The sequence below is a fragment of the Rattus rattus genome, chromosome 9 (assembly GCF_011064425.1).
Source record: "Rattus rattus isolate New Zealand chromosome 9, Rrattus_CSIRO_v1, whole genome shotgun sequence".
Classification (NCBI taxonomy): domain Eukaryota; kingdom Metazoa; phylum Chordata; class Mammalia; order Rodentia; family Muridae; genus Rattus; species Rattus rattus.
The window spans coordinates 43,242,216-43,311,782 of record NC_046162.1 but is presented as its reverse complement, the minus strand read 5'-3'; the positions used below and the strand labels follow the sequence as shown (position 1 = coordinate 43,311,782).

Genomic DNA, 69,567 nt, shown 5'->3' with positions numbered 1-69,567 from the left:
CATATTTTTTAAACAAATTAAAAACAATTTTGCCAGAAGCAAAATTGCATGTAGGTGTTAGATGTGTGGTCAGGCAATCTACATACAGGGGGTGGGCAGAGCAAACTCATCAAAGAAAGGAGACCTATGTCAGACTCCTAGTCCAGCTCTTTTGTAGTGGTTGCTAAGCTCTACTGAACCAGCTAGCTCACAGAAGGCAGCAGAACTCAGTTGGTGTGTGCACTGGGGAGGGGGCCCAAATGAATGAATGCATTTTAATTATCCCAGGCCATAGCACCTCAACAAATGAAGGACTGAGTTTTTCTCACCTTTTTTAGTTAGCCCTTCTATCTTATGAATACAACTGCTCAATTCCTTTTGGAGTCGCTGAACTTCTAGCAAGCCTTTCTGTTCCCACAGGTTTCTGTGCTCCTCTATCCTGGGTTGTGGCTGAGGTCCTGGATCGTGGGTAGGTGGTGAATTTGGCATAGGAAGATCAGCTCGTCCCCGATGAGATGTGTACACGTACACCTTGGCACCTGAGCTGGAAACGCTCACTTTGGACGGCTGGTGGCTGCAATGACAGACATCCTGACTCTTTGGGTCCTTCCTTTGCACCTTGGTGGGCATACATTTGTGAGAGCTTTGGGGCTGACTTCTGAGATGATCTTTCACATGTTCTTCAAATTGTCTTCGTTTTACATCTCTTTTGGCTAGGTGGACAGCATAGCTAAGCCTCTCTTCTGATATAACAGAAAACGAGACAGAACTGCTTAATTCATTTCCAGCTCCAAAATCCAAGTCTTTACCATGATGTAATTCATTGTATGAGTGTTTCAGTTTTTCGATTTTAATTCCATGTGGGCAAGAGTACCGGACTGCCAGGTTGCTGGGATCTGTAGGAACATTCCTATTAAACTGCAGCTGGTTCTTTAAGAAATAAAGAAAAGTGAGCTCACATTAGAAAAATAACATAGTGCATAGCACGCGCGTGCGTGCGCACGCACACACACACACACACACACACACTCCAGTGACCAATATTTTACCCAGAAGATTATTTGTATAAAGAGATATTTTTCTGGTATATCCATAGAACTACAAGTATACACGACATACAAGGTTCCCTCCTAAACCATCTAGTCCTGCAGTAACAGCTTCCACCTGATAACAGAATACTGCGTCTTCCTCTAAAGGCTATTTATAAAGCTTCACGCAACAACCAGCAAGTTCTTCAATTCCCAATTCCAGATCTGCCCTGGGCCAGAATGTCAGGGTCGAGAAGAACACACAAACCCTGGATTAGAGCCCCACAGGCATACACAACACAGGAGAGCTTCGCCTGTAGATGATTTCCCCAGGTCTTCCCAGGGTTGTCACCTGGTCATTAGACAGTTCTCTTACCCTGTGCCCACATGAGCACTTTGCTCGAAACAGTCCACTCACCCAGGCTTGCACAGACGTAAGTGCTTACCAGAGGTCATCATAGCAGATAGCCTTATGATGCTATACACTTAGACATAAGCATGCGTCTACATTCCTCGTGGATTTTAAGACTACTTTCACTGATGCATTTTCTAATCTTCAAAAATCAGCCGTTCAGGCTGAGCTCCAATTGTATTGGACAGATAGGATTATTCTCATTTTTCCACTAACAGGTACATTGTTAGTACAGGTGTGTATTTAGGATTTTGTTTTGTTTTTCTGCTTTTACATTATTTTCTTAGGTTAAGTAATATGCTCTAGGAGTATCAAGTAAAGAGAAAAATAATTTTATAACTTTATAACTTAAAAGAGCCCACCTACTAGGGAAATAAAAGAGTCCACATCATGGAATTCAGTGGACCCAATTTCAGGACCTTCACTGGGAGATCTCCCTAACACTCACAATACTGTGTTCAAATAATCACATGTATATGCTAAAACCTGAGGAACTTTTTGGGAGGAGGTGGGTAATGCAGGAGTAGGGAAAACTCCACTAAGCAGAAAACCCCTGAGAAGCACCTGAAAGCCCACAACTAAACGGCAGAACAAACAGCAACTGCATCTGTCCCTTACTTGGGGAAAGCCTTTTCTCTAAGCATAATTCAGCAGCCCAAGATTGCTATGCACACGGGGGCAGGCAAACCAATGAATTCCTCTTTAGTGTGAGCACAGGAAAGTCTCTTTAAACTATGGTTCAAATTCATGCTTAATAAAAGGATCTCTGATGTGAGGGAAAGTGAAATGATACATGAGCAGTAAATTTGACTACATTAAAAGAAATTTCTTAGCTGGGCAGTGGTACCACGCACCCTTAATCTTAGCACTGGGGAGGCAGAGCAGGCAGATCTCTGAGTTTAAGGCCCTCCTGGTCTACAGAACAAGTTCCAAGACAGGCAGGACTACACAGAGAAACCCTGTCTTGAAAATTGAATGAATGAATGAATGAATGAATGAATGAATGAATGAAATTTCTTTGAAAATTTTCTCCCTGATTAAGAACCAACAAATACACACACACACACACACACACACACACACACACACACACACACACACACACAGTGTCACAGACACACTGAATAAGTCAGGCAGTGGTGGCACACACCTTTAGTCCCAGGCAGGTGATTCTCTGAGTTCAAGGCCAGCCTGGTCTACAGAGTGAGTTCCAGGACAGCCAGGGCTACGCAGAGAAACCCTGTCTTGGAAAAACAAAAAGAAAAAAAAAGAAAAACCACTACTAAAACAAAAACAAAACCCCTAAACCAAAAAACAAACAAAAAGTCCCAATAAGCAAAGACTAGAAGATAGTATTATTTGCATGTGTGTGTGTGTGCATGTGTGTGTGTGTGTGTGTATGTGTGTGTGTGTGTGTGTGTGTGTGTGTGCGCGCACATGTGTGTCTGTGTGTGTGTACAGGCTCACAACCACCTGTAACACCAGTTCCAGGGGATTCTAAGCTCTCACCTTAAAACACACCTACACTCATGTGCACACATCCATACACAAATCTACACACACATACTTAATTAAAACAATTTTTAAATCTTTAAAAAATGTTCAACCTTATGAAAAAGAGTGAAATTCCATGAGACACTATATGCTTTTGGTAAGGCTACAGGGAAACATGTTATCATAGAGTAATGTACATAAATTCACACAGGCACACACACACACACACACGCATCTGGAAAAAACATAGGAAATGGAAGAGACAGAAGAGATGAAGAAAAACGCAGGGAAGAGGGAGAGAGGAAAGGCAGGACAGGGAGAGGGAGAGAGGGAGGGAGAGAATATGAATGTGCAATGGCATGGGCCCACACCTTTCTGGGGGTAACTTTGCAACATTCATCTTCTTCTGACCCAGAGGTGTAGTCTCACTTCTGCGATACTATGCAGATGCACTCCCAACAGGACACATAGAAAGGTGTACTTGCTATTATATGGTCTGTAATTGCCAATTACTGAAATCAACCTGCATGTCCAAGTAGGGTTGGCCATGGAATAGTCTCTGGGACAGTTGTAGACTAGAGTGCTATGCAGTGTTGGCCATGGAATAATCTTTGGAGCAGTCGTAGAATAGAACACTAGAAATGTAAGACATAGGATGTCTCTAGGAACTGCTGTGGAGATAATTCTTAGAAAACACGGTGGGAAGAAGAAGCTATAATATCAAGAAAAGAAGGTGCTATAACAGTGCATACATGCATCCGGTCCTTAGGGCATAAAGAAAATGACAAAGAAAACTAGGAGTCAATGAGATCAGACGATGGAAAGAACAGAAGGACAAGCAGGCAGCAGCACTCCTGAATGCATCTGTTTGTACAGGTCTGGAACCATGAGAATGCTTCACATACAAAGGGCGAGAGAGGGATAAGATCACAGAAAACTCTAGAAAGAAATATCAACAGAAAATAGTGCAACAAAACCAACCACACTAAAAAATGAGAGTGGACAAACATTTTAACCTGTAACTTTTGAACACAGCATTTGAATGACCACCGTTAGACACACATAGCACTTTTTATTCTTACCTGAAGACTGAGTGATTACATAGCTATGTGTGGATAAGGGGTACCAGGCTTCACACACTAGCCTAGAGGGGTCCATGCCCCCTTCTGGTCTCTACAAGTATCCTTGCACACACATGTACATATACAACTCAGACAGAGATACACACGTATGTTTCTTTCAGTTATTTTCTTAAGTATGAAAATGATACAACTAGGTAAGAAAGTTCATTGGTAAAGTGTTCTGAAATATTTAAAATGAAAGCGGCACTGTTTGTAGCTTCCTTTGCTTATACACAAACCTTAGAGACAGATGGTTGAGCAGACAGAAAACAGGGCAAATTATTAACAACTGCTAAATCTAGAAAATGGCTTCAAAATGTTCAATGTCGTTTTATTATTCAACTTTTCTTCATGTTTAAAATGTTTTGTAATAAATATCTGAAGGAAAACAGTAAAACCACCTGGGGTTGAAGATTCCTGGGGTCGGTCATTCCATCCAGTTGGAGACTGGATGCTAGATGGACATATGTGGAAGCTGGCTGGCTTGGTCCCATCACATCCAATGATGAAGCACATGCGTGACTGCTTAATCATCAGGCAAATCTCCCTTAAATGAAACAGGTATCAAATTAAGCAGTGCAACTATCTTCAAATAACATTAAAAACCCATACTCCTGTGCATATATAGCAGCATTCCAGAGTGAACTCACAGTAACCTCACACAAGAATGACTACTTAAAAAGAGGTCTATTTCTTGCATTTATAAAAGCAACCACTTTTGAAATTCTCATTTTCAAAAGAATAGGGAGCCACTATTTTAATGATGATCCTTGGGCCATTTTCATTTTAAATCCTAAGGGTCTATAGTAAGCTCTATTGTGACAAACTATTGTTTTTATGACCAGATAGTTTCATGGACATGTGAATAAAATCCTAACTACTGGTCAAAAGAGCAGAATGTATTCATTCCAGAATGTTAAGTAGCTCAGATAAAATTCCAAGGGATTCGAACTAAAGCTGGGGTTTTAACTAGCTGCATGGGCTCTCTAGATGTTTAGCTCCGCCATCTTTCCCACCCTGTGCACATTCACAGTGAGACCACATTCAGGCTACTGAAGAATCTAGGATGTGCTAAGGAGCTCCGCCCCACCCTTCTCTCTATTCTGAAGACCTTTTAATACACTTGAATGGCTCTGCCACTTGAGGTTAACCATGCTGTCACACATAGCTATTTACCTATTTCATGGTCTGTATCTCAGCTTCCCAGCTAGACACGGCTCCTTGAGAATTGAGGGCCTTGTCTTACTCTTTTATTTCCCACAATCAGTAGTTTGAACACAGAAAACAATTTAAAGCAACATGGTTGCACTGAGCAATTTTCTGAGAAATTGTGAGTTTCAAATACACTGGAAAATTTGTTCTCTCAAAGAATTCTAGAGTAAATCAATTGGGAAGTTCAAGATTAAGAGAAAAAAAAACCTACTTAAAATTTTTAAAAATAATTCGAAGTTTACAGACTAGATCATCTTAAAGGCAGGTGCATTTGCAGGAACATAGACAGCTGTACAAGATTGCTTGTTCCTAAGACTACAGAGACATGATCCGAGAAGCAGATGGGAGAACACTAGTAAGGCAATGCCAATGGGCCTGCCAGCACCACGGGGCTGGAGCTGAAGCCACAGAATGAGCTGCAGAGTCGGGGTTGCACACCTCGAGTTAACAATCACACACACACATTCACACGCAAGTCCAAGGACACCCGCCCCATACCATTCCCTTGTAAAAAGTCCTGGGATAGCCCTCTCCTTGTAATGCATTCCCCATCTTCCCAAAAGCGTTACCCTACACAGCCTGTGACATTTGCCACCAAGTATCTCTCCAGGAGTCATGAGGTCCCCACCAGTTCCTTCATCTATATCAAGACAAACTGTTCCCCAACCTCTTCCCTCCCAAGAGCCCCAGGACATCTCCAACTCTTTTCTATATACCTACTAGAAGGTGCCCCTCAATCCACCCTCCCCCATCTCTCCCAAATCATTCACTGTCCCTCTAGCTTCAGGAATCCCTCCCACAGCTCTCTCCCCATTCTCCTGCAGATCGTCTCTGAAATGGCCAAGGCCTACTTCCTCCCCTGAAAGTGCCGGCACAGTTGTTCTCATTGCAGATACTCTGGGAATATTCTCATAGGTTGTTTCCTCCACTGTAGACCTTGGACCACCCCACATCCTGGCACCACGCTCACCAGGGTAAGGCACTTCCACAGCCTGGCTCCTCCCTACAAATCCCAGGCTCCTTCTACTCACTGTTTCTTCCCCTGATGCCATTATTCCCTCAGTAGACAGTCTCCTAACCAGTGTCAGGTCAGAGACACCTTCGTTTGCCTCCTCTGCAGAGGGCCCAGTCACCCACACTGCCGCAGGTACGTGTCTGACCATGGGAACCCCAACACCTGCAAGCATCCCCTGATGCGAAGCCTCCCTCACTGCCTCAGGAACTGTTCCACTGTGTCTCCACCACAGATTAATACCTTCGGAGCCTGCTTCCCTCTCAAGTTTAGGGACACTAGCAGCAGTGGGTACCTCAGTCATTTGTCTTCTTTGCCATGTCCCCGAGCTTTCTCCACAGCCTCTATCCATCACCCTGTGAGGCCCAAGGAGCCCAGAGACTGTGGACTCTCCCACAGTTGTGGGAATTCTAGCAGCCACAGGCATCACAGCAGATGGCCTTCTTTGTAAACCCTCAGAGAGTGTCTCATCCCCCATGGACTCAGGGAGCCCCACAGCCATTGATACCTTTGTAGGTGGCCTGCCTCCTGAGTCTGAGGCTCTCCTACAGCTATGCTCCCATACAGAACTAGATGCCCTGAGAGCCACACCCACACCAGCTGGGGATACGCCTGTAGCCACAGGTAAACCTACAGTTTGTCTCCTTCCTGATAAGCCTGAGAAACTTCTGGAGCCTGCTTCTATCTTCAGAGAACCATGTATTTCAGGAGCCAGGGGAACCCCAATAGATGGCTTCCTTCCCCATGAGCATGGGAGAGCCCCAGATTTGGTATCCTCTACCACAGATGAGTACTCCTCAGGAGCCATGGGCCTCCTGCAGGCAACATGAGTTCTTCCCTGCAGGTTCACACCATCTGTAGAGCTGCTTTCCTGACACACCCACAAGGCAGCAGGTACACCCAGAGCTGAGGGTCCACCTTCTGTGGCACACCTATGCTTTGGTACAACTGCTTCAATCAGTCCCACAGCCCGCCTCCTCCCACATGGACATGAGAGAGCTCCCCATCTGACATCCTGATCCACAGCCCTAGGTATCCCTAAAGCTACAGGCTCCCTTGTGGCCTGCCTCCTTTCCCATAGGCTTAGATGATTCCCACTGTAAGTCTCCTCCATAACTGGCCCTGGTAATGGCTCAGCCAGAGGAGCTCCCTGAGCCTGCTGCCTCTCCCACAGACCTGAAACATCATAGCTGGTTTCTTCCTCCCTATCTCCTGATATCACCACAGGTTGCAAAGCTGGCACATGTCCTGTTCCTGACAGTCCTGGAGCACTTGCATCATCTGCCTCCTTCCCTAAAGACCTGGGTGCCCCCATTGCCTGGTCCACACCCCACAGGCCCTGGGCACCTCGAGAACCTATCTCTTGCTCCTCACAGGCAGACAGTTCTGCAGCCTGTGCAGCTCCCCATGACCCTGGGTCACCTCCACATCTAGGTTCCTCTTCTCTAGCACAAAGCACTCCTACAGGCTGTCCCATGGTCCTTAAGCTGGGAATACCCCTAGAACCTATATCGTCCACCTCTTGTCTCCTTTGCCACACACCTGGGCCCCCATGGGAGGTAGTTTCATCTTCCATAGCCCTGGGTAGTACGAACAAGGCATCAGGGCCCCCTTCGATTTGCTCCCTTTCCCATAACATATGCCCATATTCAGCTTCTGCCAGAGCCCCAGAAACCTGCATTGACTGCTCTTCCTCACACAGACACGAAGTACCCCCACATTCCCTCACGTCTCCAGCTCTGGGCCTGTTCAAGACCTGAGACCATCCTATGGCTTCAGGCACCTCGTCAGTTTGCCTTTTTTGCCAAGAGCCAGAGGCAGCACAGCCTAACTTCTCTACTATCTGAGGTCCGCCCACAACAGGGGTCTTCCCAGCTTGTCTCTGCCTACAAAAGATAGAGACTCTCTCACAACCTGCCCCTATTCCCCTAGCTGTGGGCAGTCCTGAGGCCCGGGGGAATGTCCTAGTATGTCCTCTCACCCAGGGTCCTGTAACACCATCTCGGCTGGTCTCTACCCAGGAAGCTCGCCCGGGAATACCCTTCTCGACTGGCCCCTCTCCCGCAGGAACTGGATGAAGCTCCACTCTGCTTCCTTCCCAGCATCCTGAAGCTACCCTCATAGCCTGCACCTTCAACCACAGTTCCAGGATACTCTCATGGCCAAGTGTTCCTGGACGACCTTTTCTCTCACAGCTCGGTGAGCTCCTATTGTCTAGCTCCTCCTTCCCAGATACAGTCACCCACACAGACCCAGCAGGCCCAACCACCTCGGGCTCGCCCACAGCCCCATTCACCCACACTGTCCTAGGGTCCACTGCTGCCTCAATCGAGCCTGCAGTCCCAGATGTCCCAAAGGCCTTTTTCACCCCAGGGGATACTGCAGGCTCCACAGTCCTCTGTAAAGGCCGCCGACCATTCTGCACCCTCCCTATGTTTGCACAGAGCATCCGCCGCACTGAAGACCTCACCCGGCGCCTTACTCCATAGCCTCGGGACATCCCTGCACCCCACCTCCTCGCCCACGGAGGCGGAACACCCCGCCGTAACCTGCCGGCCCTCACGCAACGAGCCGGCATCTTCGCTGCCAGAGTACACCCACGTAGCCCGGTCAAGAGCCCCGTACAGGACTCGCAGCTCCTGGACAATTCCTTTCCCCAATGCAACCCGTCTTTGCACCTGTTCCCCTAGACAGCGTGCCCCTCACATGCACTCACAACACTCGGATTCTGCCCTCTCTGCCTTTCTGCCTCCCAGCTCTCTCCAAACCCCCGCCCAATCCCGGACGCCGCCCCCAGCCTCGGCCCCCCTAAAGTCTGACAAATGGAAAGGTAACAGAAGGGGCGGAGCTGCAAGGCAAGCCCCAGGAGAGGTCTCTCTCACTGTCTCTCTGCCTAAAGCAGCTTCCCAGAATTCCCCCAGCTCTGACCCGAGCCCACCTGGTTTGAGCGAGGCACGGCCACCGAGACCGTAAGGCCACCTCAAGCTAGGCCTCGCTTCCGGCCTCTCGCCCAGTCGCCATGGCAACAGGCGCGCGGCTGTTTGGGAGCCGTTGAGCTTCCTGAGCCATTTGAGGATCAAGGTGTTGTACCGCGACCGGTTTTGCAGTCATTGTCCATAAAGCCAGGGTAGGGACTAGACCAGGTCAGGCGTCTAGATGTCTGAGGAAACTGGCGCCAAAAAGAAACTCCAGCAGACCAAAAAGACGGCCCTAGAGAGTTATGGCCATCTGAGGCTCCCGTAGCACAGCACCGCCCACCCGGAAACTTGACCACGCCTTACTTGGGCCCCGCCTTGAGGCGGCAGGACCCTAAGGCACCTCCCGCATTCCTCTCTGGACTGTTGTACTCATGGCCACCTTCGAGGAGGTGAGCGTGCTGGGCTTCGAAGAGTTCGACAAGGCAGTGAAGGAGCATCAGGGCAAGACCATTTTCGCCTACTTCAGTGGTTCTAAGGATACTGAAGGGAAGAGCTGGTGTCCGGACTGCGTGGAAGGTGAGACTGGGACTAGAGGTTGCATCACCACAGAAGTGGGGGGAAGAGGTCTCCTTACTGAAGTCAGAAAGTGGGATGAGATGAGGATCTTGGTTCTGCAGATCCACGGAAGCGTCTGAGCTGTACCGTGTCTCTAGTTAGGTCCTTACTAGCTCCACCCAAGGATGACCCTCATTTTTATCATGGACTCAGATCTTGGAACCTGGTTCTTTAAATTCTCAGTTCCCCAAACGATTAGTGTCTCATAAGAAAGACCAGACTCACGAGCTAATCTTCCCGTTAGCAATATGTATGCTGATTGTCTGTGTGTGTCTTAAAGACAATCAGGACTAGGACTTAAGTGATTCATGAGCCCAAAGGACACCGACTTTAACAACCTATCTTACAACGGGTTAAAGTCTAAGACTGGAGAGAGGGGAGGGCTTGGGCTATCGCAGTTATCGCAGATGTTGTATAATTACTTTTTAACTTTTTTAAAAAGCTGAGGCAGTCATCCGAGAGGGGCTGAAGCATGTCACTGAAGACTGTGTGTTCATCTACTGCCAAGTAGGAGACAAACCTTAGTAAGTGACCAATCATCTATACCGTAGCTCCAGACAAGAACTAGATTATTAAAAAGTTGGCTAGAAAGGACCTCAGATAATTGGTCAGGCTCTGTGTTTTAGGTATTGTCTAATAAGCCAAACAATTGGAATTATTGAATTCATATTTACCGTTTATGTTCAGCCACATATCATCATCAATGAATTTGGTCTAGAATAAGTTCAGAACTCAATTGACTTTACATATATGTTTTATCTTAGCCACACTTTAAATTTTGCAGAAAGTGACACATAAGTTACAGTTCTCAAAATGCTAAAATGGTTAACAAAAGTAATGGTTGCTAATATATATAGGCCAACTGTTAGAGTAAACTGTAATAAACCAAGTAGTATTTTTCATTATCTTTTTCCTTTTGGAACAGCTGGAAAGACCCAAATAATGACTTCAGACAAAAACTGAAAATCACTGCAGTGCCTACACTACTTAAATATGGAACAGTAAGTATCTACTTTTATGCTGTGGCTATAATGCAGTTAAAACTCAAGTTGCTTTAAAGTCAAGTTTGAGTTCCAACAATTTGTTGTTACATTGTTGTTCAGAGTGCATCAAAAACACACAAGTTGGTGTCCATTCCTCTGCTAATCCAGTGAACTATTAATAATGCAGATATTAGTATCTGAGGTGTTTTTAAGCCACTTTTAAGATTCTGTGTTCAGAAGAAAGTTGACTCATTTCTGAAAGCACCCGTGTCAATGTTTTCTAAATCCATTTTTCAGGTTTAAAAGGGCTCTCCCTTTATTTCAGCCCTACCCCTAGGATCCTAAATTAAAGTGTGGAGGGAAAGAGATGGCCCTGGGCATGCTATCTCTTGTTTCCAGCCTATAGGGCTTCCTGGTGTGGAAATTTAAGGCCTTTCGGGCCAAGTGTTTTAATGATTCATCTTGAGACAAGTATCCTAACTATTTAATAAAACTTGTTATAACTAGCTGATAGTTTCTGATGGCATAATTTCTGTGTTCAAAATTTGTCATTCAAAGTAGAATTCATTCCACCCCTAGTAATATTCATAGCAGCGGTGAAAACTTAACCATTCTTTTTACAGCCTCAAAAACTCGTGGAGTCTGAGTGCCGCCAATCCAACCTCGTAGAGATGATCTTCTCTGAAGACTAAGATTTGATGACCTTGCCAGCCTGTGGTGGCCCATGCCTTTAGTCCCAGCACTCGGGAGGCAGAGGTGGAGACAGAAGCAGCTGGATCTCTTTGAGTTTGAGGCCAGCCTGGTCTACAAATTGAGTTCCCGGACAGCAGGGGCAGCACAGCAAAACCCTGTCTGGAAAAAACAAAAAAGCCTAATGATTGCAATTTTGTATTGACTGTCTGGTTCCTTTACAAGAAGCCACATAATTTCTTTGATGAGTAAATGAGTAAATCAGTGTATGTCTAAACAATAAAGAATTAAAATATAAACCTCTAACTAGTTTTTGGTTTTTTTTTTTTTTTTTTTTTTCTGGAGCTGAGGACCGAACCCAGGGCCTTGCGCTTGCTAGGCAAGCGCTCTACCACCGAGCTAAATCCCCAACCCCCTCTAACTAGTTTTTAACACATGGCTATCTAAAAGATTTGAGTAAAATGGGTCTTCAGTATGGTAGTAGTAGCTCAAAGGAAATATTGAAGATAAAATTAACTTATTAACTTCCAAATCTGTAGCAATTGGTATTTATTACCTTAAATTCTGTGTATTTGCAAAACCCTTTCCTGCCTTTGAAATGGAGACCTTCATTAAACCATTTAGGAGGAGAGTCATAGAATTCATATGCTTAATTCAGGCAGTTTTGTTTCCCAAATGTCTAAAATGTGATTCTCTTGGTGTGAAACAGGCTAGTCACAGGCAAAGCACTATCTAAATGTCAATTTCTTCTAACAAAACTTGTGTCAGGCATAGACACACACCTGTAATCTTATTACTTTAGATAATAAGGCAAGAGGATCACAAGTTTGAGGCAAGGGGTACACTACTGAACCAGGCCTTGTCACAAATGAAAAGCCCAACTATTACTCTACAAGAATGTGGACTGAAGAGATGGTTCAGTGCTTAACAGCACTGGCTGTTCTTCCAAAGGACATGGGTTCAATTCCCAGCACCCACATTGCACCTCATAAGATGTCCATAACTACAGTTCCAGGTGATTGAACACTCCATCTGGCCTCTGAGAGAACCAGGAGTGCAAGTGGTACACAGACATACATGTAGGCCAAAACTTCATACATTAAAAAAAAAAAAAAAAAAGCCACACCTAGTAGCCACCTTGAAGCCCAGTACTCAAGAGATTGAAGTGGAAGAATCACAAGTTTCAAGGCAATCTGGGTTACAAAGTGAGAGCCTGTCTCAAAAAACAGAGTGCTGGTTAACAGTTCTTGCCACCCTTGGAGAGGATCCAGGTTTGGTTCCCAGCATCACAACCATCTTCAGCTGTATTCCAGGAGATCCGATGTCCTCTCCTACAGTCCTTCAGGACTAGATACAAAAGGAACATTCATAAAAGCAATTAACAGTTACATAAGCATTTGTTTGAAATAGATTAAAAGAGAATTCAGAGTGTTTTAAGACAGTATCTACTTGTGGTACTTACCAAATAAATGCTAACTAAGGTGTTTGAGGCTTATCTTTAAGGACAAGAGTTCTTTTAGTCATTAACTGCCAGTCTTTCCCTGCCACCACCAGGTGAGCTCTCTTACAAAATAGGGAACAATTGACTATATACTCTCCTGCAGAAAGAAGGATAGTAGAACTCCCTGCCTCCAGTTCCCTCTCCTGAAAACAGGAGGGGTGTGTGACTTGACTACATCTGGAATGAACTACAATCCAGAAATGGAGGGCACGCTTTTAATCCAGATCTTGAGGTACAGTGACCATGAAAAACTTAGGCCCAGGTGAGGTAATAATCTCAGGAGACTGAGGCAAGCAGATCTCTGAGTTTAAAGGGACCCAGCCTGGGACAGAGCAAGTTCCAAATCCAGGTGTAGTGGTACACACCTTTAGTCTGGGCCATACCTTCTGCTGGAGGCTTATTTAAGGTTGAGGGAAGGAGGAAGATTCACTCTTCTTGCCAGCTTGCACTTACTTGCCAGCACATCTGTTGGAACCTATTTCTTCAGGATTCTAGCCTATCCAGAAGACCAGCTGAAATAACCAGCCTTGTGGGACTGCATTCACAGCTGTCCATTGTTGGGTTAGCTGGACTGCAAACTGTAATGACTTTTAAGTCATTACAATAAATTCCCTTTATAGAGACATTCCATAAGTCCTGTGACTTCTACAGAACCCTAATACAGAGTGGATCAACTGATCTCAGTAAGGTTCCTAATGATATGGCCCAGGGTACCACTGGATGTCACCCCCATGTTCTTAAACTGTTCAAAAACACCAAACATTTCCATTCTTATTCACTTGGATCTGTTAAATGCAACTGAAACATACACATCCCCAGAGAAATCAAAGTAGAGCAATCCTGGTTTAATAGAAATCAACTATTAACAAAAAGTTTTGCCAACCAAAAATAACACTAATAGTTCTGAGTACTACAATAAAGGGGGCAGCAGTCTTTCTCTCTGTACTGTACAATAGCAGTGCATTATATACATGTCCTAGAGCCTGCTGTTGCCAGCTCTTCATTTTCCTGCTGTGGTATTCTGCTGTTGCTGCTCTGCTAGGGCTTGCTGAAGACGCATCCGCTTCCTCGAATAGTGCTGCCAGTGCAGAATCTGCTGTTCGTCAATGAACTTCGCACACTGAGCATTCACCAGCTCCTTTCGAAAGTGTTCATATTGGAGCAGTTCTAACATATGCAAACACTGAGGGTACCTGGGTTTAAGTTCATAAGTCAATTATCAACATAATTTAAGGCATCCCAAGTTCTAAATCAGATACTCCCCTAAAAATGATCTCAAGCCCACCATTTCTACTACTATGGTACCTTTGGTAAAATCACTCCTACCATGTTATTTCAGAACATTATGCAAGATATAGTGGAGTTATTTCACAACTTCTCTCGAATTTAAACATCTATAGCTGTTACCTCCAAGAGGACACAGATGAACAGAATAAGGAACAAGCCTACAAACGGCTTAGAGCTACAAGGAGGTGTATTTGATCAGAGTATAAGAAGAGCTCCCTAACCTCTGGCTATCAATGAAGTAAGCTGCCTCTAATAGAGGAACCTATGATCATAGGGAGCCTCCAACAGAGCGGAGACAATCATCTTTCAACAGCTCGGCTGGAGAGACTGAGCTTGAAGGTGGCTTAAAGTTTGCTAACATGTAACATGTTATACTTTTCTAATAGTAATTTCAAGCCTATCATTTGGATTCCTAGAGGAATCTAGAATTGCATCATGAAGAGCAAATCTACAGGCAGCAAAGGAATCAAGTCAGAAAAGCGACTACGATAAAAAAAAAAAAAAGGTTTGAAATGTTTTCCTCTAATTTTTAAAATAGGATCTCTCTGTGTGGCCCTGACTGGTCTGAAGCTTGCAACATAATTAGGCTGGCCTCAAATTCACGGAGATCGGGGTTGGGGATTTAGCTCAGTGGTAGAGCGATTGCCTAGGAAGCGCAAGGCCCTGGGTTCGGTCCCCAGCTCCGAATAAAAGAACCAAAAAAAAAAAAAAAAAAAAAAAAATTCACGGAGATCTGCCTGACTCTGCCTCTTGAGAGCTGGGATTAAAGGGACACCAAGCTACTTCTGGGGTTTTTTGTTGTTGTCCCCTCCTTTGGGGGAGTGTCTAGACAGGGTTTACCTGGGTAGAGTGGCTGTCCTGGAAGTAGCTCTGGCCTTGAACTCGCACATGCGCCCACCTCTGCCTCCCAAATGTTGGGATTAAAGCCAGCTTGGCTTTCTTTTCTCTTTTTAAGTCAAAGCAGAGTTTGATGTGATATTGTCGGTGTCTGTTCTTTTACAGTGAGTTAATATGCACAGTGATTGAAACAAAGGACACCACAAAGAAAGGCAGGACCTCTAAGACTCTCAGGAAACAGTTCTTCCTACCTTCACAGGTTATGGGTTGTTAGGCCTCAAAACCCCAAGACAGGGGCAGTGCTAAGTGACATGGTTAGACACGACCAAATTACAGTAGAACTGTAGTCTACAACAGTTCACTGGATCTTAGCCTGCACGAACAGTATGCTCTGACTTATACTGCCAAGAGAGTAAGCTGGCTCCCACGTAGACAGTTCTTTGGTTTTGTTTGAAGGGAGTGAGGTAAGAATGGTAGCAGAAATAAATGAAATTCCTGTCATAATCAACCCAAGTTAGAGATAACAGCGTCTTACATTAACTAAAAGCAGAAAGATCCCAAATGCTGTTTTCCATTCTGACACCGAGAAAACTGCTAAATAATAGCACTTAGTATTTATAATAAAGTACACACAGCTTTGGGATTTTAAAAATTAAACTTACTTTAGATATTTGGCATATTCTGGTTCTTTCCAGTAAAGCAAGTACTTAAGATAATTAACAAAAGCTTTGTCTTTGAAGTAACCTCTTTGGGCCAGAACTGAAAGATACAAAGAAACAATCTGTATGTCAACCACTGCTGGGCTGCCGATCTGTAATCTCTTAAGTAAAGTAGCTCTTCTTAACATCCCTACCGACAAAACACAAGGGATTAAAAAACACAAGCCCTTGTTTGCTCAGTTGATACTTACAGACCAGCACAAGTAAAACCCCAAACACATCGAAGTAAATAAATACTATTACAAATTGCATCTCTTCTCAGAAATCATTAAGATCTAGCAAGCTACTTAAGTTAATGATGTACTTAACTTACAATTAAGGTAATTTGGGTTGGCTAAACATTGCACAAATTCCAACTCCAACTGAAACCGAAGTCGATTTCCAGCATCATCTAGGAGAAAAGACAGTTAAAAAAAAAAGAGAAAGAAGGAAGGAAAGATCACATAAAATAAAAGTCACAATACAAACATTGATTTGTAGAAACAAAAATAAAACGCAGGTGAAACAGCTCAGCAAGTAAAGATGCTTGCTGCAAAGTCTGATGACCTGAGTTCGATTCCTGGAACCTACAGGGTTGTAGGAAGACAACCGATTTCTGCAAGTTGTCCTCTAACCTTGGCATGCACCGCCGCCCACCCCCATAAACACACACACACATGCACACTCATGAATGAACTCAAATATCAAAGTGTGGAAGAAACTTCCTTAGAAATTTAATTTAATTCATTACTTAGTGAGCCCTGTTTCCAAAACAAAAATAGTAATAAAAAAAATCCTTTAAAGTTCGTTGAGGAAAAAATATGTAGAACCTGCACGCCACTGTGGAAGGACGTGAGCGGAGATTATCGAATAGTCTGCAATAGCTGTACGGTTCCCTACGTTGTTATAACCACAACTACCAACAGTAATTACGTTAAGCAAAAACAAAGTGCTACACAAAAACGAAGCAGGAAGCAAAATGATTAAACAATGGAGAAAAGACGGTGATATGCATTAAAATACACAGGTTACCGACATTTCAGGCAAGTTTGGAGAAGTTCCAAAGAGCAGACAGTAGAAGGTCTCAGTCCTTTCTATGCGGCCCGCCCCGCGAGTCAGGGTTGGAATAGGGGTTTGAGCAACACAGGAGCAAAGTTGGTCCCACAGGCCATATTCTGAGGGGCAACACCGCCTTCTCCTCCGTCGGTCCCAACTCTAAGGATGAGGAGTTGAGCCCGAAAGACGGCGCAGGGGAAGGGAAACGGGAGAGGATTTTGGGGCGAAGGACCATTCCCTCCATGAAGACTCGGGTGCAAAACACAACGCACCTGTCTCCATAGCGACGGCCGCGGCCATAACAAGCAGAAAGGCGCAAACACTACCAGCCCGACCCAACCGCAGATGGGATTGGTGAAGGAGAATCCGGAAGTCACGGGTCCTACTTCCGGTCGCGGGGCAGAGTGGGACACGAGGGCGGGGACAACTTCACTTTGGGGAAGAGTGGCCCCGCCCATCTGTGCGGACCGAGCCGACTGCGCGCGCAGATATCGAGCGGGGCGTGCCGGAGGGCTTCTCTGATTTCAGGTCTGAGTCCTGCTGCCTACTCTGATGTAATACACCTCTCTGACGTCACCTTCCCCCGGGTGGCGTGACGCAGAGCATGATCCTTGGGCTTCTTTGTCCCTCCTGACCAAAGTGTACGGGCAGGATGGCCTCGCCCCTTAGGAGCAAGTCCTCCGTCCCGCGAGTGGAAAGCACCCGCCACAAGGAGACATCGACTGTCCGCATGGAGACGTCGTCCCACCGCGAGGAAACGTCATCCCACCGCGTGGAGACGTCCTCCCGGCAGGTTCTAACGTCTTCCCGGCAAGTGGAGACCTCCCAGCGCCACCGAGAGGGACCCTCCCTCACCCCCTCCGCGAAGCGACTCCCTCAATTCCTCGAGGTGTCCTCCCAGCACGTGGAAACCTCCTCGCAGTGCATGGAAACGTCCTCCCGCCACGTCAGGGCGTCGTCATCCCTGCGGGTGGAGACTACTGTGCACCGCGTAGAGAGCCCAGCCAGGCGAGACAAGCAAGCCACTCGGCAGAGTGCCAGAATGACTCGATGAAGTGCCATGGTCCTTAGCCAGGACTGAGGAGTTGCCAGCCAGCTTCCAGGAGAGCCAAGTTTCTTTGGTTTCATGGAAACAGCCCATAAAACAGTGTAAGAAGCAGGCTGTGGTTTCTGGGCGCTGTTAACATATATTGACATTGCAGCACCTTAGTCCATCCTGCTGTTGACCCAGTGTACTATTAACCTGAAGCCAGCACAGAAAGGTGTCGGATTTGTAGTACTGTATAAACCCAGCCGATGGACAAAGAGATTCTTTGAGTCTCTACACCAGGTAAGTTTTATAGTCTTAGGTCCCTCTAGAATGTGTTGATGACTTGAAATTTGCGAAGAGGGGCCAGACTGTTATGTTTCTTGACTACTGGCCTGATCACATACCTGCTTGAAACCTACAGAGCAAGGCATCATCTTTCACAAATTATTAATTACCCTTTAATAATATTTATATTTCATAATAAGTTTTCTCGTGTTAAGTTGTTATACACAGTATTCCATCTACACTTTAAAAAATAGGTCAGGAGCTATTAGAAAAAGCAGGGCAGGTCAATTGAGAAAAAAAATACTAATCTTGGGAGGGAACGTGAAGAAGCCATGACACTTGGTCTGGGACGTGAGATTGGCAGAGGATGGTTACTGAGTACCTACAGCATGCTTGGTACCAGTCAGAGCTTGTCAGCTATAGCAGTGGAAAAGACTAAGGTCTTCTCAAGTGAGGGGAAAGTAAGATGTTCTGTTGTATTCCTGTGAAAGACAAGGTATCTATCTTGTGGTAGCGAGTAGGGTGCTCTTTCAAGAACATGGTCAGGGAAAGCCTTGCTGATGACACTTGGTCTGAGATTGTGTGGGTTAGCAGCAAGCCATATCAGGATCTAGAGGGAAGTACATTCTACACAGAAGAAAAAGCCTACATTTTTTTTAAAAAAATTGGAGATGTTTATGGAAGAGAAAAAACAGTGTATGAGATTGTGGTATAATGAGGGGGGGCGGGTGGAGAATATGCCAGTTCATATAGAGTCTTGGAAATCCCAGTGGAGACTTTGAATTTTATTCTGAGACCATCAAAAGAGTTTGATGCAAGGGAGCAAAGTGCATGGTGCAGTTCGGAGTTTAGAACTACCTCTCCGTCGTTGTCGCATGGGTATCCAAGCTGGGAATGATTTTGTCTCTGGAAACGTGTGTGTTTGGGGTGGCACGGAGGGGGCTACTGCTAGCCTCAAGTGCCTAGAAGCCAGGGATGCTGCTAACATTCTATGCTGCCCAAGTCAGCGCCCCGTCCCTCCTCCAACAAAGAATCGCTGTGCTGAGAAAGCCAGTAGTGGTGAAGTTGAGAAACATCGAGGGTTCTAGCAACCTCGCTGGAAGGTGGTGCACTGAGCAAACCCCTCACGTCTGCACAGCGGAGTTGTGGAAAGCCTGAAAAACAGTCATGGAAGTGTGTGGAGAGAGCATCTTCTGGTGAGGAGCAGAGCAAGCGTTCTCAGGGGAAGAGGCTGTGTTGCTCTGTAAGGAACCCTCTAACCCTCTTCAGTAATGTATGTGCTATTTGCACCAGAACCAAAGGCTGCACATGACCCTGAGTCAGCAGGACTCCGCATGATTTAGAGCTCTTACTTCTTCCAGGCTTGTTTACTTTCAGTCCCAGGGAATGCACCAGGCTGGACCCCCAGAATGGGGGCACAGGTCAGAAGAAATATCATAACTATTGTAGACGAGGCTACCTCTCATAACCTGCCATTAACAAAGGGTTAGCTAATAACAAAGAATTGCCAGTCTTTTCCAGCTTACTAATTCTTTTCAATATGGCCCACTGTACCTTAAATAACAAATAAAAACATGAACAAAGCAGTTGCTTCTCTTTAATAGTCTTCCTTATTATCTTCTTATTACAAAGGCGGTATGTGTCTAATGTAACAAAATAAATCAAAGATTTTAACATTTAATACAATGTCATATTTCCTTTCTGTTTCTAGCCGGGAAGTAATGCCAGAAATGTGTTCGTTCTTCCAGACTTTTCTCCATTGACGACTGCCTCTGTTTCCTCCTTTAGTAGTATGTGGAAGATCGGCTGAATGTGACTCTGGAAAAATCAAGCTCGTGCTTCTGGATCATTGATGCTTCAGGAAGGATGCAGGATCCCGGTAGATTCCCTGTGGTCCTTGTCTCATAAAAGAGATTTTTTATCTAGGTTTCTTCGTCCATGTTTCCCGTATTCATGTTTCAAAGCTAGAATGCGGGGGGGGGGGTGAGTGTGTGTCAGTCAAAAAACTTAATTTGATGAAACGCACATTTGCCATAAATCTATATTATACATTCCACAGCTTCAAAATGACAGTGTGTGTCAATGAGGTAATTGTTAAGGTACCCGTTGCACTGTAAGTGTGTGTTACTGTTAGCCATGATGTGTGTCTTCCTCACTGTTCCCTGTAAGAAATAGTGCTGCTATACCTGGCATGTGTTATACGACGTTAAGGACAACATGTGCAACAGTAATGAGTGAAGGGCAATGTTCTCCGTTTGCAGTCGAGAAAGCCTCTAATGGCACAGCCTACTAATCGGATTTATTATGCTCGGTGATAGTTGTGTCTTGCCTTCAGCTGTGCCAGCCAGGTTAGTTTGAAAAACTAAATAAATGCAAATTCTTGTGAAGAAGTCACTTCTCATTCTCATAATCTTTTTTAAAAATATATTACCTGGGAGGGGTGTACAATATTTAATGCCTAAAATGAGTGGCTGGGTGCGGGATGCTCATCTGAAATTCCAGGACTAGGAGAGGCTGATGCAGGAGGATTGCCATGAATTTAAGGCCAGCCAGGACTATATAAAAAGTACTAAAGTAGTCAAAGCTACATAGCAAGATCCTCTCTCAGAAACATGAAACAAAGAGAAAAAAAAAAAAAAAAGAAAAGAAAGGGCCAGGCCAGTAAGATGGCTCCGAGTGTAACGGTGCCTGCCACCAAGACTGACAGCCTGAATTTGATTTCAGGGTGACAGTGTCTGCTACCAGGGACTCACATGGTAGAAGGAGAGAACAGACTCCCAAAGTTGTCCTCTGACCTCCACACATATGTCCCTCTGACACTTTATATTATTTAATATGCCTAATTAATATATAATATATTATAAATGTATCAAACTATAGTTTGCATAAAATATGTAATTTACATACATATAAAATTATATATTATATAATTTTAAGTATAGTAAGTCAATATATAGTATATTCATGTATATTTAATTTTAAAGATTTTTTTAAGGTTTGCATCAACAGGATCCTCTTTCCCCAGACTACACGGGCCATTGGAAGAAACAGAAATCTAATTAACGAGGTGTTTTTCTCACACCTTTAGGGGAACCAAAATTCCTGTTCCCCCACTCTTTCTATTGCTCTCATCCTAAAATAGCTAATGCCTGTATCTAGGGCCTGTTTGTCTGACCCAACCTCTGCTGGGCTGAATAGCCCTTTCCTCTGTTTCCCCTGCCTGAGCCCTTACCACCCACTGTAATCAATGCTTAGAATTGCATGGCTGTGAAAAAACAAAAACAGAAAGCCTGTCCCAGAGTGGCAGAAATAAGTAGCAGTTTGTCTCTCCTCAGTAAGTCATGCAGTACATCATCCAGTAGTGTCATCAGATCCATCTATTGACTGCCTTACCACCTGTATACATCGTTCTGTCTGTGCACTTGCTTTCCACCTCACGGTTACAAGATCCTTGCGTGTCTGTAGGCTCCTGCCTGCATTCCTCTAAATGGAAGGCACAGTGGAAGGAACAGGGCAGTCGATCTTCCTACCAGTGTTTTCCCACGTTAGCTGGAAAGAGAAACCTTAACCAGGGACTTGTAAGTGTATCTCTTTGACCCAAGCTGGATCATACATGCTATCTTTAGCTGCAAGGGAGGCTGGGAAAACAGGTATTTAGTTTTCTAGCCTAAATGGCAGTAGAAGAAAGGGAAAAGGCTGGGCACTGATCCTCAGTGAGCCAACCTGATGTTTTCTTCGAGTCGCTTCCAAGCACGATAGTGTCTTTTAGGTTATCGCCAACGGTCCTCCAGGTTCTTGGCAGTCACTTTGCTTCTTTGCCTGTGGCATCGCATGAGCCAATCTTGATGGTCATCGCTCGGAGTCTTTCTTCTCACTGATGCTGTGGAATAGAACATGTCTGGTTAGGAGCTCTGCTTTCCCTCTTTGAGGCATTTAGGACATTGCTTGCTCTCTTCTGATCTGCAACACTGACAGCATCGCTGCTCCAGCCTTGCCTTTGTCCTCCACACGAAGGTGTCCATGGCCCCTGTCCAGGTGCGTGCTCTGTATCGTTGGTGGAGCACTTTACAGTATTCCCTGGTGTACTTTATTTCCCTTATATATTTGGCGTTATTTACGCTCTTTGAAACTTTGACTTTATGGTCGTCATAAAATTTGGGGGCCATTATTCCTGCAGATGTTTTTCCTGCCTCTCTATGGGGATAAATCATGGCTCTAATAAGCTATGTGAGGCTGCTGCTCTTCTGTTTTTCCTCTCCATATTTCACTGGGTACATTGTATTGCTTTTGCCTTCATGGTTATACTAATCTTTTTTTATACAATCTACAGCCTGTCATAAATGACATCCAGTATGGTTTTTGAGGTTTTTTTTTTATTTCACTTAAAACTTTTTTAGCTCTCATAGTTCAATTTGGATCTTTTAAAAGATTTCTTTCTTTATTTATTTAATGTATGTGAGTACATATATTCAGACACACCAGAAGAGGGCATCAGATCCCATTACAGATGGTTGCGAGCCACCATGTAGTTGCTGGGAATTGAACTCAACAGTCAGTGTTCTTAACCCTGAGCCATCTCTCCAGTCCAATTCAGATCTTTTAAAATATCCTCCACGCATAAACAAATTCCTCTATGAATTCCTTCTATATCTTCTCAGCATGTTCGGCCTGCCCTGTCATCACTTTTAACATATATGATTTTGTTTTTATAATGATTTTGTTTATTTTTGTTTAATCCTGTCATCTGTATAATCTCTGGCACAGTATCTGTTAATTGATTTTTCTTCTCACCATGAGTTGTATTTTGTGCCTACCTTTCACGCCTGGTTGTTGATATTTGTATGCCAGGCATAGTAAATTTTAACTTTTTTGCGTGTTGTGTAGTTTTCCTATTTTTATAATTACTGAACTTTGGATTAGTAACTTACAAGTCATTTGCAAGCAATTTGTGCTTTGTATCTACTTTAAGCCCTTCTATAAGTCCAGATTAGTTTTAGATGTATGGTTAATGTTCTCTGAGAAAAACCTTTGTGTGTCTTCTCTGGATATCCCCAAGTTAGGAGACAAGCTAGGGGAACAAGCCTTGTTCTGTCCTCTGCCCTTGAGTAGGTTCCTTAACACGTGACGCAGTGATCAGTACTCTGCTGGATGCTTAGTGGGCACCGTGCAGGCTCTAGAGTTCTCTTCTGTGCGGCTTTCTTGTTTTCAGTGTGAGGCCCTGTGGTTCAGCTCCTCCTCCTTAACTCAGGGTGGCTCTGCCACAGTTCCCCCTGCCCCAGTGCTGCAGACTGAAACCTGGCTTTGGGCAATCACACAGCTCATGTTCCTTTCACTTTAGAACAAACGAGAGAGAAGCCTGTACTTCCACTCTGCCTTAAATCTCCTTATTATTTAATATAGATTTTGCTGGAGGCAAACCTTACCATTTTATTTCTAGGAAGCAGAACAGGCAGGCGGGAGTGTGAGCGAATCTTTATAGTAGTTATCACCGTCTCTGCAATGGGCACAATTACTATACTGACCTGCTCTCTCTTTCATTTTTAAGACAGAGCCACACTCTAGCCCAGGCTAGCCTTGATCTCTTGATCCTTCTGTCTCTACTATCTGAGTGCTAGGATTACTTATATATACCTCATTCTGTCTCTTCGAGGAGATAGTAATTTTCTTTTTTTTCTGTGAGAAATAGTTAAATAGAAAGAGATTAGGAGGGTACGTGAGCTTAAATATAAATGCTAATTATCAATACTATTAGGTGTTCCTTGGCTGCAAACCTCTGCAAGTTTCTGCTTTGCTACCCGTGGCTCTATTTTACCACCAGGGAGCGCTGTGGGGCAATTCTCTCTAGAGGACCAGAGTAGCTTTATCCTGCCTGCTGTCTTCACGGTGCCTCCTGTGCTTCCTATGAGCACAGGCACCAGCCACATTTCACCCTATCTGCTGCAGCTCCCTTCCTTTAGTAGCTGCATACACTTGGCAGTTTTTTACTTGAGTAACTTGTTTTGTTAACCTAGCCTCAGAACACCGGCACCAGCCATCCGTTCTCAGACGTCTGCAGTTTATACTCTGCAGGCTTCCTCTCAGCTTTAGTCATCCCAGCCTCTGCTCTTCCCGTCTGCTACTGAGTGTCACTGTCACACAGGTCCCCTCCCTCCCTTTCCTTCTAGATTGCCTGTTCATGGCCTTTGCTTATTTTTCTTTTCATTTTTTTTTACTGATTTGTTTACGAACACTAAATATTTTAAGCTCAGATTTTATTTGCTTTATGTACATATTCTTATTTAAAAAAATAAAGGCATATCTCTGTGTGTGTGTGTGTGTGTGTGTGTGTAACCATGCGTATACAGATTCCTATGGAAGCCAGAAGAGAGAGTAGCATTCCCAGGAGCTGGAGTTTGAGGTTGTTGTGAACTGTTTGATGTGAGTGCTGGGAACCAAACTCTGGTCCTCTGTAAGAGCATCGTTCAACCCGTTCACCCACTGGGCCATCTCACCAGCCCCTACATGCATATTCTCAAGGTTCAGGGGTCACTTTTCTCTTTGAATTTTTTCAAGATTTTTCTATTTTATTTTATTATGAGTACACTGTAGCTGTCTTCAGACACAGCAGAAGATGGCATTGGATCTTGTTACAGATGGCCGTTAGCCACGTGTGGTTGCTGGGATTTGAACTAAGGGCTTCTGAAGAGCAGTCAGTGCCCTTCCATCTCTCCAGCCCAGCTTCTTAAATATCAAAAGACAGTTTCTCATGTCCCACTGTGCCCTTCTCTTGATTGAGTTCCTCTGGTTTCATTTCATGATTGGCAGCAGTGTTTCTGTCTTCATAAACTTATCTCCCAGTCAAAACTATCAAAGGCTGGAGAAATCAATTTAGTGACTCACTATTATTTTTTAAAAAACAAGGGAGCTGGAGAGATGACTCAAACTTACTGCTCTCACAGAGGACCCTGACTCAGTTCCGAGTACTGAGTACATGCGGTCCTCTCAGGATCTTGTAACTCGGGCACCATGGGATCTCTTACCCTTTTCCTGCTCCCTTAGGCACCTGCACACATGTACACACACACACACACACACACACACACACACACACACACACACACACACACCTCCAACCTCCACACATACACTATGGCATGAGTGCCACTCCATGGAGTTGTCATATATACATACAGTAATAATAGGAAATACAATTTTTAAACACATCATAGTGCTTCGGGCATGGAGGGGAAGGGGAGGAACGGAAGCTGGATCTGGACAATCTAGGTACAGCCCAGAGCCAGAGTTTTTGCTATAGCATTGCAGCAAGGGAACTCGTGGCTTCTACTAAGGACATCTAACAAGAGTCTAGAAATAGGACAGCTGACAGGAAATGGACAGTGACAACATTATTAACCTAAAGAACATAAAGGAAAACATCCAATCTAGTTAAGGACTGATAGACTTGTTTTATTGGTAAGGTAATCAATTCCTAAAAAGAAGTCTGTGGTTTGTATTTACACAACATCCCTGCCCACGTCCATATATAGACAACATAAGGTCATATACTAAGGAAATGTGTTTCAGAGCATATTTGTTTCAAAGAGGTATGAAAACCACTGTGCTCCCCCTCGCTCTCTCCCTCCGTTTTGAGACAGAGGTCTCACTGTATAAACCAGGCTGATCAGCCTGCCTCTGCCTCCTGAGTGCTTACATTAATGGTGTTGATCCCTGAGTTTATTAGACAGCAATTGGCTACCATGCCTGGCCACCAATCTGTTTAAGGATTCAGGAATTCTTTAGAGCTGAGATCTGTTCAAGGTCCAAGAACTGCCTGGGTGCTTACACCTGCCGTTGTCTGGAGAGAACCTGTCCTTTGCAGGCACTTGGTGAGATTCCTCACAGATTCATCTGCATATCTCTAAGACTGAGAAATCTCTTCACCCCAGGTCTGCTCTGTGCTTCCTAAGATTTCATTTACACAAAGGTCCTGGTGCGAAAATAAACACGCCAAATTCACTAGGCTACTCAAACCCCTTTGTTCTGCTAGGAAACAGCTAAAAATCCCTGGCCAGGCACACTGCAGCGTGGGTCATCTGCAGGGCACTATCCCCGTTCATCAGAGTTGACAGTGGAAACTCACATATTTAGTGGCAATGGCCTATCTCTATTGTCCTTTGAAAGAGCCAGGAGAGGCTTAAAGCTTCTAAATATGTATGCTCCTAGGCTATGAGCTTCCTGACCCCCCAAGCCGCTTTATTCATTAGTTCAGACAGGTTGGAATCCTGGGGCCTCTGAATTTGCCAAGAACCTACAAAAATAGTCAAGGCCTGAAAAGCTCATTGGCTTCAAAACACAAAATAAAATCGAAAGTAATAAGTTCCGATCTGAATCAGTTCCATTATGTATCACCCATCAAGTCAGGACCTTCGAAAAAGATGGTGCATGGGACCTTTCAGTGGGTCTACACTGTGTAACACTCTGTGCCCCGAGGAGAGCCTAGAGACAGGGCCTCTCTCCAAAATCCTAAGAGTGACCCAGCATAGCATTTGGTGAGAGCTGTTCACACCTTTCTCCCCTTTGAGACATTTGGGAAGTTCTGCAGGTAAATGAAGCCACCTACAGGTGGCCCACCTCCCCAACTGCATTTGAACAAAATCCCTAGATCTCCAGATGAGGCATGAAACACAGGGTGTGTTTAGAAAGAAGGGAAGCACATTTTTTGTACCATTTTGGTAATTTTTTATTTTTAGTTTTGAGAGAAACATGTATCTCCAGTGTTATGATTTCGCCAACATGGCTATGTAGCCCAGAGCAGGCATCTCAAAGGTTTAAAGCTCATTGATTTAAAGGAATGACAATCCTGTTGCATGAATAGCTGGCCGTGGGTGTGACTAAAAGCCTGGAGTGGCCTGGTATACACCAAAGTTAGGAAGCTCATTCAGAACTCATTGGTAGGCTGAATCCATGTTTTCAGATTCTGATAAGCATTCAGGTTTAATGTCAGATTAGTGGGTCATAACTAGCATTTTCTTGTTCGTGAGGTAAAATAGAAAAAAATACATCACAGAGTTCTCACTGAAAATTTAAACTGTCTTATGAAATGTTTGTGTAGAGCCACAGGGTAGAATACATCTCTACTGAGAGTCACTGTGACAAATAGTGTAGAAAAAAGAAGAAAGGCTGAGAATTGGCTTGGAGTCCAATGTCAGCTTACTTGGTGCCATACAGGCAATGGACAGCAGAGGGCAGTCAATCCCCACACAGTGGCAAAGGTTGCACTTCAGAACAACTGAAACGGAGAGTGCCACGCAGGCTGGAAGCCTGCTGGCCTTCAAAAGTGGCTGCTTCTGAATGAGACACTGTGACACTCTGTGGCCATGGCACTACAGCTACTCACCACTCCTAGAGAATCGGATCTTAACTCTAGATTTTTCCAGCCCCCTTTGAGATGCTTCGTGTATCTTCTTGTCAGACAAGGCCCTGTGATGGACACTCGGGCCACAGTGTTCACCTTGTAAAGTCACAGCATCACCAGATTTGCTCATACAGACTCAAAAGACTCTCTTGACCACCCTAGTTCTGAGGGGACATTTTGACACTCCCAGAAGCTTGGCTACTGAGCATGGCATTCGCTCTACCGCAGGTACTATTGAAAGCACCCAGACCTTTCTCGGGTCTGGATGAGGTAGGTCAAGGAGACTAGGGGTCAAGAGGTTGAATTGCCTTACCCAGCATTCCTGACCAGGAAGAAGCAATGCCAGAATCCAGACATGCTCAGGCTCTCTGGCCTGGTGCTCTTAAACACCAGCTATTGCTGCACATGGAACACCTAGTCCTCCACACTACGCTCAGGAGAAGCCTTGGAAACCATCAGCAGAGCACAGCCAATCCTCAACAGGAAGACCAGATTGGTGCTTTGTTCTGCTTCAAGAGCCAGAATCAAAGGGTGAGCATCTGGGGAGATGGAGAGGACAAACAAAACACTTCCTAATATGTCCTTACTATCCCGTCTCCACCGGAACTCCTGTTCTCTCTACAACAGTTAGCTACAACAAGCAGCTCTCACGGAGCATGGCTGCCTCACATGGCTTACTGGAGGACAGTGACAAACTTGTTCACCATGTATCCCCAAGCCTGTAAAGGTTCCCAGCACCCAGCAGCTACACTATGAGCTTCTACGGAATGAACAGATGAGTGTGGATGGATGGATGGATGGATGGATGGATGGATGGATGGATGGACAGACAAACAAACGAACAAATGAACAAACTGCCAAGATGAATTCAGAATCCTAGGAGTTTGGACACAGAGACTGATGTTGGACTCTGCTCCAGCCAGAGGCAGATTGACTGGCCCTGCACCAAGGCCACTGGTGGGTTCAAGGGCAAAAAGCCAAGGAAGGCTCAGATAGACTTACACTTGTCATGGGCCTCCTGTGGTCCTTATGTGAGATAGACAGCCTGTCCTCCAGGCCCTGCTCCAGTTCCGCCTCCCCGGGGAGTCTGCCCCAGCCCTCTGCCCCAAAGTCTACCTCTTGGTATTTTCCCTCCCCACCAGTGCCATCTTTGTGACAGCCCCTCTGTGCCTGCTCCATAGTTTGTTCCTTGTTAGCTCCTGTCCCTTCCACGGCATTGTAAGCAGCAGAAGCAGGGGCTACCATAAAGCCTCTTTGTGTTCAGTAGGACAACCCTGGACCAAATGAACAAGGTTGGCTTGTGTGGACCTGGACATGGTTACTGACTATTCCTGGCCTCTGTGCGGTGGGACATCCCCTGGCAGGAAAAAGAAGACACCAGGGGTACAGCATCCCCTGAGCTTGATTAGTGTCCATTTGGAAGGCATTGGACAAAGAGGCCATTGTCTGTTGACTCGCTCATTCACATATGACACAGCCTTGTCCCTATGCCTGCTCGTTCACCCAGTGTATTGAATTCTCCCTGACTGCCAGCTTCCGTGGTGGGCACCAGGGGCACGGAGAAGCCCCAGAGCTGATGACTCAGGTGCCGTCAGATTGTGCCTAATGTTGAGTCAGAGCAGGCCAAGAGACGTGACCCCAGGATCCCTCCTCTTTGATCCTCAGTCTGTAAGCTGCATTCACCTCCATGAAGCCAGCTAGGAATCCAGACACCAGCCAGCTTTGACAGACAGACCGCTGTGCTTGCAAACAGCAGGATGCCTCAGAATCTGGAAACCACCTTATCCCTTTTCTTAGATGAAGCCCCGCCTCCCCCATCCTTTATCTTCTCTGGTTTGGGCCTTTCCAGATGTGACTCACAGAGACCCCCTCCAAATCCCTAGGGCCACCACAGGAGCCGGGTCAGGAGGGCAGGCTCTGCTGACGCAGTACCCCACCCACTCCAGCCTGAGGTCTGTGGATTAGGCTTCGAGATCACCTAGGGAAGCTCCAGACAGGGAGTGGCAGGGTAGGCTGAGTATGGCAAGGGTGGGACCACTGGTCGACCAGATGGGCAGCCAGAATACAGGACCTCAGCAGGGTGGGGCCACTTGGAGTTTCCAGGCAGCGGTTTTCTGTAGTTAGTAATTTTAATGTACAGGTGTTCTTATTTTCACATAAGAAATCTGACAATTGATCAATTAGTTATTATAGTACCTATTTTTTTAAAAAAAAAATAGTTGTACAGGTGTGACAGCTCAGACCGAGACCCGGGGAGGTTGAGGCAGGAAGATTCCAAGCTCAAGCTCAAGGACAGCCTGGGCTACAGAGTGAAGCCCTGTCTCAAAACAAAACGATTTACAGCACCGTATATTAGCGCCCTGGATGCAGCAGATAGCCTTGGCTAGTCATCTCTATGTACAAAACATTTATTGTCCTGTTGAATTATTTCCTTGTAACACATTCCCAGGAGTGGAATTAGCATGGGAAAAAAAAGGGTATGAGCAACTTAATAGCCCTGGAACCCTGTCACCCAGTCTCTTCCCTAAAGAGCTGTGCTAATTCACACTTGAGCTGGCGGTGTGTTTAGGCTGGTTTTACCGTATAAGTAGCATGCACTGTTATAACTTTGCTAATGTTCGCTAATTTAGTGGGTGTAAAACGGTACAGCGAGGTTCCTCTAATTTGCCGGATTATAGTGGGGGTGAGCATGCCTGTAGGTGCTAATGTAAGTGTCTCTGTGATGGGCTCTCTCCCCACAGCCTCTCGGCTACTCTTCTGGTCTGTATTTCCACACCACTGTCAGCCTCTGTCTGTCTTTACACTCTTTCTTAAGCCTTCCCATCTCCATCTCTCAGCTCCTTCTCTGGATTCTAACCAGTCAGAGATATGGCCCCTTCACCAAGGTCCAGGTAAGTCCTGCTTAGCTGAAAGCTAATCTCGGGGCACAATGCTTTACCCTAAGTAACTACCCCTCTAGAGTCCAATGGTGCCCATCTTTCTACCTGGGCCTCAACAAGGAACCTTTTCATTTGCCCAGGTACCTTCACCTGAGTTAAACTTTTAGCTTAAAGTCAGTGGCACTAAGGTCTAAGAAGTAGCTAGGAGTGGCCAGACTGTCCTTTAGTGACCCTCTCCAGTGAGGTGTCCCAAGTGCCACACCTTAAGGCAACTGACCAACTGGAGTTTCATGTCCCGGCAGTTGGAAATATGTGGTAAAAAAAAAAAAGAGCTGATGAGTAGGTCCCTCAGAATTCATGTGTGGGCAACAGGGTGCCTGGCATAGAAACAACAGTAGCTTTGCCCACCAGCCCCTCATCTAAAGCTAGAGAAAGAACTCAGCCTTCAAGCAGGAAACCCACTTAGCCTCAGTCAGACAGAGGCCATTAGTAGTGTCCTATGGAACAGCATGGCCAGGGCTGGCTGGGCTCTTGCCACTTCCAATCTTCCAATGGCACCAGGAAGATTTAAGACAGGCATCAAGACAGCTGATATTGACGGAAGTGTGCTCAGATGCACATGGTGAAAACATGTGGAGGGCAAACGGCTGTTCCGTGGCAGCACACCTGACCCTGGCAGCACACCTGGCCCTGGCAGCACACCTGGCCCTAGCAGCACACCTGGCCCTGGCAGCACACCTGGCCCTGGCAGCACACCTGGCCCTGGCAGCACACCTGGCTCTGGAAGCTAGTGCACAGAGACAGATGAGTTTGGAAAGTTCAAGCATCTGCGACCCTCCTAGACCATTAGTAGTCCAGAGCACTAACCACAGACACAGAACTCAACACTAAACCAAACTCCCTCACTTTAACTTCTAGCAGCTTAGAAAAAGTTACCCAGGAAGCATATGCCTATTTCTACAATGTTTGCAAAATATCAAAAACTATATAGAAAATATCAACCCTTTGTCCACTCATCCAAGGTTCTTTTTGGCTTTTCTGGTTCTCTCTCACTTCTGTCCACGCTCCTCACCAATACTAACATGGGCAATTCCCTGTCTGCTTTTGTACTTTAGGTTACAAGCACCTGAACTCATAAAGGGAAACGTCCTTCATGAATACATGAATACTTTCAATGACTGCCTAACAGCCTTTTGAAGGGACACACCCTGAATTATTTACATCAATAATTACATTATTTAAGTATGAGAGCACAGTATGGCCAACATTATCATAAGCCATGATTTCATCCACAGTTTGACTTTTCTCTTAGTTTGGTGTCCCACTCATGATCTCTCTCTCTCTCTCTCTCTCTCTCTCTCTCTCTCTCTCTCTCTCTCTCTCTGTGTGTGTGTGTGTGTGTGTGTGTGTGTGTTTGTGTGTGTGTGTTTTTGGCCATTTGTGTGAGGGAGCTGGTGACTGTGAATGATGGAGGCAAGTCTTCGAATCCTCTCAAGCTGAATTTACAAATGGTTGTGACCCCGCCCCCCATGTGGGTGCTGGGAAGCAAAACCAGGTAGATCCTCTGCAAGAGAAGTCATCCTAGCCCCTGAGCCTTCTCTCCAGCCAAGCAAAGGCATGGCTGGGGATCCCTAAGGGACATGTAGCAGAAGACCCTAGGAGCGGAGCATCTCCTCCTGACTTTGAAGCTTCTGGTCTGCAGTGAGAGATGCTGGTATGTCCTCTAGGCAGAAAGGTAAATGAAACACTGGAGTTAAATAACCTGTTCAGAGCCACACCAAACACAAGAAGCAGCCAGTGTCTGTTCCCATGGCCCTCACCTCACCTTCCACTTCTGTGCTCTATCTGTGGGAGGTCAAAGAGGAACTTGGATCTGAGCCTCCCTATACCCAGAGGGGCGCCATTAATAGAATTTTAAATATCAAGGCCAAGTTTCACAACGATGCTTCTGTAGGCTAACTCAAGGAAGATGAGAGATGCAGAGGCCAGTTGGGGGAGAGAAATCACATATGGAGAGTGTGATCAACAGACAGGACTGCCGTGGATGCGTATGCATGTGTGGTTGTGGGCAGAGGGCAGTGAGGAACATTAAGGGTATGGGGAGGCCTCCCACAGAGCACTCTTCATCGGGAAAGGGCCATTTTTATCTGCTACACGTCAGGCAAAACCTGCGCCAGCTGCCAAAGACTTCACCTCAAATCTAGAAAATAAGAGAGAGGACGGTATGGATTACGTTATATTTAAAACAAGCCCACACAATGCCTGTAATTTTTTATTCTGACTCCATAATTACAGCCTGAGACCAGCCAGATCACAGTTATCCCCACACCGACCTGCTGTTGGGACACATGGAATTAGAGGGTTTGTTGCCCTTTGAGAGGCTATTTTGGATGCCCTGCACTGGCAGGTAACAGGCCTTTCACAAGGCCGGTCTTGTTGGAGCCCCTCCCAGGCAGCCTGCTCGAAAGGCCAAGTCAGCAGCAGTTTCTCAGAACACTACTGAAGGTGGGAAGGAGCTGGGATGCTGTGGTGTTGCCCAAGGCCAGCTCTGGGCCTCAGGTCTGTGTGCCCTGGAGCATCAAGATGAGCCCGAGAGCAAACCTAGGTCAGGCCCATCTTAGAGCCTCTGCCCTCTGGAAAGTTCCAGAATGCTGCTGATCTGGACTCACACAGATGGATAGGCCAATGCTTGGCTGTTGGCATGGATGCTATAGGCAAGCTCATGTTGTCCAGAGGGACCAAGTTCAGAAAAGAAGAGAGGAAAGAAAGAAGGGGGAAAGGGAAGCATGGGAGGAAGGAGAGAGGGAAGAAAATCAAAAGAGTACAAAACAGCTAGGTACATGGATGGCCCCCTTCACCAACCATGCCTGGACCAATTAAGACTCCCTCCCAGTAGACCTGCCAGAGTGTACCACCTCTTAGTCCCATAATAAGACCTCAACAGAGCCAAGGTAGGATTGGGCCCTCCTGGACATGACCCTATATCATCAGTGGAGGTTGGAGTAGTCCTCTCAGACTGGGTCCAGCCTCTTGGCACCCCTTTGGGAGATGGCACCATCTATCCAAAGACACAGAACATGGCTCTAAGGCACTGTGCACAGCCTTCTCGTTTGCTTACATCATTCATCAGGTCAAGACAACTGTATCAGGGTCAATGCAACTTCCATTTTAGACATGAGGACATGAAGCTCAAAGAAGTAAAGCATGCCACAAAATGCCACCTATCTTATAAGTTAAGGAGAGAGATCTATAACCCAACTGTCAGAACACCACAGGCCACACAAAACTGTCCTGAAACCTCCCGCCTGATCCAGCAGCCACTTGTCTACTCCCATGTTCTTGCTAACTTCTTGGGCCTGAGGAAGCCTAGTTCAGGGCCTATGTGTGAGTATGATTTGTCCTGGAGCACTGTTCCCAAGCACCAATCAAGCCAGATTCTATAGACCCTTGTTCTCTCACCCTACGTAGACTATTGTCTCTCTCTTCCCTCCTTAATACACCTTGCATATACTCTTATTTTTGCTCTAACGGTAGGAATGACTATCTTCTTCTAGATTTCTCAAGACATGGCCTATTATTAGCCCCTACACGGCCAACAGGCAGGTGCTCCCAATTGTCTCTTTATAAGAAAAAGAGAGAGAGAGAGAGAGAGAGAGAGAGAGAGAGAGAGAGAGAGAGAAAGAGAAAGGGAAAGGGAGGGAGAGAGAGGAGAGTCTGAAAACCACTTGCCTTCAAAACTTTGCTTAAAGTCCTGAAGTGGAAATTTCTGGTTTCTTTAGAGACTCGGTTGTGTCGTGTAAGGTCTTTCTGGAAGCTGCCCTATGAGAGGATGTTTTGCCGAAGCAGGCATGTGAGAGGATGTTGTGCTGAGAACAGACACATGGTATTTTTCGAGAAGCTGTCTCGTGGAAGAGCACGTGATGTTTTGCTAGAGTGAACACTCGAGAGGGAGCATGGTGTTTAGAAAGAATGTTAGTATAACCCCACAGAGAATGAGAGGATGCTCTTGCATTTGTTCACCTTGCAATGCTTTGCTGGTCTTCCCTAATCTTTACTTGTCATGGCTTCATAGAGAGAAACGTGCCAGAGAACTTCTTGTGGTATTCTGGCTGCTTCTCCCCCACTTCCTTGGACTTGAGCCAATTCAGTGGAGCCTCGAGGTTTCTTCTGGATCCAGTCGCTGTTCCTGATTCCTGTTCGGTATTTTGTACTGCACTGCTGATATCCTGATAACAAAGATGGGAATTGCTCCAAAGAACTACTTCTAAACAGGTCCACAAAAACCATTTTCTATTAACCTTACCTCTGGTAGGCGGGCTAGAAGGGATGTTGAAGTGTTTAAGAACCCTTATTAAAGTAGGTTTTGAAAACTCTAAGCCTACAGAGTCCATTCTACGAAGCCCTCTTTGTAGCTCATATGAAGCTAATCTCAACCTTCAGGCTTATCCTCCAGGGCAGGAGGAGAATGTCATTACTTTCTGTGACCTCCTGCCTCAGCTCAGATCTGGCATGGAGCAAGGTCCGTAAAAGTAGAATTGCATTGCTATTTACAGTTACACACACACACACACACACACACACACACACACACACACACACACACACACGCCTATAGACTCAGAGATTAAGGGCACCCAACCTGAACCAGCTAGCTGGGCAGAAACCACCAGAAGCTGGCATGGGAGGACTGTTTGCTAGCTAAGAATGGGAATACTAAAATAAATCCTAACTTTAAAAAAGAAACACACCCCACAGGTATTTTATTTATATAACGTTTATGCTTCATTTTTAGATCACAGCCTCCTCAAGGTGGGCCCTGCCCTCCCACAGGCCCCTTCTACACCCCACCCAATAATCATGGCTCTACCTGCCCTCTCTCCCCTCCTGTTTGCCCTGCAGGGTTTCCCTCGATTGCAGGGTGTAAGCTTCCAGACAGCCCTGGGGCCTGTCTCAGACCTGGACCCAGACTACTTCCCTCCCTCCTTTTCTCCTTCCCTGACCCAGGAGTTAGTCAGGACCAAATCAGAGCCAGACTTAGGGCTCTTGGAGAAAAGGTATGACAGGCAAGATCATCAGTCTGTGAGGGCAACTGTCCCCTGGTTGGCCCAATGCTGGGCAGGTTGGCTATTGGATACATGGAAGAGCTAGGTCCTGCCAAGCCAGAGGACCCCACTCTACAGTTCAAACAGCAGTGGGGTGGTTTGGGATTAGAATGTGAGAAGGACTGTTGAACCCAGGCCTTGTCCTAGGCCTCTCTTCACGATCGTTGCCAACAGTTACAAGACTCACTATCCCCGAGTCCTGAGCTCAACTCTTCCATGGCCCAAGGAGTGTCACCTGCTGAAAGGGCCAGTTAGTCTCACTGTAAAGCCGGGAGGTTCAGAGTGAGCCCCTCTGTGAAACCCAATGGCCAAAAAGACACAGCTTAGAGGGCTGTAGCTCTGTCCTGATGCTTCCTGTCTGTCCTCAAAATCACTTTGTGCACTAAAACCCAAGTTTCAGGTGGTGTTACCCTGGCTTTGTGAGCCACCAGATGAGCCAGCCCCTCAGCAAAGGAGCCAGTGGCTCAGGAAAACAAAACAAAACACTGACAAAGAGACCCTTTGTCACCTGCCCTTAACCCCACACACACCACTCTCCATCCACAACCTTGTCATTATGAGGCCCTCGCTGGTGCACAGAAACCAACACGCCTCTGGCAGGATTCTTGCTCCGAGCAGAGTATCAGGTGCCTGAGGAAACTTCCCTGATGTGCTTGGAAGCGACCAGCACAAGGCCGAGGCTGGGCACTGGGCCTTTCTGTCACAACACTCAGACAGCCCTCCAACAGACCATAGCTGTGGTTTCCCACCACAGGGACAGTAAATCAAGAAGCCTTGTAGCCATCATTGTGAAGTGGCCAACCGCCAGACACTGCCGCAGCCCAGCAGTTGGCTGGAGCCTGGTCTCAGCTGCCCTGCAGGCTGCAGGCCTGGACAGCCAAGCCTCGGAAACCCAGCTCCCTTCTCAGAGAAGCACCATTGTGCCCAGGGCAGAGGCTGTTGCCCTGTACAACTGGCACGAGTCTAGTGGCCCGAGGATAGTATAGGGGCTCAGCTCACAAACCTGGCCTTGGGAAGACATTGCCAACAGCACTGTGTGTTCAGTGCTTGTGACAGTAGGTCACAGCTCCAGGCCTTTGTAGGGTGCACTGGATACTGTCAATGTTACCTTACATCTGTTGGAACGGGTCTAAGACTCATCCTCATCACAGACCCAGCAAGGACCACCCTGGAGAGAAGTAGCCAAGAAAGAGCTCTCAGAGCTTTGGGAAAGTTGTGTCCGAGTGCAGAGAGGCTGGCACAGGCTGTCTTTCCAGGATCCTGGGCATCTTATTTCATGCTAGACCAGACAGGCCCATCTGGAAGGGGTTCTTCTGCTGAGCCTTCCGCTCAGTTTGCCAGAGCAAGGTCTCTCTTCCAAGACTGTCTTAGACTACCTGCTGAAGACTTGGAGGGCATGAGGGACATCCACCATTCAGGGAGTCTCTCTTGTTTCTACGTGTGCTGTGCACTAAAGGTCAGCTGGCCCTTGAACCTCCAGCAGAGGGTGGCTGGGCTTTCTAATGCAAACCACCACAGCTGGCTTCTAACCTGAATCTGAGGACTGAACTGATCCATTAAGCTTGTCCAGAAAGGACCCCTAACCATCACTCTTGGCACCTGCAAATGATTTTTAATTAAAAAAAAAAGCTACATACTTGAGGCACTGAAGCAGAATGTGAATACAGGAGGAAATGGTATCTTTTCCCAGAAGGCAACATTGTATCACTCCCCCCCCCCACCATGATGTACAAATCAATCCTGCTACATCCAGCCAGCCAGAATTTATTGTGGAACTACCGTGTGTCAGGCATACCGCGTTCTAGGCATAGGATGATCCGCAGGTGAACATACACTCACAGGCTTCACATTCTTAGAGATGGGAGAGAGACAGAGACAAAATATGGAAGGAAATAGGTAAATTACAGAGCAAGTTAGAAGGAAGAGGCACCATGGAGAAAAGCCAAGGACGGCAGGAAGAGTGCCAGGTGGGCGGGGAGGGAGGGTGTGATGCGAAGCAATTTAAGAAGTTTTTATAAGAAAAGATTTGAGGCAGAGAAGGAACAACCAGAAGCCAGTGTAACTAGATGTGAGGGAGTCCACTGCTCTCAGTCACAAGGGATTCTGCCCTCCTGGGGACATCTGGCAATGCCTGGAGACATTTTCATTGTCACAGCAGGAGGAGGAATTGCTATTGGCATGCAGCAAATAAAATCCACCAGCTTCCAGCAACAGCAGCCCTGTACAGCACAGTTACCCCATCCAAATTGTCCATAGAGCTGAGGTCAAGGCTCCCTGGGGTGAGAGGGGCAGAGGAATAGGAGACAGAGCCGGAGAGGTAGATGCTGGCCAGAGAAGCAGAGCTGTTTTGGAACCAGAGAAGCTGATTCAGAAATTCTTATGGAAAAATGTGAGACAGGTTTTAGACAAAAAGGAGAAGAAGGAATAAACCAGAGTAGGCTTCAGAGAGTCTTCTACAAAATCACACAGCATGGCTAATTTCTTCCACATAGAAAGAGTTCTAACAAATGAGAAGCAATCTCTCCCCTTTGCATCTCTCTTGTATTTTTGAGACAGGGTCTCTCTAAGTAGCCCTGACTGTCCTGAGCTTGATATGCCCACCAATGTGGCCTCAAACTCACAGAGATCCTCCTGCCTCTGTCCCACAAGTGCTGGGATTAAAGGTGTGCACCACCAACACTTGGCTCTAGACAGAACTCTTTTAAAAGCCTTCCTAAAAACCATGAGCAAGAAACAGAAATCTTACCGAGATTAAGAAAGAGAAATAATAAGTCTATAGACACAAGGAAATGTCCAACATTATTCGCAACTTAAAGAAACATAACAAAGAGATGCACAGCTGTTATATCTGAGTGGTAGAGCTTAGCATTCTTCAGGCCCCAGCATTACAGAAATTAATGAATGAACAAATGAATAAACAAATGAATGCCATGAAGTAGCATTTTTCGAAGATAAAGGAGCAAGGGTTGGATATGATTCCACACAGAGTTGCTCAGGTGTGTGTGAGAGAGGCCCAGACACAGACACACATGGACAGAACCTCTTAGAAGGCAAATTGCTTCTTGTTGATATCCCAGAATCAAATACACATCCTTCAAGCCAGCATGCCATTCATTCTAGGAACGTACTCTTCTTACTTATGTGCACAAATTTAGTGCACAGATCACACACAGATTTCTCTTGGATAGCACCAACCATACATGAAAAGTACCCTACATGCCCTCCAACAGGGGATTTGTTTACTCTGCTGCACGGTTACAGTGAGAGATGAGCAGCTGTTTAAAGGATGGAGACTCATTCTCAGGCACTCCAAAAGAATGAAAGTATATGCCCACAATAACAAAGTATCCAGAGACTTTCATAACCGGTTTATTCATAATAGCCCCAAACTGGAAACACCCAAATGTCCCCCAACAGAATGAACAGATTATAGCAAATTCACGATGGAATACTACATGATAAAGGCAGAAATGAGCAGATATTTACAGCATCGGCGATACATGTCCAAAGTATTTTGTTAAGAAATCAGACCTAAGAGTAGGAACTATAATGATGCTATTTCTGTGAAGTTCAGTGGGCAGAAACCAATCCACGAAGACAAACCAGGACCTGCCTTCCCATAGGAGGCACAGATTGCTGAAAGAGATGGGGAAATCTATTGAGGGGAAGCTGATGGAATCAGAGTGTGGCTTACAAGGTAGGTAGATGCCTTTGTCAAAGTCACTGGACTGCACACATTTCAGATTGTGTCATCTACAAAATTTGACGTTGTCTTTATATGTATAAAGTGTGTGGCTGCTGGGAACTGAGTCCAGGTTCTCTAGAAAAACATCCAGTGCTATTAACTACTGAGCCATCACTCCATCCCTTTTGATTTTTATCTTAATTCGAACTTAAAATTAACTACTAAATGAAAAAGAGTTTATCCAAGCTTAATATGTCTTGAACTAGAATAACCCCCAAATAAATGATTTCGTGTGTAGCGGAAGGAAGGAGACACAGCAGATTATACTTCTATCTGCCACAGGAGGCAAGGTTTTTTTTTTTTTTTTTTTTTTTTTTTTGTTTTTTGTTTTTGTTTTTTTGGTTCTTTTTTTTCCGGAGCTGGGGACCGTACCCAGGGCCTTGCGCTTCCTATGCAAGCGCTCTACCACTGAGCTAAATCCCCAACCCCAAGTCTTTCTTTTTACATAACCTTGTGTATATGCAGTGCTTCTACAAGGCTGTGTGAGCAGGGATTGGCAGTGACCTTTGGAGAGGAAATGCAGGGGATTCAATGTCTGAAGTGGGAGAAACATTAAGATAGTTCTGCGACCTGCTGGGATTTCTTATTGTTTGCTCATATTACTCCGTTGTTGCTATAAAGCCTGATTTAAGGTCTTGATTGGATAACAGGGCGTTCCGGGTTGACTTCCAAGCTCTATCTTTGAGATCAGGAAGGTGTGGGTAGCCTGAAGTTCTATGTTGGAAATGGCATTTGGACAGACAGATCATGATTTTTCCAAGCTCCCGGGTCCTACCTGGCTCTGTAATCTCCAGGGGAACTTAACTGAAAATCTGGTTGCAAAGATTTCAGGCTGATTAGACACCTCCAGTCACAGAATGGAAGGGCTTCCTCCTGTGATGTGAGGTGATTCATCTGTGTAAAAGGCTTTGAATGTGAAGAAGCTAAAACCCCCTCCTAGTAGGCAGAGAGAGAAGGCTTTTAAGATGCCGTGGGGCTGGGAAGAGGTTGCTGGGAAGAAGGGGTTCTGCTTTAGGGTAGGGAAGGTAAATATAATTTCTCGCCAGACAATTCAGTCATCACCTTTTATTTCTATGGATAAGAATATAGCCATGGTTTGACCAAGAGTATCTATCCATTTCACAGGTGACTCTGTTAATGAATTGGTGTCCTGCCTAGAGTCTGGAGCCAAAGCTTTCCTATTGCAAGCAGTGGGTTTTGAGAGATGTGACTTCATCTGTCCCAGGCAGATTCCCCAAAGAAACTGAGAGTTCAGAGGGAACAGAAAAGGACAACCATTGCCTGCCCTTAGAGACTCATAATTTAGGGATCCTTGGGCCAAGGTCTTTGGAATGAGAGATCTTTATGGACTCCTAAGTCCCTGGCAAGTGCATTCCGAAGACAGTAATGATCAGAATTTTGTGTTTGGCTAATTGTGACCCAAAATGTCTAGTTCACATGGCAAGAGGAGGGACCTGGATACAAAACGTTGAAGGCAAATATAGGTGTTGCCCAAAGATGGCCTTTGGCAACTAGCTGAACCTCAGATGGAAACTACTCTCAGCTGATTCACAGGGACAGAGAGGCATTTTGAGAGGAGTTATAGATGGCAGAAGGAGAGGGGTGGTCACCTAAGATGAGGATCTCCAACTGTAGGAAAGGCCCTTACCCACTGTCTAATCTGGCCCTTCCACACTGGAAACTGAGGTCCAGAGTGCAGACTTGCTCCATGTCACATGTGGGGGGAGGGCAGCTGTGTTTACGGTGGATACTATAACCTCAGAGGTCCAGTGGGCCCCTCAGAGGAAGCCTGGCCCTTAGAAAATGGAGGTAGGACTGAAGATCCTTGATAACCAAGCCACCTGCTCTCTTGCATTCTCCTAATGTTTCCCTGCTGCACTCTGTGGAGACAGAGCCACCAAGTGGCCTGGAGAGGTGACACCAGACACTGCTGCTTACCCAGCAGCTCCCCCTGCCTTGCCCTTTCTGCTGGGATTTAGATTTTTTCATTTGTTTAGTGAATGGAAATCCCTTGATCAGGAAACACAAGCCAACTCCTGATCTATGGTTTTACAAATGAAACCCACCTCCTCTGTCAGTGTCTGGTCAAAGGAAGCGTGTGTACCCCGGTTCTACCCAGTGAGGCATAGAGGGGGAGCCCCCACATGGTTTCTCAGAAAGCTCGTATCTTCCCTAACAAAATAGAAAGATGTACTTTGGCACCATCAGAACCCCCAACTCCTGCACCCTCCCGTCATTCCTGGAAGGAAGTGACTCATGGCTGCAGTGGGAGAGCAAAAGCACGGCTCCCTGGGGCCCAGGCCTTTGGCCGCTTAAGCGAGCGACTGGATGGTCTTCCCTCCACACTGCGGTCAAGTAGGGCAGTGCACTGTCCACTTAGTTTTCAGCCATTTACAAGCCTTCCACACGAACAGGAGCCGTGTGTGTTGGTGCACCTCTACCCAGCTCCAAGAGCTGTCACTCAGACAGCCTTAAGGCATCCGCTTCCACTATGGGTCCTGCTCTCCGGAAGCCTCTTTCCAGACCTCAGCTGGGTGGTGTCTAGTAGTAGAGTCCTCCACCCACCCTACCAAACCCTTTCCTTCCCCCGGTCATTCTACTTCTCCTTCAGAGCTCACTTGAGTTGCTCTGCTGCCCCAGCTGGCTCACTGAACCAAGCCTGCGTCTATTCTATATAGACCAGTCCTTGAGTTGTTGGCCATACTCATGGTGACCGCTCTGGCTCAGCCACCGTGCTGCCTCTAGAACCCAAGAGCCGTCAGGGGTTGTCAGTCATAGTAGGGCTGTGGAGGCCAGCGCGTTAGGTAAGGAGAGGCTGTCAATGCGATATGGGAGGCAGGAGTTCACTGTTTCCATCACACTTTCCTCGGGAAGAGTCTGAGGGGAAGGGCCAGTTCTGACTGCTTCAGCACCGTCCTGAGTCCATCTCAGAGGGAACAGCAAGGAAGGGCTCATGTTTAGAGATCTTCCCTGGGTAAGAGATCTTACCTTAGGCTAAGCTGGCTCTCAGCCACCTACCTGTCCCTGTAAGACCAATAAGGCCAAAGCCCTTCATGGGTAGAAGAAGGAGAAAAGTAGAGGCCTGTCTTTATGGGACCCAAAACTGCCACTAGCTGGACCTAGAATTCACCCCCTGGATACTCGGAGTGTTGTTTTACTTCAAGGATGAGTGAGGATCCTAACACTGGCTGTCTCTCTGGGGAGCCACAAATATGGAATATGATAACTGGTAAATTCCCTTGGTCCAGGAAGGCCAGGCACCCGGGAGGTGGACAGAGAGCAACTGTTTATTCATCTGCCTCCCTCTGTCTCCTTCACAAGGCACGAAATCACAGACCAGTCAGCACACTGGAACTTTCCATAGCAGACAGAGTATTTGACAAGAGCAAGCCTTTGACAATGTGGTCAGGAGCCATCCCTCCCAAGGAGCCAGACACATACTTGGTCTTTGATGGGGACTCCTTGGGTCCTCATACTGTCTTCTGCCTGGAAAAATAAAATGACATCCACGGATCTTATCTCCCCACTCATGCTTCTTTTCAGAGCAAACTAAGCAAGGAAGAGAGCATCCCTGAAGGACAAGGGAGAGCTTCCTCTCCTGTCTCCCTTTCATGGGAGGCATCCCATGGGTTCCCATGGACACTCTGCCTAGTCAGCTCACTCTGGCAGGGTCTGTCTGCTCAGACACCAGCAAGCATTGCTCATCTCAACCCTGCCCGGTTGCCACCAGGCTTGGCCACAGTGCACAGACATCAAGGAAAAGGCCTTCTGAAGGAGCGCAAGAGTCCAACAGGACCAACTGTGGTGGCCCAGCCCTTATAAACAGCTGCTGCATCTGCTCTGGACCCAGCCGAGGAAGGAAGGCTTAGGTATCCCACTTTCACACCATCCCCTAAAGAGACACCATTGTCCATCCCTGAAGTATGACCCAGCTGCACCAGGCTGGCAGGATGAGCATCCCCAGAACAATCAAACAGGGGCTTTCTGGGGAGCCTCAGCCAGGAGCATCTAGGAGCTGATGAAGGCTCACTGGGGAGCTGGGAAGGGGCCTCAAACTGTTAACTAATAAGAGATAAGGCAAGTGGGGAACAGGTCAGCCAAGGATGAGCAGGAAGGCCTCAATGTTAGCACCTCAGGTTGCCCAGTGGTTGGAGCTGGCGCCATGTAGAGTCAAAGTCTTCAGGGGGCCGTGATTTCCACTCTAACTCTGGCAGTGGAAAGTGTTCAAGATCAGAGTTCTGTCCTGGAGAGGGAGTTCCTTCGTGGTGATAGAGATGATGACCTGGGAACATCCAGAAGAGGCACAGGGGCTGTCTCCTGGTCATCTGATCCCCATGTGGAGACGGTGGGAACAGGCATGAGAGAACCAGAGCCCAGCATGGAGCCAGACGTCTTTCAAAGCCACGTGGTACAGGACTTGAGCCCCAGTCCCTCTGTTTCCTGCCCAGGTGAGATGGAAGGGTCCTAGGGAAGATGGGCCTCACGACCTCTCAAAGGTTCCTTTCCCTTCTGAGCCGATCTTCCCATCGCCCGTTGCCATCTCTGAACCTGAGCCTGGAGGAAGAGGTGGCTAGTTGGTTAGATCTTCTTGGGGTGTTGACATCGTTGGGTCACGCTGGGGTAGGAGCACCAGTGCTCTGTGCAAGGTGTGGCAGAAGGTTTGCGGTCCTCAAAAGGGTTGGGGGACAAGCCTGTGCTCTTGTGGTTCTCCTAGGTGTTAATATGTGTCAAATTTGCCCAGTCGGGGAATTTATCCAAGTTAAACACAGCCCGTCCCCAGGTGTTGACTGACAGAAACACAGATGCAATTCCAAGGATGTTCATTACCAATCCTGCTTTTACCTAGGGAAATAAAAACAGGATGAGTCAGCAACTCAGGTCTTGCCTGGGCCTTGTGTTCCTGCACTCTGGGCTCCTCTCATCTCCGGACAAAGCAAATCAAGTGTCACTGTTGTTAAAGAAGGAGCCAGCCTGAGTAGGCGCTCTACACCCATTACGATGTTGGAAAGTGATGTCAGAGAGCTGGTGTAAGACATCAGCCACTTCTCGTGACCCTCCCATAGCCCTTTCTGCCACCCACTTTGTATGCCTTCCTGACACTCGTGAGCCATTACTCCAACACGCCAGCATGTGACTTTTTGGCTGGGGCTCAGAATCAAATCTGCAGCGTGTGGTTTCTGGGAACCGTGTACATTATGAAAACTTGCAGAAGGAGCCCCCAGAGTGCCCTGGTGGAGGCTCTGAGATCATTAATAATTGACTGGTTAAGGTAAGGACCAGTCTGACTCCCTACCTTACCTTCTTAGCTCATCCCCAACCCAGAGCCCAGAGCTGTCCTTCCCCCATCCGAGGTGAGGAAGCCAAACCTGGCTTGAAAAGCTATGCCTGTGATTGTGTTTGCTGCCAAGGCATCACTGACTCCCAAGAAAACAGATTCCCCATTATGTGTCCCCTCTTCAGACACCCTACAAGCCTCTCTGACTACTGTGCTCCTCCTGGATGTCCTCAAGGTTCTCGCTTGTTATGATTCTGCTGCCGTGTGAGGGCCCCACTCCATCCCTTCCAAGTGTTCAACCAGAACTGTCCTGGGACCTACGAAGGTTTCTCCAGATAGGGGTTCCTAGCATCTTCACGGGAACAGACGCCATATGAAATATGAGATCATTTCAATAAACAAGAAGAGAGATGCACCATAAACAAAAATGGCAGCTACAGGCTTAGGTGTCCTGTGGTGTCTCAGATCCCATGATGTCCTGTCATCCTCCCCTTGGGTGTGTGCAGATGTGCTCGCTCGTGCTTGCACGTCTGTGGCCCAGGACTGGTGCCGTCTTCCTCTATACTTATCTGCCTTTAAATACTTTTCAGACTTATTTTACATGTAAGAGTGTTTTGCCTCGCATGTGTGTATGTGTACAATGTTTGTGCCTGGTCCCTGAAGAGTTAGGGATGGGTGTAAGCCACAGTGTGGGTGTTGGGAGTGGAACCCGGGTCTCCCCGTAAGAAGAGGGGTGCTCTTATCCACTGGGGCCATCGCTCCAGCCCTCTGCTTAAGTTTTCTGAGACAGAGTCTCCCCTTACACCTGAAGCCCACTGATTCTGCTTTACCTACTGGCCAAGGAGCCCAAGAGCCTTCTGTGTTCGCCACAACCATGCCTGGCTTTTAGTGAGAGTGCAGAGAACACCAACTCAGGGCATCGTGCTTGCACGGCAAGCTCTTGACCAACTGAGCCATTGCCCCAGCCCCATATGACATCCTTTTAAAACGCACACATCATTCACAAATGGGACACCCCTTATACCAACAGCATCGTCATCTAATAGGTGAAAATAAAAGGGGCTGTTACCATGTCAATAACTTTGAGGTGTCCGTAGGCAAACACGATGGCGTTAGGTGGGGTGGCCACAGGCAACATGAAGGCAAGTGACGCACTCAAGGTACAGGGAATCATGACGTACAGTGGATGGATGCCGATGGAACGAGCCTGGAGAGACACACAACATTGAGACGCATAGCACAGAACACGCAGAGGCTCCCGCCCATACTTCAGCACCGTTCCCTAAGGCCCGGGTTACAGTCCAACCTTCACATCTGGATCTGGCTGGTTCCTTTGAACTTTGTACTTCTCTACGTGTTAACTTCTGACCACAGAAGGCTGAGCTCAGAGGCTACCTCCCCTGGAGGCCTTTTTTTTTTTTTTTTTTTTTTGTTCTTTTTTTCGGAGCTGGGGATCGAACCCAGGGCCCTCCGCTTCCTAGGCAAGCGCTCTACCACTGAGCTAAATCCCCAACCCCACCTGGAGGCCTTTTTGGCTTCAATTCAGTTTTCGGGAGAGTGGAGGGCACTTACTGTGAGGCAGAAGCCGTAGTGGAACTCTAGATTACACCGAATCTTAAGACGTAGCGTGAGCCATCTGCCCGCTGCGTCTCAGACAGAGGCAGCCGCCTCTACCTACAAACACTTCCATGGGGGCCCTTTGTATTGGGAGCCTGGCATCCACCGAGTTCATTCTACCAATTAAAATTCTGCTACAGCTACAGCACAGAGTTGGTATTCATTGTGTATTTAGTGGGGAAATAATCTAAATAGCTATCCAAGAACCGGGGCCCCTGGAAGAGCAGCCAGCGCTCCTAATGGCTGATCTGTCTTCCCAGCCCCATAGCACAGCTTACTTTCAAAGGAGCCAGCTACCTCCTTGAACGAAAGCTTGTATTTGCCTCGCTGGCGCTATTTTTGCTCATAGGGTTCACAGGAGATGACGAAGCCAGACCTTTGCTCAGGAGAGGAGCATCCCCCTCCTCCATCCTCCTCCACCTGTCTTCTTCCTCTCCCCCTTCTCCTCCCCAGTCGTCTCCTCCTCCTCCTCCTCCTCCTCCTCCTCCTCCTCCCTCCTCTTTTCCTCATCTTTCTCCTTTTCTACATTTCCCTTCTCCACTTCCTTAACCCTGAGCAGCTTGCTTAGGGAAGGAGATTTTCTATTTTAAACACTTCTGTCATCCCTGGGTGTGGGGTGAGGCGAGGCCTAGATGCCCCGTGCTGCTTGGATGGAAATTTACCAACTGCAGCACGAGGCTTAGATCTTTTGCAAGTCTGCCTCTGAGCTCAGACTAATCATAGCCTTTTCCTATCCCTCTCCGCGGCAGACTTCAGAGGCTTCCTCCTTCAGGTTCTCTGTGGCCCACGTGTGTTTTAGGATTCTCATCGCACTTCTGGGAGGGGGCTCAGGTCCTCTGGCTCTCCCTGAACCTCCTGAGGTCAGTACTACTTTTGATGGGTGACAGAGGAACACGAAAGAACATATGGCAGCTGATTGCCCTACAAGGTTTGCTTCCTCCTCAGTTCCCAACTCACAACTGAACTTGCCCATGGAACACTAGAGTCAACATTTCACAGCCTTTACCTCACTGCCTCCATTTCCTGTCTCAGATCCCAGCGGCCCCTCTCTTCCCTGGGAAATCTTCAGACATGGCCTTTCCTGACCCTGCCAGAAAGACCTATCCAGTCCTCCCATTCTCAAGTCCCCACATCCCCTGGGCTTCTTTCTGTAGTCTCAATCGGTGATATATGCCCTCCTCTCACCATCTTGGAAAATATCCCAGGTAGTTAGGTTAATATAGTAGTTGTGTAGCTGTTGCTCTGTGTGAGTGTGTAGTGGTATTTGTGGTACTAGTGAATGAACCCAGGCCTGGCCTTGCACATGTCAGACAGGCACTTAGTCTTTTTTATTTTTATTTTTGAGACAGAGTCTCATTATCTTGACCTCGCCCTGTTGATCATATAGACCTTGCAACCATATTGCCTCCATCTGGCCTGATGATGCAATAAAGTTTAAGCACCTGGTCCACACCTAATGCTTTGGGAAGTGATGGGGAAATACAAAGAAGAGTCAGCCAAGCAGTGAGGGAGACCCTCAAAACCAGGGTCATCAAGTGTAAAACAGTCTACATCAGAGCCAGAGCCGTAACCCAGTCTTCAAGCCTGGTGAGGCTCCGGATCCTAATTTTACTGCTTCTCTAGAGACTCAGGAAGTGGTCATGGGTTCACAACCTCCCACAAAATGTTCTTCCCTTCCCCAGAAGAGTTACTTACCATGGAGGCAAAGATAGGCAGGAACAGGGTAGTAGTGGCCACGTTACTCGTGCACTCTGTGGTCATTGCAACAATACAGGACAAGATCAAGGTAATGATAGCAGGTCTCACTGAGCTCAAGGGCTCCATCTGTCTCGCCATCCACTCAGAGAGCCCTGAAGTCTAGGAAACAGAAACCATCATGTCAGGGCTCCTGGCTTACAGTTCCTCCAGGGTCCAGGGAGCTCAGCCCACCCCATTTCCAATTCTCTTTCTTGCACATAGGTAATAATCTAATCTATCCCTATAATTTTCCTTCTTCCCTTCCAGCTTCCTCCGTGCCCTTCCTCCTCCTCTTCTTCTTCCTTCTCCTCTTCCTCCTCCTCCTCTTCTTCCTCCTCAATCTTTTGACTCCTACAACTTTGCTGTGGCTCAGCTGATCTATCTAGATTCAAACATCAGAAGTCATCTGGAACTGTCTGGTTAAGTGTCCCTGTGAGCACATCGGGCTCAATGTGCCCCAGTCTAGAATCTGCTTCTTCCTCTGGGATCCACAGCTGCTGGGAGTCATCCTAAAGTGTTTCTGTCCTGCTCACTTCTGGTACCTAGTCAGTCACAATCAACCCTACATGGGTCTTCCACCTTCTCCCCCTGAGTTGCCCACATTCTTAAGGCTTAGAGGAATGATCTGGGCCGGAAATTGAGGATTTGGTCTTGGAGCTCTGAGATAGGAGGACAAGAGCAGAAAGTGGACAGACAAGTTGCCAAGGGTAGAGCCTGGGAAATGAGCATATTTGTGGGAGAACTGAAGAAGAACCAGCAGAGGAGGCTAAGCAGGGACCACAGAAGAAGGAAGTGGGGAGAAAGAGGTATCCTGGAGGCATCGTGTCCAGGAGAGGATGGGCAAGTTCAGAGGAGTCAGATGAAGACTACAGAGAGCCCACTGGTTCTTCTCTCCCCTTGCTGGCCTCAAACCACCACTCAAGATGATAGGATAGCTTCTTTCAAGTATGCATCTGACCAAGTCATTCCTGACTGCTTCCCTTTGCCTTCCGATTCAAGACCATGCATGCTATCCTTAAAGCAGACCTTAGAATGTTGGCTTCTGCCAGCTTCTCCAACCTCTTTGATCTTATCTCACTTCTTCCCAAAAGGCTCTTGTAGACACACCCTGGTCTCTAGACTGTGAAGTCTTCAGAAACAGATACCATGACTCGATGTCTTCTGTAACCTCTGGGCCTGGCCTATCATTAGGAACACACTAGAATGTTCGGCGAGTAAAAGGAAATGCTACGTGGGGAAGCAAATGGGTGGGTACATGAATGATAAAAAGGGGGATAACTAGACTGGTGAATTTGTTCATCTGAAATATGTATTAAATTATATAAATAGATGGTCTGTACATTAGGTTCAGTGGTATAGTGTTTTATGTGAGCTTGAACCCCAGCACTAAAGAAATAGCATGCGTGTATTCACGGTGCACCAGGCTTTGTCCAAGATGCCGGGGAAACTGTCAACAATGCAGACCAAGTCTGTCTGTTACATCACCTTCCTGGATGCGTGGACTCATTAAGCTGGATGTGTTGGGTGGATGCAGACATAGATAGAATGGATACCTAGGAAGGAAGGAGGAACTAAGAAGAAAACAGAAAGGAGAAAGGAAAGAAAGAAGGTGAACAAGAGGGATGGGGGCATGGAAGGGAAGGAAGGGGGAGGGGGTGGGTGGAAGAGAATGAGAAAGAAAGAGCTAGAAGGAGCCAGAGGGAGGGTCTGAGGGAGACGGATGATGACAGACAGCAGCCCCAAACTCACTCAGCCTCTTTGGCTGAGGAGAGAGTCGAACTGCATTTTCTCTTAAAAACCAATCTTCTCTGATGCTGCTAAGTTCTTAACTAGAGAAAAGTTTTGAAATTCTGAAACCATGTCCACGAGAAGTTCAGCAAATAGAGGACCCAAAGGACATGGTGAGAATATTCATAAGGACTCAGAAGAGTCCTCCATGATGAATGCCTGGGATTCGTCAAGGCTGCGGCAACCTCAGCCATGCTTACCCCAGCAGGATACACTATTCCCGATGATAGCACAGAGCCCCCTGCTTAAAGGATGTGCAGCTCTGTGGTGGAGACGCACACTCGGGGATTGAATGGGACTGGGGGAGTGGATGGCAACATTTGCCACCTCTTAGTAGAATCCCAGGGCTACCTAGAGCTGGACAAGTACCTCACATCCTTTGGCCATAGCAAATCCTCCCCCCAGGAGCAGCACGATGCCCCAGGGCACTTTCTCTTGGGTGACTTTCCAATTCAGCAGTGGCGGGGGGTAGAAGGGAGTTTTCCTTTCTGTGAAGAAAAAGCACACACATGTACATTTGTGCATACACACATGAGGAAGTAAGAGACATAGTCAGGAAAGATAAGCCAATAAAGATGGCAAGGTACCAGTGCACACCTGCATATGAGCTAAAATTTTCAACAATCGCTGTACCCTGGAAGATGTGGGTATATGCTTGCCTGAGGGAGGGCAGAGTAAGTCAAAACCACCTTTTCAGAAAAGCTATTTGGTCATCCATTTTAAAAACTATTTAGATGTTTTAGGGCATTCTTTTACCATGACAATGACATTTAGCCTAAAGAAACACCTTTGAAGAAAAAGCTATATCAAGAATCTTTAACTTATAATCATGAAAAGCTCAGGGAAAAGATTAGGGAGAAAAGGTACTTCTTACCAGGCCTGACCACCTAAGTTCAATCCCTGAGACACCACCTCCCCCCAGACCCTTCCACCCCGGTGGTGGAAGAAGAGAAACAACCCCCAAGAGTTATTCTCTGACCACCACACATGCACTATGGCTCCTAGAAACACACTCAAGATGGGGGAGGGTTTGGTTTAAAATTATTTTAAAGAAAAATTCAAAATACTCCATAGCAGGGTGGATATAGGACCCCTGTATGATAAAGTGTCAGAGGTCAATTTGGCGGCTGTAGTGTAATGGGAATGTTTATAGTGAAACCCAGAGCCAAAATTAAAAGCTAGACAATAAGAAGCAGGGTTCGGGCTGTGTGTGCTTGCATGACAACTTTATAGCATGAATGCATAGCACAAAGACAGGAAAGGGAGAGAAAATATTGACAGCATTTTGAAGAACTGGAAACACCTATACCTGTTGTGATGTATAAATGATATTTTAAATCTTTAAACACAAGAAGAGACTCTACACCGTCTAGGGGATAACACAAGTATCTTAACAAATCTCAGTTTCCCTGGGCTTTGTAATGTGGCCAGTCCTGTTCAGTAGGATAGAATTCTCGGCCCCCTAGACCCAAGGGGCCATTCCATAGGGGCCCTTTGCTCTCAGGCCCCCAATTATGATGGCCATAAAGTCGTGAGAGAAACCTTACCTTCCTCAGTCTGGCGGCTGAAATTGAACTTGGGCTTTTGTGAGGGTACGATGAAAAGCAAAATGACCACAAAGATGGCCACTGTGGCGTCCGTGACATGCCTGGTAGGGAAGTACGCATAGGAACTCAGTGATAATCATACGACAAACTGGCCCCAACCCACAGTTCCATGTCTAAATGCTCCTTCAGGAAGAAATGGGCTCTGTGGGGTATGAAAACCAGAGGCCCCAAAGGCTGGTAGGCTGAGTCTTGGCTGTAACCAATACCCTGAAGTTCTTGGCTCCAACTTTGGGGTGAACTCTCCCACCCTCACACCCCCACCCTGAACCTGAGCCCCCCTCCTCCCATCAGCCTACACTGCTCCATGGGTGAACATCATGATTTCTCAACCATGAGATTTAGATTTCTGGATTCAGGTGACCTCACTCTGGTGCTAAACTAAGTAACCAAGATGGAGTAGCCAGTTGCAGAAGTTACCTCCTCACCCACATCTTCTGCCTTCCCTAGGAGAGTCATTCCTCAGCATTTCTTGTAGGTCTCCCTAACAGAGCCAGGAGAGAATCCACATACACCACCACCCCCTCACTAGGTTTCTAAGAAATCAGCATGCATCTCGGATAGATTCTTTAGAAAGGAAGAAAGCAAAAACCAGGACTCGAAGGAGCCTACTCTCAACCCAATAAACATTCTTGGTTCAGCCCTCTGGGGGACATGAGGGAGCCACAGAAACAAATGCCCTCATAGTTTCATCATGAAGACTGATAGAAAGCAAGTGTTCCCCCAAAGCCCACAGAACGGAATGTCCCTCTAAAGCCTAACTCCAGAACACAGGGCCCAAGTTGTTCCTTCCTCTTGCTGCCCGCTGCTGCCAACAGTGACATTTAGACAGCACAATTCCAAACTAAGGTTTTCCCCTGCATCAACTTACTTGGTATTTCCCTCGATCCAGGCGATGGACAGCCAGCCAGGCATGAAGCCGGGGTCTCGGGAGAACCACAGGATGATGAGCAGGCCGAAGCAAAAGAGCACGTTGCATTCAGCGTAGCTCAAGGGCCCCAGCTTCCTGTACTCCTCATACAGCACCTTGGAGGCAATCTTCTCCGTGTCTTTCTTCTTCCTCCCACAGCAGATGCAAGTATTTTTTAAACTAGACCACGTAACGATAAGGGCAAGACAGATGGAATGACTCATGGGGGGTGGACGTGGGGGTGGGATTGGGGGCAGGGGGCTTCTGGGATAGAGCCTGAGAGACTCACGGCAGAATGCTGTGGCCAGATACACCGCCCGCCCAGATTGCTCTGGGGCCTGAGTGGGTCCCACTCTCCCTCTTTCCTCTCCTGATTTCCATCTGCTTCCCTCTCTCCCTCCCAGATCATCTGACAGAGAGACTTTTGAGAGGTTGAGGCTGAGGGGCTAGAGCACTTCCAGAGCTGGGGGTGAGGTGGTACAAAAGGGGTGAGCCACCATTTCAGACGGGTCACAGGGACAGCAGTAGGAGAGGTTAAAAGGCCGAGAGGTATCACAGAGTAGGGCATGTGGTTGGGAGGGTAGAACATGCTAATTGCATGCATCGGCAGAGTTGACAGAGCCATGAGCAAAAGAAAGACTGACTGTGCTCCTGGGTCCCCAGGGAGAAGGCTATGGGACATTCTAGAGCTTTGATGATCCAGACTCATAAGATCTACCCATGATTCCCAAGCTTTCTCATCACAGCCTGGGGCTGCCTTCCACAGTGCTGGAATCTTACTCCTATCACTAGTGGTTCAGGAGGGTAGAAGGAGAAAGGAGAGATCCCTGGCAGAACTGGCCGGTCAGGGGCTGAATTCCCAGAACCCAAAGGTGTAAGGTTGAGGGCTCAGGAGACTTAGAGTAGACAGTGTCTACGGCTGGGACAGGAAAGAAGCCAGCCTAGGCTCTACCTTGGGATGGTCCTTCATGGTTCCACTGGAAGATAGGCCTGCCAGAATGGCTTACATGGCCTCCCTCAGGTGGTGTGGGCTTGAAGTAGTGGGAATGAGGGGGATTTATGGGGGAAGGTGACTGGGTAACTGGGGTTACTAATGAATACAACGCAGGCCTCAGTGCAGAAAATATGTCACATGTCTGTCCTACCTCTGTTGGCCTCAAAGCCGTGGAGGAAGGAGAGCTCTCCCCTCCAGAACTCTTTTGGGGTCCAACATAAAAGTCACAGGTGGGCTGTGCTGATCAAATGGGTTGGTTGCCACAGCCATGCTGAATGTGAACCACCTTTGAGGGCAGTATGGCAACATCAGTCCCAGTGGCATGGCTGCCTCCCAAGGACACCGGTACATCAGAACTTGGCCTCCTGGCATATTTCAGGATCAAGGAAGTAGGCCTCAGTGAGGATCTTATGTCTACAGTCAGCTGAGTCCTCCATGCTAAACTGAGAAAGGCCTTCCTCACAAGACACTCCATTAGAGATGGCTCTGCTGTCATGAGTGGGGACCTCTCTGCCATCCCTGGCTCCAGAGTCTATGCTCTTCTAAGCACAGACCTTCCAGTACCTGCCATCTTAGAGACTTCAGACCTGTTCTGGGGACTTCTGATTTCCAGGTAAGGCATGGCCTTGGTATTTTTAGCTGCCTGGCCTGGAACAGGCAGTGAGAAGCCTGGGCCTAGGCAGAGCTGGTAAAAATGTTCCCGATAGCACAGACTCTGGGGTTAAGTGTGATAATCAGTCTTCTGATGCCGGCCACCATGGTGGTGACACCAAACCCCCTGACCCTTGTTCAATTTTACTGAGCAAATTCGCCTCTGGGTTCATTTTATCTGGTGGCCCATGAGACAGGCAAGTGGATCCTGTGGATGTCCTAGAGTTCCATTACCACAGCATCCTGCCAAAGAATGGTTTTCATTATGGTGCATCACAGTGAACTGGGTATGCAAAGCCAGAGAGAGAGAGAGAGAGAGAGAGAGAGAGAGAGAGAGAGAGAGAGAGATGTCTGGGTCCACAAGTACTAGAAGAACTCTCAGAAGGAACACCTGTCCTGTTGTCAGCTGAGCCTGGTCAGGATGCTCGAGTGTAAGGCAGTTATAACATGCCACATCATACTTAGTGGTGCGGGTGAAATTCTGTCACTACCCACAAACTCAAGCAAAACAGGTTTTCTGCCATGACTTCGATACTGCTACAAGTGAGAATCTTAAGAATGCTCAGGACACAGAGAACAGAGGTTCCTCCTGCGGCGAGGAAACGTGATTCTTGGTTTTTATCCCACCTGGTCCAAGAGGCCAGAGATTCGTGGGGAGATCACCAGGTTCTGTATGTCCTGGGGTGTGTTCCTATTTCTGCTGAGCCACTCTCTACCTTGCAGATCTGAGATGGAAACTAGGCTACCTGTGAGCCACACTGCACTTGGTGTCTGAGTCACATTGTCATGCCAAGGAGGACTGGGGAAGAGGAAAGCCACGCTGCCCCACTTCCTGCAGCCAGAAGTCCCAATATGTTCATGGTAAATGCTGTTCAGAATCCCCATGGTCCACGAGAACAGTGGAAGCTGTGCAGAGATGAGTGAACCATATCTGGGGCTGTCAGATAAGCTTTCACGTCCCTTGTGTCCCTGTCACCTGCTAACTGGGAGGCTGATGGTGTCCTAATTGTCATCTTGCCCAACCAGCTCCATCTGCATACGTGACCTTAGGGATTTAGAGACATCCAAGGCCATAGAGAATCCTCCTAACACCAGGATAGCAACCCTTGGCACGTGCCCTGGGGCTGACTGACTGGACTCCACTTCCATGCTGTACAATGTGTCACAAGCCATATAACCTCTCTAGTTGTTTTATCTGTACATTGGCAACACCTATACCAGCCCTTACTTCACAGGGTGTCATGAAGATTAGCTCATAAATGTATAGTGCTTAAAATAGTGTCTCCTGCCTTTTGGTTGTGCTGCTGACAGAATCCAGAGCCTTGGAGTATGAAAGCCTATGCTGTATGGGGCCAAACTCTGGGTTTTTTTCTTCTGTGTGTGTGTGTGTGTGTGTGTGTGTGTGTGTGTGTGTGTGTCCAAGTACAAGTATGGAGGACAGAGGACAAGTTGTAGGATCAGCTGTCTTTCACCATGTGGGTATTGGGGGATCAGGTAGGAAGTGTCTTTACCTGCTGACTCCCTGTACCATCGCTGGCCCTATATTTTTTGAGACAGGGCGCAAGCTAGTCTGGAACCCTCCATTCTCCTATCCTCCTACCTTAAGTTCCCGAAGGGCTGGGATTATAGGCTTGTACCACCACACGGGATAACCACTGTAATCTCTACTGCCTCCTGAGGTGACACATATGTCAGCCTGCAGGGGGTTCCAGGGACCATCTGCAGGTCAGCCCACCGGGTGGGTATGAGTGGACGGCAGGACTTCAGTCCTGGTGCATGTCCAAGAAGCTGAGTAAAGAGAGCTCCTGCCAATGCGTCCCACTGCAGTGGCGGGAATGGGGGTGGGGTTCTAGAGGTAGGGAGCTCGAGGGTGTCTGGACACAGAAAGGGTGGCTGGCTGGTGGGGAGCACTAGTAAGGGCTGTTGTAATTGCTTTGAATGGATGAAGTGATTTTCTAAATTGTAGTATAATTTCATAAAAATAGTTCCTCTTTCAGAAGAAAATGATTTTTTTAAAAAAAATGCCCCACTTCCCCCCATGAAGTCATAGGCTCCTAGACCTTTTGCCCTCTCTATCAAGTCTCTTCCCTTGGGTCACAGATACCCATCCTTTGCTCTGGTGGTTCCTACCAACAGCCTTCCCTCCCAGCATGGCGTAGTCACCTTTGTGTCACGGGTAAATTTACGTCTTTTAAAACAACAGCTTAGCCAGGTGGTGGTGGTGTGCGCCTTTAGCTCCAGCACTCAGGAGGCAGAGGCAGGTGGATCTCTGAGTTTGGGGCCATCGTGATCTACAGATTAAGTTCCAGGACAGCCAGGGCTACAAAGAGGAGTCCTGTCTTAAAAAGCAAAAGCAAAACAAACAAACAAAAACACCAAATGAACAAACAAATAAACCAAAACTATTTGTCAGCCCCACGTCATAGTTTCTGTCCAAAGTCTGGCCACCACAAAGGTGATTCTGGGTGAGCTTGACAGTGTGCTGGGAATAGGAAGGTAAACTTTCCAGACCTGGCACGTTGCAGGGAACTCCACGGGATCTCGGTGAAGGCCTGAACTTAAGACTAACTCAGAATGTACCAAGTGGATCACCGTGACCTGGCCTACTGAGCCCACGTGACCAAGTGGCAATGCTCCCAGTCATGTTAGCTTGGCGCTTGGGGACAGGCTACTCTTCAGTTGCCTTGAACTACATAGATGGCACACTTGCTTTTTCTCTCTGAGACAGGAAACAGGTAGGAATCAGAGGGCCTGGTTCACAGCCAAGGGACGCCGTTGGGGCACAAGGACAGGTGTCAAAGCATAAAGATACGATACACCCAGTGGCAGCTCAGAGGAGTGCCATTATTCTATGGTGAAAGAGGGCAGGGAAAGCTGGGAACGAGCCGTCGACCCTTGAGCAAGCCTCCAGTGCTGGGGAGGTGAGCAGGTGGAAGGTAGGAAGTCTCCATCTAGGCTGGAACAATACACCCAAAGATACAGCAAGCCTCCAGCCACGGTGAGACTGGGAGTGCAAGCCAGCAGCAGGTCAGGCTGGAGAAACAGAGTCTGCTGCAAGAACTCTGTAGACCGGCCCAGGGCCGAGGGCGTGGTGCAGGGGTCTGAGAGCATGAGATGCTAGCTTAAGAGCAGCCCACACTTACTTGGGTCTCATGTAAAAACACAGGAGCCACAGCCAGGCCATCGCCAGCATCAAAAGCATGTTTGGGAGGGCAAATGCAAACCAAGATGCAAAGTTCATGACGTCTTTACTGTCAGGAAACAACCTGAAAGGAGGAGAAAGGTCGGTCTGTACCTCCACTGCCATGCTGAGCTGTGGGGTGCAGGCCAGGCAGGTGAACTCTGGCATGGGTCTGACTGCAGGCCACAGGAACCTGGGGTCCAGACGCCACGGTCCATTATTGTTCAGGACCCCAGAACCTGGCCTTCTGTGAATAGAGACCCTGCTGAATGTCTCATGAGAGTCCAGCCCAGGCCTCTGGAAAAGTACGCCTTTGCCACACATGCACGTGATCTGGATGATAGCATAAGGGAGTGCAGGGATGCCTCTGAAAGCTCACTTCGTGTGTTTCCGCGGGCGACTTCCCTGAGGACATCTCCCAGAGTGGGACTGGAAGATGGTCGCAGGGCCTTGCTTTCCTTCCTAAGCTGCCTTTTAGTCCTATCTAGCTCAAGGACATCAAATCCCACCCAGGACATCTCCCACTCAGCCCAGGCAAGTCCCCTTGTGCAGTAGAACTTAAGGGGAAGCTCTAAGGTTGGGGCCACAGAAAACGAGTCGAGGATCAATGACCCTAGTTATTGAGTCTCGGGTTTCTGGCCTGTTGAGTTGGCTGTTACTTTGTCTGCCACTCTGTCCTTTATGACTCCCAGCCCCAGTGCCAGCTGCCCTCCCCACCGCTCTTGTCTACACAAAAGAGGCACCACCTCCTTTTTGTTCCTTACCATGATAATTTGCACATGCTTCAATCAACATGTGTATTTACTAGGCTGCCTAAAACTCCCTGTATCTGGCACCCTTAGCAGACCATGAAAAGCCTATGGTGGGGCCTAGACTTCCCTCTCTCCTCCATCACCTTCCAAACCCACCCAGCACAAGGCAGAGCTCAGACACGGGATCCTCACAGCCTCTGTCCCCTTTCAGTCAACACTGGAGACTTCTAGGCTCTGCTTATAGTGCACTTGAGGCCTCCAATGAGTGGGGCTATGTGAAGGAGACTGCACAGCAATTAGTGGCCCAGCCGCACCTGTCTGTGCCATCCATCGACCCTGAAGATCACAGGATCATGGCCATTATCAGCCAATGTCAGTGAGCTGGTAGGGGCTCTTTTAGAAATGCCTGTTTTCTGTGAATTCAACCCACTGCCGTTTGCCCGTGACTCCGTCGCCATTTCCTATGGTGTTAGCTCAGAGTCCAGTCCACACTCCCTGCCTGAGCTAGAAGCCCTGAGCCACCGAAAGAATTTGGACTTGCCCCATGACAGAAAGTCATCTTGTCCATGAGCTCTAGTACATCAGGTCTCTATTCCCAGGGGAGACTCTTAGTGGGTGTAGGGATGTTGGGACATGGAGACTATGAGTTCATCCCCCCACCCTACTAGACTGATGTCTCCAGGCCAAGACAGGAAGAAAAGAGAGCTGGGTAAGCGCCTCCTAGCCCTAGAAACCCATGGTGATGTCTCCTGAGGGCACAGCCATGACTCACTCCTGCATCTGGCCCAGGAGCACCACGTTGGGTCCCGTCCCGGTCAAGGTGGCTGTACCCCCGATGCTGGCTGCGTAGCACACACATAGGTTCATAGCCTTGTACATATTCTTTGTTTCTTCATCCTCCTGCTTCTGCACACTGAGGTCTTCAAATACCACCTGGCTTCCTGTGGTGGACACGGGGCTGTTAGCTATGTCAGTCCTGAGAATTAGCTATGTCACCCAACCATTCAAAGCTCTCTACACTGCTACAATGTGAGACCAGGCACCCACCTTGCTAGGTCCATGTATTCCTCAGCTGCAGCCCCAAATCACAGTCACCTCCCATCTACCTTCCCACGACCCCTTCTCTTGGCTTCCCTGGGGAATCTTCAATATCCTTGCCAAGCCCAGACACTTAAGGCATATGTACCCATTTCCTGGATCCTCACTGTTTTTCTCAGGCCTTGCATCCAAGGGTGTCTCAGTCTACCTCAGATGGCTCTCCTCCTAGAGAGGTCCTCCCTCTCTGAGCTGCTGTGCTGTCCAGCCTCCCTAAGGCTTATCCTGAAGCAGGTGCTTTGGGTAAGGGTACCCACTTAGGTCATCCTACTAGGCTCCACAAGAGTCAGTGGTCAGTGTGCCTGGTCACTTCCATGTTGCCCAGACTTCACCCAGGATCTAGAAACCAGGCACAGGTCCCAAGGTCCTCCCATGCAGACTCCTGGGGAAGAATAGGCAGAGGGAGAAGCTGAACCTATCCTGCATCTTCTGGGTCCTGAGCTTAGTAGGAAGCAGGCTCCAAGACCTGTAAGAATGGAGCAAGGACGACTGGCTCAAGGATTGCCAAGAAGGTAGTCCTGAAGAAAATAAGCGTAGTAAGGATGAGAAGCATCCAGAAGGTGCTCAAAGATGGCTAAATGAATTATTAAATGAATACTCAATGCTTCCTATCATGAGACCAGTTATAATCTCTGGCTAATGTTCTAAGCTTGGGTAAAGAATCTGCTTTATGTAATAACTAATACTAATACTAACAAAACTATTTCATTATATTTTCCTTCTATGCATATTTAAGGAATGGCATGGGGAAAGTGGGAGAGAGGAGGAAGCCATAGCATCTGGCAACAGTAGAGAAGGCCATGGCTGCAAAATCTAAGCCAGGGTGCACCTGGCAATTCGCTGGCCTTGTTCTTGTCCAACAGTTCCATTGTCCTCTGGCTGGCATCCACCGCTACATTTGTGGCTACCATTTGCTCCAGCATGGCCTCCACAATGGGTATCATCATGGCCGTGGTGGCAGTATTGCTGATCCACATGGACAGGAAGGCTGTGACGAACATGAAGCCCAGCATCAGCCTGCAGAGGAGGGGCAGAGAGGAAATCCAGAGTCCCTCGTGCCCTACTGGCCACATCCCAGGGCCATAGCTAAGGGCTGAAGCCACCCCTCTTGTCAAGTCAAGACCAGGTATTCTAACATGCTGTAGTAGTTTAATCATCATCTTTCTTTCCCTTCTTCCCTTCCCCCCACCCTCTGTATGACAGTTAATTTTCATTGTCAACGTATCAAGACAACTCTGACTGTGGCTGTGAAGGGCAAGTCATGAGATAAGGATTCTGGCATAACAGATTAACCCCCTCAATAGATTTATAATATGATGACATTATTGGGAGGCAGTAAAACAAAGGAAGTAAAGCCTATGACCTAGCCAGCTGTGGGATTGGGGCCCTCTGGATGGGTCCCAGAGTTCCATCTTTTAGAGAAATCTTTAAGTCCAATCTGAAAGTGGTTAGTTACTCCCATAACATTTGTGTCACAACTACACCAAAAGTCATATGGTGGATAGCAGAAGAATTGGAGGGTGGGATGGGGGGGGATGAGGTGGAGTAGATTAAAAAAACCCACATTATATGCATATATGAAGTTCTCATACAATAAAAGAGGTAGGGTCTAGTTGAAGGAAGTGTGTCATTGGGGGTGCATCGCGCACCACTGACTCTTGACGCCTCTCTTACTTCCTGTCTGGTGTAAGTGAATTTCTGCTACCACATACTTCTGCCACCATGATATTCTGCTCAGGTATATAAGACCAATCAACCACGGACTGGCCACCACCCAAAGCTAGCTGAAACAAATCCTTTTTCCTCTAAGTTGTTCCTTTTAGGGTTGTGGTCAGAGACATAAAAAGCAGTAACTGTATAGATTCCCTGATGCCCCCTCTTCTTGCAAACATTGCTGATGTCTGTACTGCTAGGTCAGCAAGAGGCCTCAAACTGAACTGTGGATCTAGGAAACTCCCATTTAGCAGGGAAGTCTGACTAAGCAAGACCCAGGGTGTGGCAGGGCAGCCCCACATATAGGTAGTTTAGCTTTTCCACCTAGACCTAGAAGATCACCACTGTCCTATATAGAGTCTCTCCTCTCCTAAATCCCAAAGACTTAAGTAGAACCATTCTGTCCTACCTAGAGGTCAACCTACCACCTCCTCCTTGGATGTCCTGATCTGTCACCCTCCACTCCCTTGGTCTGGGGTCCCCTGGAGAGCCATGTAGCCAAAGAAAGAAGGTGTGTTTACCGTGAAGGCTTGGTCCCCACAAAGAGTAGCATTCTCAGAGCAATCCTCTTATGAAGTTCCCAATGTTCCACAGCCGTGGCCACAATGAGACTGCCCAGGAACAGCATGTTGGTGTCCGTCATGTATTGGACACATACCTGGAGGGTCGCAGGGGTGCCCCATCAGAGAAGTCCTCAATCACATATGGGTCCATAGCTGCTACCCAAGTCCTTTAGATAGCTACTCAAGCAAGACACTGGTTTCAAAGGCAGCTTGGAGTGACCTGTCTCCAGACTTGTCCTTGAAGGATCCACTTCTAGACTTCTGTAGCTATCCCTAGGCCTTGGAAGCTGAGAGGGACTCAGAGAACAGGAAAGTACATGGGAGGACCAGGAAGTCACCAGTCCCTGCTTGGCTTACTCACCTGCTTGGAGTCCAGAACCTTCAAAAGTGGGAAGAGTAAGACAGGCAGGAGGGAGGTGATAGCCACTGGGATGACATCTGTGCACCAGTAGATGGCCATGAGGATTATAACATAGGCACACCTGGCAAACTGAAGAGACAGTTCTGAGGTTCTGAGGGCTTGACTTCTGCATACCCACTTCACAACAGGGCAGCTGCCTCTGTGGTGGGGAAGGCTATGTCCTGCTCCTGGGCAGTGTGGCTTTCCAAGGCTAAGGACGGCCCAGAAGAGCCAGGTTGTCCCCAAGTCCAACCTTCCTTCTTTCCTTCTGCATGGCCCTAGCACCGCAATAAATACACAAATGTTCTCAAAGAAAACTGCACACCGCCAACATCCCAGGACACCTCCCTGTTGACTAAAGAAGTGTTTCCCAATCCCGTGCACTGACATCTGGGGCGGAGACCGATCCTTGTTGTGGGGACTATTCTCTAAACAACCGGCTGTTTAGCTTCGTCCTTGTCATCCACCCAATGGACGTCAGTGGCGTTTTCTCTAGAGAAGACTGAGGGAACTCAGGGACTGTCACCTGAAAAGATGGCGCCCTGAAATACTGATTATTTTGAAGGTAGAAGATAACAGTTGTGGAAGAAGAGGTTCTACTCTGAGGCTGTGCGTCAGCTTCAAGTCAGGTCCTACTGAAAAGAAACCATAGTCTCTCCTCTCTTCTCTGATTCCTCATCGACTAAACTCAAAAGGCATCAAGGAAGACTGAGGTCTGAGCTGGGCTCGGTGGCACGTGCCTGTAATTCCAGCATCTAGAGGCTGAAGTCGGAGGATATCTGCAAATCTGATGTCAGCTTGGCCTATGTAGTGAGCTGCGGGACATCTTAGACTACAAAGTAAAACCATTGAGACAATAACAAACTACTAATCATGCGACAACCAAAAATGCAAAGATCACCAACATACCTTAGAGACAATTGTCAAATGCCACTGCCCTCTACTTTAGGCACCCTTTCATTGTCTATTCTGCAAGACCCAGTGGACTTTGTCCCTGGCCACTGTTTGTTTCAACCTCACTAGATTACCCTAAAAACCATTTCGTATTCCCCTAAAGCATGCCTACAGTCCCACAGTTCCCCACCCCTTTGGAATGGGGTATGTGAGCTTTGGAGTCCCTGTGGCTTGTGGGGAGGGACCCATTTCCTGTGACTAAGGAACCTGTAGATCCCGCCCACCAACCCATTTATTAGTCTGTGGCCAGAGAGCAAAGGTGAGCTTGCTCTTTATCTCCTATAAGATGAATCCTGGTTAAAAGCCATTAAGATGTGCTCTGGGGATGGGTAGCAGAGGGGATCCTTAAGGCATGGGTAATAAGGAGATGTGCTATAGGAAAATTTTAAGTAATAAGGCTAAAAGTCAGTCTGTGTCTACCATCATGTTATAGCAAGTAAACGAGTCTCTCCCGCTCCCAATCTTAGTTCCTCTTTGGGCTCTTTTCCCGTCCTTATCTGTAAACTGATGAGTTCGGAGGGGCCATACAGAATGTGTGACACTCAGAAACTCCGTAATAACCTTTATCCTCAGGACTCAGGCAGGAGATATCCTAGAACCCCCTGGAAGAGGATGGGCCACTAGGCTAACTGACTCCTCATTTCCACCCGCTAGCAGGAAGTCCATGAGATGTCTCAGCCCTGATGAATCAACCAGCGTACTGGACCCTCCCTAATACAAACTCCCACAATGTCCACGGGGAGTGCACAGTGGGAACTGGATGCTGGGGAAGTCTGGGGAGGGGACTGGAGAGAGCTCAGTCGGGAAAGTCTTACCCTGTAAACCTGGGGACCTGCACTTGATCCCTAGAACAAAGGAAAACACCGGGTTCTGTGGCATACACTTGTCCCAGCACTAAAGATGTGGAGACAGGCCAGCCCAGCCTGTGTGGCCAGATCCAGGCCCCCCGAGAGAACCTGTCTCAACAAACAGCTGGACGGCAGCTGAGGAAACAATTCCTGGTGCTGATCTCTAATCTCCAAATGCACAAGCTCACACACGCTCACACTTGCACACACACAAATAATACACTAACATCTAGGGAGGAAGTAGCAGCCTGGGAGAAGATGATGGTGTCTAAGTAAATTTACTGCACTTCCCTGGAACTGAGAAGGTGTCTGAAAAGCAGCTGGAAGCTGAGATGGAAGTAGGCACTGTGGTTCAAAGGCCCACCCTCAGCTATAGAGGTGATCAGAAGGCTCACCTATGCACAGTGTAATCAGCCACCGCTGAGGTTCATCTAAGGGCACTTGCACATTGGTCTGCAAGGAGCACATTCCAAGCCACATGTCCTTAGATGGCATCTTTATGGTCAACTAAGGCAGAGTGATGTGGGTATGACATCATTAAATGATATAATCTGACAGAGCCACAACTGGAAATGTAGACCAGTGTTGAGTAAAATGCCCTTCTATGGTTCATTACATGCTACGTAATGAAAATGGAGTAAAAAACTCTCCCCTGTCCCTCTGTACCCCAGGGAGTGTGTGTGTGTGTGTGTGTGTGTGTGTGTGTGTGTGTGTGTGTGTGTGTGTGTGTGTGTGAGAGAGAGAGAGAGAGAGAGAGGGGGGGTTATTTGGAGAACTGTCCATTAAAACATTAATAATAAGGCAGTGAGGGTACCTTATCTCACTCGATACTTTAGACTTGTGAAAATAAGAATCTCTCACAAGATTAACAAGATACATGATTAAAGTTGTCACTGGCTTTATTAAAATGAGTTTTAGAAACAGGGGAGGACTCAGAAAGGGTAGGAAAGTAGGTCAGAGGGGAGGCCAGGAAGCAAGCAAGGTGGAAGAGAAGAAGAAAGCCTGAAGAGGGACCAGGGACCACAGAGAAGCCATCGTCTGGTGGGGACGGTGATGCTCAGGCTGCCCCTGGGGACCGGCTGGCTCTTTCTGTCCTTGAGTGTTCTGTATCTCTGGGTTTTCTTGTCCAAGGAAGGTGGCATGGTGGGTGGGAACAGGGTGCTCGTGGTGGTGAGCAGAGGGAGAAAATAGGGAGCCAAGGACCCAGGCCCCCATCCGCAGAAACACTGCTTTTTGGAAGAGCCTATGGTCTCCCAGTGTGTGTGTGTGTGTGTGTGTGTGTGTGTGTGTGTGTGTGTGTGTGTGTAATGAAGTAGGATCCTGGTTATACTGTTCTCTACCAGAAAGGTCAACCAAGCAACTATAATTATTCCAGGGAACATCACTCCCCACCAGCAGAGCTAAAATCACAGCTTTCTAACCTGGACGCCTCCCACAGACAGGAATGGTCCCAAGTCTCTGGATGCTTGCTAATGGAGTGACAACCGAACGGTTATCACAGCTGATCTGCTCTCCTTGGCCCATGTGGGGCCTCTGCTCAGTATGTTTCCTTCCCTCATCCCAGAAGCCAGAATGATCCCCTTTTATTCCCAGAATCCAATCACCCCATTGTACCCATCAAAGCACCCAGGCCCAGAGAGCAAAGGGTCTTGCTGAAAGGCACAATGTGAAGTGAACAGAAGTCCACCAGAGGACACCCCTCTCCTCTCAGAACCTTCCCTGAAGAGTGCCACTGTTTCTCAAACCTGCCTGTGGAGGGGAAGCAGGGTCCAAGCAAGGTTTCCTGTCTGGGCTGAGAGTGAAAGGGCTAAAAGAGGGAGTGGGAGAAGGAGCAGCCAGCAGCCACAAAAGGCTTCAAAGAGCTCTGGCCTCGCCAAACTGGCTGCACACAGCCTAACAGAGCCGGGCCAGGGTTCCCGCCCTCCTCTGCTCTGCAGCCAAGGCCATTCATTCTCTCCCTTCCTCCCAGGAGCACCAGGAGGCCAGGGAATGGGACACCGCTTCCCTGCAACCCAGTGCCATGCCACCCAAGGCGTGAGCTCTGAGAACATGTCCTGCCTCCTGCCACTGCCCCAGTAGCGGGTGGGCAGTATCCGACCTGTCTTTCAGGCTGCAGCAGGAGAGTGACTTCCTTGGTTTCAGAGCTAGAACGAAATATATAGATCATGGATGGAGAAACTGGGCTTCAAAAATCAAGGCCAGATTATGGCAAAGGCAGGATCCACATAGGTGACACTCTGTTCCTGTGGTTCCCTGGTTGAACTACAGCTAGGAAATGTCTCTTCCCTGGAGAAGAGGCACAGAGGGAAAGCTCAACTCTCAGAGTCCCTACTGGCTCGAGCATTACCTTTGAGCTGGACTAGCGTTGGTTGTGCACTCTGGGGGGAGATTCTGATCAGAGGCTAAGCCTGTCGAGGGGTCTGTGTGGTTCAGATCTGTCTTAACGTCCAGGTTTCCGTGTTTGCCCGGACGGCTCTTGAGCCCTGAAATTGGTGCGCTCTAGGATGTGTTCACCTTAGGGTCTCCACGTCCCTCGGATTCTTTGCAGGGCACCTCCTATCTGGTGCCTGAAGCATCTGAGCACGCGCCCCAGGGGAGCTTGTCCCCACGGAGAAATCCGTGCGTTCCAGCTCAGCACGTTCCCGGGTTCCATGCCCGTTATTGCACTGAGCACCCGGGTTCCGCCAGGCTGCCCAGACACGCAACTGACCTTGTCAGGTACCAGAATGATGAGTGGAAGCAGCAGGATCGGGGCGAAGAACAAAATCACGAAGGACTTGAACTTGGTCACATAGGTCTTCGCCGAAGCCATCTCGTGAAAGGGAGACAGACTGGAGGGAGAAAAGATTGTGAGGCAGCTAGAAGCTTCACGAGCTTAAAAGGGGGCCGCGCGGTCCCACCGGATTGGGGGCGGCTACAACTCCGCCCCCCATGGCGGGGCTTCCCTGAGGTCCTGGGGCGGAGCCACCCCTCGGGGTCTGTGGGGTGCGTCTGTCCCAGGACTCTGCCACCCGGCGGCAGAGGGAGGCGTTTGCAGATTCCAGTGCTTGGCACCAGCCCTCTGTGAAGAGGACTGGACCCTGGCACCTCACCGCTCGCCAAGTCCGTTGACGCTGCTCTGGTCGTCAGTACTAAGCAGGGTGTGTGGGTCACTTTGACAGTTTAAGCATGAGGACCCTCTACTCTCACCTGCTCTCTCCTGGGCTCCGGAGTGTCCCAGATGAAAAACTCCACCAGCCTGTAGGTTTCTCAGGCTTCTCTCCCCAAAGCGCTCGCCTTCTCATCCCGATCCAAGAGGGGTGTCTCTTAAAGGCGATGGCCAAGCTCTGTGCCACCGCCGTGCTCTCACCTCCAAGATCTGCTGGCTTCCCCCTAGCGTTAGCCTGACTCTGGACATAGAACCCATTTCCCTCCTCGTGCCCTCTCCCACCCAGCGCACCCTAGGCGCTCTACAGGGACCGCTAGGGAAAGCAGTCACTGTCCTCGCAGTCCGAACGACTTTCACCCTCCAGCGGATGCGCTTGCGCAACCGGCCTTCTTCGCTCCAGGCGCTAGTAGCTGCTGCCGCTCACGTGCAGACAACCTCACTAGTGCTATTTTACGGAGGGAGACGGGCCCTAGAGAAGAGGGGGCATGATCCTACTAACAGTGGGAGAGGCATTCGTCCCTTCATTGATCCTCCCCTTAATAGAGCTGTGTTTAGTACCTGCTGTGCTAAGTCCTATTGGGACACCAAGACAAGAGGGTGTGAAGACATTAGCACCTCGGTAACTCCTCTCTTCTGCCTGCCTCTCATTCTCCCTTGGGGTGTCTTATCCGTGGGCCACAGACTACTTCTTAGACATTACTTGATATATGGCAGAGTCCAGATTCCTGAATAGTCAGCTCTCACCACTGATCAAGATGCTACCTAGTTGCTGACATGATTAGCGAGTTTGGGGCTAGATTGGCTGCTTCAGTTCTAAACATGGAAACCATCCGTGCACTCTGAAGTATAACAGAGACCAACTATTAGCACAGCATTCACGCTGTGTTAGGTGTTGCATGCAATCTAGAGGCAAACAATAGGTTATAGCAATTGCTACGAATTATACGAGGCTAACCTCTCCTCCCACTTCTCCACCCCCAACTCTGCCACCACAACCAGGAAAGAAGTACTGAATGTCCCACCTTCTCAACCTGTGGATGTCAGAGCCCTAAAACAGAACACACATTTGTATCAAGATCTTGACTCTGTTCCTGTGACCTGTCTGTCACCTTTTCCTCAAGTCTACAACTGCCTTCTTTAGGCCCTCTCTATTTTTGTTTTGTTTGTATCTGTGTGGCCCTGGGCCCATCCCTTCCCCCACAGCAATTAACACGAGTTCTTGCTGTGGTTTCTTTGTTTGTTCCAAGACTTCATGTGTATGAGTATTTTGCTTGTGTGTATTCGTGTGTACCATCTGCATGCCTGGTAAGCCCAGAGTCAGAAGGGGGTGTCAGAGCTCCTGGAACTGGAGTGATAGACAGTTGGGAACCACCATGTGGATTCTGGGAACTGAACCCGGGTCCTCTGCAAGAACAGCGAGTGCTTCTGTTAGCCACTGAGCCAGTTCTCCAGCCGCTTGGAGTTTTATTTAACCATGGTTTCATTTATCACTGTGTGCCCGCTCGACACCCTTCACTAGTCCTTATTCATGACGTTCGCTCAAAGCTTTCTGTCTGGGGTATAGAGCCCAAGTCAATCATTCTGCTGTAATTCAAGTGCTTTAAAGGGTACAAGGCGTGCTCTGCAGCTAAGTGCCTGAATCCATACTCCGTCCCTGTGCAGCCTTGGTGCTGTGTCTGAGGTTTCCATTCTGGATTCATCTCAGACATAGAATCATACCAGCCTTGATTCCCAATAGCTGTTTTAAGCCCCCGACTCAATGTTCTGAGTGTTTAACGTAACTCTGTGGCTTGCAGTCAGCAATTGATGGCATTTGGTCTCACAATAATGCACACTGTGGTGTCCTTGGGCAAAAGATCCTCCAGGTGTGCGGAAGGCTTCACAGAGCAGGTAGCGTTTGAGTGGGGACTTCAAGGCAAAAAACTGTCAGACAGCAGGGCGAGCTAGTCAGAACCATCAGAGTGTTTCCTCAAACATGGACGTCAGATGTATAGATGTATAGATGTATGCATGTGTACATGTATTTACACAGAAGGGGTCGTGAGACAAGGAAGATCCTGGGAGAGAAGGAGCGGTGCCAGAGGGGGAAGGAGAGTAATGGTGCATAAAGGTAGACAGGAGGACTGCCTGGAGAAGGAAGGGAACCCACAGAGAAGGCAATGGGAGAAGGACAAATGGAAACAGATGGTGCCCATGCATGAAGTCGCCATATTGAAACCCGTTTCTCTGAATGCCAACCCAAACAACCAGTCAAAAATAAACTTCAAAAAGCAGTTTTTCCAAGGTAATTCACTGAAAACTAGTGTCGCAACCACAAAACACAAACTAATAAAGAGTTTGTGCCAGGCACGTGGACCAGAAGATGACCACGCCTAGCTTTTACATGGGCGCCGTGGACCAAACTCGGGTACTCACGCGCAAGCAGTGAATACTTCACTGAGCCATCTCCCCAGCACCCCCTACCCCACCCTGCAAGGAACCTCTTTTAAAATCAAAGTCTATTCTGAGAAACCTTACACATTAACATCACTGCTGGAGGGCTCTTGATACTTGACTTCAGACTGTATCACAGAGCCATAGAAACAAAAATGGCAAGGCAGTGACATAAAAGCAAACATACATATGGATCAATGGAATGTTCTAGCAGCTACAGTTACTTGATTCTTGATAAACTTACCAAAAGTATCCCTTGGAGAAAAGGCAGACTCTTCCACAAGTGGTGTTGGGAAAAGTATTAAGCTGTAGAAGAAGGAAACTAGACCTGCCCCCTCTCTGTGTATAATAAGAAGGTAAAAATGGACCAAAGTCCTGAAGACATGGAACTTTGAAACTACTAGAGCAGTGGTTCTCAACCTGTGGGTCTCGACCCCTCCAGCAAACCTCTATCTCCAACAGTAGCAAATTTACAGTTATGAAGTAGCTATGAACACCATTTTATGGCTGGGGTTACCACAGTGTAAGGAACTTATTAAAGGGCCACAGCATTAGGAAGCCCTGAGTGTGCTACTGACCCCGGGACAGCCCCATGGGAAGTTAGCAAAGGACCCACACACTCCCAG

The 69,567-nt window shown here is 47.6% G+C and overlaps 6 protein-coding genes across 6 annotated transcripts in view; 2 read left to right on the top strand and 4 right to left on the bottom strand.

Annotated features, from left to right (window-relative positions):
* The window catches only part of Kiaa0753 (KIAA0753 ortholog), a 43,241-nt gene extending 38,678 nt beyond the window's left edge, over positions 1–4,563 (bottom strand). Inside the window, exons 1-2 of the mRNA XM_032914125.1 lie at positions 4,436–4,563; positions 309–909 (exon numbers count right to left, since the gene is read on the bottom strand). Coding sequence (XP_032770016.1) covers positions 309–909; positions 4,436–4,528 — 694 coding nt within the window. The 5' untranslated portion in view covers positions 4,529–4,563. The remainder of the gene's footprint in view (positions 1–308; positions 910–4,435) is intronic.
* On the bottom strand, positions 4,474–7,307 carry LOC116910233. Its single transcript, XM_032914124.1, has 2 exons — positions 5,211–7,307; positions 4,474–4,581 (listed from the first exon to the last, which is right to left on the bottom strand). Exon 1 carries the CDS (start codon positions 7,064–7,066, stop codon positions 5,966–5,968), a length of 1,101 nt encoding a protein of 366 aa, XP_032770015.1. The 5' UTR covers positions 7,067–7,307; the 3' UTR covers positions 4,474–4,581; positions 5,211–5,965.
* Positions 7,308–9,527: 2,220 nt separating this feature from the next.
* Positions 9,528–11,770, top strand: Txndc17 (thioredoxin domain containing 17). Its single transcript, XM_032914123.1, has 4 exons — positions 9,528–9,752; positions 10,234–10,315; positions 10,717–10,792; positions 11,398–11,770. Exons 1-4 carry the CDS (start codon positions 9,608–9,610, stop codon positions 11,464–11,466), a joined length of 372 nt encoding a protein of 123 aa, XP_032770014.1. The 5' UTR covers positions 9,528–9,607; the 3' UTR covers positions 11,467–11,770.
* A 2,019-nt stretch (positions 11,771–13,789) lies between these two features.
* On the bottom strand, positions 13,790–17,234 carry Med31 (mediator complex subunit 31). The gene is made up of 4 exons (XM_032914121.1): positions 17,116–17,234; positions 16,122–16,199; positions 15,752–15,848; positions 13,790–14,158 (listed from the first exon to the last, which is right to left on the bottom strand). The coding sequence occupies exons 1-4, from the start codon at positions 17,141–17,143 to the stop codon at positions 13,966–13,968; spliced, it is 396 nt and encodes a 131-aa protein (XP_032770012.1). The 5' UTR covers positions 17,144–17,234; the 3' UTR covers positions 13,790–13,965.
* A 17-nt stretch (positions 17,235–17,251) lies between these two features.
* On the top strand, positions 17,252–20,552 carry C9H17orf100 (chromosome 9 C17orf100 homolog). Its single transcript, XM_032914120.1, has 2 exons — positions 17,252–18,173; positions 19,870–20,552. Exon 1 carries the CDS (start codon positions 17,496–17,498, stop codon positions 17,895–17,897), a length of 402 nt encoding a protein of 133 aa, XP_032770011.1. The 5' UTR covers positions 17,252–17,495; the 3' UTR covers positions 17,898–18,173; positions 19,870–20,552.
* A 21,993-nt stretch (positions 20,553–42,545) lies between these two features.
* On the bottom strand, positions 42,546–66,644 carry Slc13a5 (solute carrier family 13 member 5). Its single transcript, XM_032913957.1, has 13 exons — positions 66,550–66,644; positions 66,071–66,191; positions 61,520–61,648; positions 61,117–61,253; positions 59,712–59,899; positions 58,560–58,728; positions 56,998–57,120; positions 52,171–52,389; positions 51,243–51,343; positions 50,065–50,183; positions 47,866–48,027; positions 45,623–45,760; positions 42,546–44,120 (listed from the first exon to the last, which is right to left on the bottom strand). Exons 1-13 carry the CDS (start codon positions 66,642–66,644, stop codon positions 43,989–43,991), a joined length of 1,833 nt encoding a protein of 610 aa, XP_032769848.1. The 3' UTR covers positions 42,546–43,988.
* Between the last annotated feature and the right edge of the window lie 2,923 nt (positions 66,645–69,567).

Bases quoted from the DNA above. Each gene is read 5' to 3' on its own strand.
- LOC116910233 (XM_032914124.1), bottom strand. From the start codon at position 7,066: ATGGCTCCTGAGGAGTACTCATCTGTGGTAGAGGATACCAAATCTGGG.
- Txndc17 (XM_032914123.1), top strand. From the start codon at position 9,608: ATGGCCACCTTCGAGGAGGTGAGCGTGCTGGGCTTCGAAGAGTTCGAC. The intron at 10,316-10,716 runs GTAAGTGACCAA...CTTTTGGAACAG, and splicing joins CAAGTAGGAGACAAACCTTA to CTGGAAAGACCCAAATAATG. The intron at 10,793-11,397 runs GTAAGTATCTAC...TTCTTTTTACAG, and splicing joins CACTACTTAAATATGGAACA to CCTCAAAAACTCGTGGAGTC.
- Med31 (XM_032914121.1), bottom strand. From the start codon at position 17,143: ATGGCCGCGGCCGTCGCTATGGAGACAG. The intron at 16,200-17,115 runs GTGCGTTGTGTT...CTTTTCTCCTAG, and splicing joins GGCCGTCGCTATGGAGACAG to ATGATGCTGGAAATCGACTT. The intron at 15,849-16,121 runs GTAAGTTAAGTA...TGTATCTTTCAG, and splicing joins CAACCCAAATTACCTTAATT to TTCTGGCCCAAAGAGGTTAC.
- C9H17orf100 (XM_032914120.1), top strand. From the start codon at position 17,496: ATGGCCTCGCCCCTTAGGAGCAAGTCCTCCGTCCCGCGAGTGGAAAGC.
- Slc13a5 (XM_032913957.1), bottom strand. From the start codon at position 66,644: ATGAGAAGGCGAGCGCTTTGGGGAGAGAAGCCTGAGAAACCTACAGGC. The intron at 59,900-61,116 runs GTAAACACACCT...CCTCCTCTGCAG, and splicing joins GTGGGGACCAAGCCTTCACG to GCTGATGCTGGGCTTCATGT. The intron at 58,729-59,711 runs GTGCACCCTGGC...TGTCCACCACAG, and splicing joins CAAGGCCAGCGAATTGCCAG to GAAGCCAGGTGGTATTTGAA.